Below are 67,366 nucleotides of genomic sequence, written 5' to 3' on the forward strand. Positions count from 1 at the left end.
GACGCAGCACAGGACACAGGAGCCAGCTGAAGGGGCTCTCACCGTCCAAGTCTGGGAAAATTGAGCATCAGAATAACTAGTGATAGTAATGGATGATAACCCATTGAATACAATAGGAAACCACAGTGATATCGATACATTACTACGTTGCAAGTTTGACAAGGAGCAGGACAGTTAGTTTCAAAGTACCTCCCCACAAACCACTCATTTTTTATAAAGGAGAAAGATGTAACTTTAATGTAACTATCTAATCAAGCAATCAGAGAGAACATCACCAGTAATGGGACAAATCAAAATCATCCGGCACCTGATAGGATTCAGTGGAAACGCAGCAGCACATCCATGATATTCCTGCCAAAGAAACGTAACTTGAATTTCATCATGGGTGTGGGTAGGCAGAATACTGGCTCCCCACAAAGATGTGCACCCCTTAATCCAGGGAACCTGTGAATATGTTACCTTACATGGCAAAAGGGACTTTGCAGCTGTGATTAAGGTTACAGACCTTGCGATGGGGAGATTATCCTGGATTATCCGGATGGACTCAATCTAATCACTTGAATACTTAAAATTGGAAAACTTTTCCTGGCTGGGTCAGAGATGTGAAGCGAGAGGGAGCTGACCCCCTCACCCTGTTGCCAGATTTGAGGTTGGAGGAAGGGGGCCATGAGCCAGGGAATGCAGCCTCTAGAAACTGGGAACGGGCCTCAGTTTTCAGCTGGCAAGAAAACAGGGGCCGTGCTCCTACCACCCGAAGGAACTGAATACTGCCAGCCACCCAATGAGTAGGAAATGGAGTCTGAACGAGAGTTTCCAGAAAGGGGGCGACCTGCTCGCATCTTGATTTCAGTCCGGTGAGATCCATTCTGGACTTCTGAGCCCCAGAACGGTAAGAGCAGATTTGTGTTGGTTAAGCTGCTAAATTTGTGGTGATTTGTTACGACAGCAATGAAAAACTAGTATAATGAGGAGACATCAGACAAACTCCGATTGAGGGACACAGGGCTACTTACTAAGCACATTGAAAGAACGCAAAATTCGTAAGATCAACAGCTAATTAGAAAAATGGGCAAAAATGAATAAGCATTTCAAGAAGAAATGTGAATGGACAGTAAAAATATGAGTAGATGATTAACCTCATTTGTAATTAGGCAGAACAAATTAAAAACCACAGTGAGATTCCATTTTATTCACCATATTGGCCAAACTGATGATACCATATGTATGTGACAATGCAACTCTCAGGGTCGAGTTCCTTGTGCTCCAGGCCCGGAAAGACACGGCTCAGGATCCCAGGTCCACAGGAGGATTAGCGGGGCGCTGGGACAGGTGAGCGGCCGCCCGGCCCCGCCCCGCATGCCCTAGCCTGCAGACCCAGCCCCCACCTCTCATTGGTTTGCGCCTCGTCAAGCCCCGCCCCCAGGCCTCGCCCTCCCGCCTTCCCCAGGCCCCGCCTCCGCAGGCTCCACCCAGGCCCGCCTCTCGTCTTGAGCGCCTTGCCCGAGCCCCGCCTCCTTGTCGTCACTTCCGGGAAGAGGAGCCCGCGGAAGGCGGAAGTGTGTGTGCCAGGGGGGCTGCGAAGCCGGGCTGAGGTGTTCCTGGCTGGCACCCCGCGGCTGCTCTGGGTCTGGGCGTGGGGACACGCGGGTGGTCAGCGAGAGCCAGCGGGGAACGAAGCCATGAGGCGGCCGCGGGGTCTGGCGGGGTCTGGAGGTTGACTGCTCCCGCCGCCTTCCCGCGAGGCCGCCTCCTCCAGGCAGTCACCCGTTCCCCTCAGGGTCTCGCGCCCCGCCGTCGTCCCGGCGCCTTGGACTGGGGCTCCCGTGCCCCCAGCCCCCACGCTATGACTGCGGCCGCCGCCTCCAACTGGGGGCTGATCACGAACATAGTGAACAGCATAGTAGGTGTCAGTGTCCTCACCATGCCCTTCTGCTTCAAACAGGTGAGTCCAGTGGGCAGTGGTCGCCGCCCTCGCCGCCCCGGGCTCATCCCCTCACGGGAACTAGGGCTGGGGGAGGCGGCCCTGCAGCTCTTCCGCCTCGGGACTGCAAGAGAAACCGAAGGAATTTCCTCAGTGAAAAACTTAAGCACAATTAATAACAGACCGAAGTGCAAGTGTAGCAAAAGAAAATGATCCTTCAAAAATGGAAAGTGACCACAGGATTCAGTGTTCTTTTTCTTTACTATTATTTTTTAAAACTCTGACCTGACTGCACTTGTATTCAGAAGCACACAAGTCAAACCCCCAGGCCCTGGAACTAGATTGGGATGTTGGTTACAAGGTGATTACTAAATTCTCCAGAGTGTACGCTTAAGATCTCTGCGTTTCACTGTATGCCAATGTTACCTTGATTGAAAAAATCTGAAATGTTAAAAAATTGGTGTCATCCCAACATTAAATACTGCATGAAAGAAACTCACCTTTTTTTTTTTTTTGAAACTCACCATTTTTGAGGTGTGAATTCATTTGGCTTCTGTTTAATTCACAAATAGACAGGCATTTGGTACGTTAGAAAAGGGAGATTGATGGAATTATCAAATTGGGTAACCTCTTTCCTAAAAATGAACTTCTTAGCTTCCTGTGTGCCACGGTGGAGGTGCCGCTCCACCTGCCTCCTAGGACAGGAGCTGTCCACTACCTGGGTTGCTTAAGGCTGGGGGAGGAGGAGTGGGACACCAGAGAAGAACAGGTGGCCAGCAAGGCTTCAAAGACCAGTCTTATATGATGAAACCAAATAGATGGAAAAAAGTGAAAATAAGATGGACATTTTGGAACTGAAAATGGGCACCAGTCGTTTAATTTTAGATTAAGACTTTGCATTTTTCATATTTAGCATCTTTTGGATAAAACTAGCAAAAAGAAAGAAAATGAGTTTATGGTTCCCATGTGAGTGGTTGATCTGACTTGGTTGGTGAGCATGTTGGCAGGAGGACAGAGACTGCAGGCCTATGTGGAAGGCCACGCTGGCGGCTTCTAGAAGCCCTGGGGCAACATCTGTGTCTCGGTATGTGAATCCCAGTGTGAGCCGGCCACCTCTGTTTCTGGAAGGACTACATGTCCCAGCGTGCGTTGCGACTTGCCTGGCGCAGAACTGCATCCTGGGATGTGTAGTTGGCTGGTCCTGCGTCTGTAAATGCAGTGCTGTCATCCTTGATGCCTGTCTGTCAAGTGCCACCATGGTAGGGCTCTGGTGATTCAGATTTGAGTATCTGCCATGTGCTGGGCACGAGGCCCCTGCCAGAGCATTTAAACATGGGCCAGGCTGACTTGCCTGGGGAAGAGCTTAGAGGTGGGGGTCTGCATGCAAGCCAAGACCTGGAAGTGGTTTGCCCTGCCCCGAGGGCCTGGCTGAGTTAGGACACTCTCACCCATCTCTCAGCAACTTCTCCGTGAGAAGCCGTCAGCCAGAACACAATGTGAGGCCAATGGGCAATTTGGAGATGTGTGTTTTGATCTGGCAGCCAGGTCATTTAAAAAAAGTTTTGGTTTGCATTTTTTGTTTGTTTGGTTTTAGTAATTTGGGTACTTTTCCAAAAGAATTAACATTTTATTGAAGTGTAACATGCGTATAGAAAAGTGGACACATTTTAGGTGTACTCTTGATGGATTTTCCTAACGTTAACAAACACATGTAGCCAGTTCCCAGCTTAAGGAGCACAGCATTGCCAGCACCCTCCAGCCCTGCCTTCTTACTGAGGGTCCCCCTCCTACCCCCAGTACCACAGGTCAGTGTTGCCAGATTTTAACTTTACGTGAATGGGTCATGTTGGTACATTTCAATGTCTGGCTAGCATTCCTCAATTTATCTGTTTTTTAACCTTTACTAGGCAGGCATGGTGTTTCCTATTTGGAGTGCTTTGGAACTTGTGCACAGGCTTTGACCCCGTGGACGCATTCTGTGGGGTGGTGACCTGCGTGCAGGAGAGCTGGGTCGTGGGCTGTGTGTGCGTTCCGCTCTGCTAGATGCTAGTAGGGACAGTTGGTTGTTTCTTCAGTTTTTGGATTACAGATAAACCTGCTGTAAACATTGGCATGCAGGTTTGTGCATGAACACATGTTTTCATTTCTTTTGGGTAAATACCTAGGAGTGCAATTGCTGGTCAGATGGTGAGTGTCTGTTTAACTTATAAGAAAGGCGTAAATGTCATTTTTAATCTCTTCCTTCCAGAATGTGTTTATCACTCGTAGCTGTTGATCCAAGTGGCTGGAAGGTGGTTTGCTGTAGGGTGTCTGCAGGGAACTGGGGAGACTGGCAACCCCTTGCTGTTCCTTGAGACTCTGGGAGGGGCTGGGAAGGAACCAGTGTCCCTGGTGCTCTTTTGGGGTCATGCACAGGCTTTATGTCTTTGGACAGAACCTGTGGCCACCACATCCAGGAAATTGTCCTTTTAATGCTAGGAACCGCTGCCCATAGGCACGGGAACTAAACAGAGCTGGGGCCTCGTGTCTAGGGGGCGGGGGCCGTGGGGAGGGCTGTTGGTCGTAGCACATGCTGTTCAGTGTGAGAGGTAAAGATGCCGGGTAGCTTTATTTTGTTAACATCTCTTTCTCTCCCAACCCTACAGTGTGGCATCGTCCTGGGGGCCCTGCTCTTGGTCTTCTGTTCTTGGATGACGCACCAGTCGTGCATGTTCCTGGTGAAAGCCGCCAGCTTGAGCAAGCGGAGGACCTACGCTGGCCTGGGTGAGTGCATCGCCTCCCCAGGGAGCGCTGGACCTTTCTCAGTACCTTCTTAAGAAGTGCAGTGGTTTGGGCCTTATTTTTTTTTTTTTTGGCCGTACATGCGGCACGTGGGATCTTAGTTCCCCGACCAAGGATTGAACCTGTGACCCTTGCATTGGAAGCATGGAGTCTTAAACACTGGACCGCCAGGGAAGTCCCTGGGTCTTATTCTTTTAATTACTTTTCTTCCACTTTATTCTTTATTCCTTTGAACAGCAGTTTCTTATTTTAAAATTTAATGCAATTTAAAAAAAACTGTTAACATCAACACACATTTTAAAATTGAGGTGATACTCATTCTCCTGTCTCCCGTTTATGCATATCCACACAGAGAGCCCTCTCTCAGTTCAGGCAGCCTCAGCAGCCTCCGCTCCTGTGCCCAAGAATCCCCAGAACCTTCCTTCCGAGCTGCCTGACTGGGATCTTGCTGCACATCCCCACTTTGAATGCCATGGGCACACTGTCCTTGGGCTCGGGTTTGTAGCTGGGAGCAAGTCACCGTCTCCTCAGTGCCGTCCTCTGTTTCCTGTTGTTAGTTGCAATTTCGTTTCCTCTAGATTTTTCTTGCTTCCTTTGATTTCAGCCGAGGCAGAGAAGGCTGTGCTTTCCGCCTCCTTTCAGTTTGACTATTTCCTGGGAAACTTGGCTCTGAGGGCAGGGTCCCTCACTCTCCTGCCCACCTCAGGGTGATGTGTGCAGGCTGCATTCTCTCCACTGCCTCGGAACTTTCAGCTCTGCACTCCATTCTGGGGATACGTGGTGTGGGTGTTGAAATACCAATGCACGTGGTCTCAGGAGCCGGCCCTGAGCACTTCTAGGGAAAATTCCTGTCCTCTGGCTGGAAGTCTCTGACCCTCCAGCTAGTGTGTGGCCAGGATGCTGCGTCCACTCGTGGAGGGCCTGGTTGGGCCCTCAGCTCACAGCTCTCACGGCAGAGAGGAGGCAGCAAGAGGAAATGATGTGCAGAGTTCCAGGGGCCAAACAAAATAAAAACATCTGCAGGCCCCACATGTGGGCTTTTGGCAGCGTGACCTCTGGTTTCCTTCCAGTCTGCCTACTTTGCATTGGCATGGAGGTACTTACATTTGTTCTGACCTCAAAACTGAAGGGCTACTTCCTTCTCTCTCCGTTCTGATGAGAATGGTGATGTCAGACCTTTTTTATTCTTTAAGTTTTTTTTTTTAAGTAATCAATTTATTTATTTATTTTTGGCCATATTGGGTCTTTGTTGTTGTGTGCAGGCTTTTCTCTAGTTGCAGCAAAGAGGGGCTACTCTTCGTTGCAGTGCGTGGGCTTCTCACTGCGGTGGCTTCGCTTGTTGCAGAGCACAGGCTCTAGGCGCGCGGGCTTCAGTAGTTGTGGCATGTGGGCTCAGTAGTTGTGGCTCATGGACTCTAGAGCACAGGCTCAGTAGTTGTGGTGCATGGGCTTAGTTGTTCCGTGGCATGTGGAATCTTCCCGGACCAGGGCTCGAACCCGTATCCCCTGCATTGGCAGGCACATTCTTAACCACTGCGCCACCAGGGAAGTCCCTGTCAGACTCTTATATTGCTATTGGAGTCATTTGGGGAAGTGAAATTTATCAGCTAAATTTGCGCCCCACCCCACCCCACACATGAGACCAAATTCTACTTGGGATTAAATGTGCTCCTGGGCAGGTTCCTTCCTCCGTCTGTGGGGCCATGGCCTTTAGGGTGACTCTTTCTCCCCACTGAGGGTTCCTGTAGCAGACATCCCACGAAGTGCTTGGCTGTGCCCTGAAAGAGGATGGGTGACCCTGGCCTGGGCAGGCCGTGGTTTTTGACAGCTGCCTGTCTGAGTATTCTTAGAAAGTCCCTGAGAAGGCAAACTGGTTTGGCTAGTTGTGAAAGATTGAAGAAAACTATCCATGGACACCCTTCTGCATGGCTGGCTGGGGCTTCTACCTTTAACTGCTTGTGGTGACTGCAGCCCAATTCTAACTGCTAGAAGCAAAAAGGATCAGAAACCACCAGTGGTCTCTGGTTATGTCTTTGGTACCAAACAAGATGGCTCAGTTGTGTGAACTTCCACAGTCCCCCAGGCCCAGCCTGCAGCATGAGCTGCCCTTCATCTTGGCTCTGTCTTGGCATAGTCTCAGAAATGGACAGGCCCCACCGCTTGGAAAGGAGCCCTAGACAGGAAGAGATGGGAATCTCTCGGACCCTGTGGGCCAGCAACCCTCCCACACTTCCTGAGCCACCTCCTGCTGCCTGCAGGCCTTTCTCTTGGCCTCTGCCTTCTCCTGGCCCAGAGCTTGCGCTGCAGCCAGAGAAGGTGGCCCAGGAGGAGAGTGCTCACTGCATCCTCGTGCCTCGGGCCTGGGGAAATACAGTCTCTGTCAACGGAGCCCCCAACACATGTTGTCTGCTGGGCCCATGGGCATCAGGCAGGTGGGGGTCAAGAAGATGGACAGACCTGGAGACAGTGCAGGCCATGGTGCGGAAATTCCTAGAAAGGCTGTCGCAGCTTGAACAAATAACCTTTTTAAACTGTCCACGCTCCGAGGAACGGGTCGGTGGTTTTCTAGCGTTTGAGTTTGCGATATTTCTGTTTGGTCCCTCCCTGGAAATAACCATAGCTCTGCTCACTCCGCTCTGGCCAGTGCGTAGGCATCGCTGGAGAATGAACTTTGCCAGTTTGGGGAAATAAACACTGGTGGATTTTTTATTGGTGTTTTGTGTGTGTTTTTGTGGTGTCTTGTTTGCTGCTTATGGGCTGATCCACTTCTTACCTGCTCCTCCTTTGCCCTGCATGGCCTACTTTTGAGTGGACTTTTCAAACCCCATTTTCAGAAGATATACAGCTATGTCAGATAGTCAACTGCCCCTAGAAGTCGTGGCCCCCTCGAGGCCACTCTGACCCGGGCCCTGCCCGAGGAGGGTGGCCGGGCCTCGCCGCCACCTCGGAGTGCTCAGTTGTGCGCAGCAGATGCTCTGGCACCGTGTCTGTGGTCCTGTCAACCGCCCGCCTGGGTTTCTGTGGCCCTGGTCAGCCTGCTGCCCACTCATGGGTTGGGTGGGGCCTGCAGAGGACCTGTCCCTCCCTACCTGTCTGCGGTTGCGTGACCTGTACCTGTGGATACTTGGCTTGGGAAATGAGGGTCGTAAAACCAACCTTTCTAACACCCAGGATTCTCTGCACCCCCTACCCCTCATTTATCCAGCAAATGCTCATCACCCCCTGGCGGATGGCCTGGCTCTGGGGAGGGCTGGGTTGAGGTCATCACCCTCAGCTTGAACAGCACGATTTGCTGCGTGCTTCCCCGCTCTGCCTGCCGGGCAGGAGGCTTTGGACTGTGGGTGGTGAGTATGGGAGTGGGGCTGGGGTCCCACACTCAACGAGGCGGGCTAAGAGTCAGTTCTGTGTGCACAGCGGCCCTGGAGCCGTGAGCGAGGCCATGGCCCCAGGAGGACGAGCTGAGCCAGCGTCTCCGGGGAGACTGGAGAGCCCCTCCTGACACCAGTCCTGGCTCCGCACCTGGTGGGAGTGCCGGCTCCTGGCCCTCGTGAGGCCTGGCCCGTGAGCCGCAGCGAGCCTATCACAGATGGAGAGGGAAGGCCCGACCCAGGAGCGTGGGGAAGGGACGCACCTTCTCAGAGACCACCCCGCACACTCCTCCCAGCCTCTCGGGGCAGGTCTGGTGCTGTGGTTCCGGCCCAGAGGGGCAGGAGGGCAGTCCCCGGCTTGCCAGGCAAGAGGCTGAGGGCCGGGGGGCTGCCAGGTATTTGTATCTGTGACTCGGGATTAGAGGTTACTGAGGGATGGACACTTGAAATGGTGGGTGGGGTGTGTGTGGGGCTGGCCCAGGTGAGGAAAGGGTGAGAATGGGGCTGGAACCACAGGCCGTCTCAGCACAAGCAGCAACTTGGGGGCAGCCCTGTGAGGGTGTCGTTCTAGGAACCAGTCGAGTCTTTCTGGGTGACGAGGTGCCACCTCCCGACTTGACCTCTGGCTTCCTGGAGCCACATCAGCTTCCTCTGTCCAGAATGCAGGTGTGTTCTGGAACTTTCTGTGGCAGGGTGCTCTGAGCATTTGGAATACGCTGAGATGCTCAGCCTCTTTTTGGAGAAGGAAAAGGAATGGGATGGCTGGGCCCCAGGCACCTTCACGTTTGGGGCACCGGGCTCTGTGTCTTAGATGACCCTGAGGTGCGAGTGTCTGTGCAGTAGTCAGACAAGCTGGGAGGCTGGAGTGACCTCCCCAGCAGAGTGACCCCCTTTGCTTCTCAAGGCCACCTGCCCTGTGGCTGTGTAGCCCGGGTCAGGTGCCACGCTCACTTGCTTTTGGCAGTGTCATGCCTTTTCCTAAGTAATTTGAAAGTAACAAGCATCTTTGGACTCATTCATATCAGTCGGCCTTCATGTTCCCTACTTTCCCAGTCTCCTGGGTGGCCCTGGCGCTGTGTGAGGGAGGGACAGGGGCAGGAAGCTGGGGCTGTGCTGTCACACGCACCCCCTTCTGCTTGCTCCTGGGAGACCAGAGCTTCTCTCTGCTCTCGTCCTGCTGGACTGTGGGGATGGGACACAGGGGTTCCCGGCCACTGTTAGGTCCTGGGAGGGACCTGCTGAGTCAGCTCTTAATCTCGCTTCTGCTAGAAGCAGCTCCACTGTCAGGAAGGAAGGGCAGAGGGGCTCCTCTCCGCTGTAGGACGCACTGTTCACCAGCAGGGCAAGTGGGGGCAGGCCCGAATGCACTTGTCCCGTCCTGTCCCAAAGTACCACATCTGAGATTTTCTTCTGAAATCACAGAGGAGACATAGCGGCCCTTAGCCAGGTCCCCTTGGTGTGGCTGTGAAAACCAGATGTACTGGGGCTAGGCTGAAAGCCCTCCTGGGCACCCCCTACCCCTGTGCAGCTCCTGCCCCAGGCAGGCCTCTTTCAGCTTCCTTCACAGCTGCCCGGCTTGCCCAGAGATAAACTGTTACTTCGCTGGGATCGTTTTTCTTGTCTTTTTTTCTTTCCTTTTCTTTTCTCTCCTTTTTTTTTTTGTGTGTGAGAAAACCAACCCACACTGGCTTTGTTCTTATTTGCTGTGATTCTTGTTTGTTGAAGGTAGATCTGAAAAAGAGTATGGGACCAAGATTTTAAAATACCCCCTTTAGGGCTTCCCTGGTGGCACAGTGGTTGAGAGTCCGCCTGCCGATGCAGGGGACACGGGTTCGTGCCCCGGTCTGGGAAGATCCCACATGCCGTGGAGTGGTTGTGCCCGTGAGCCATGGCCGCTGAGCCTGCGCGTCCGGAGCCTGTGCTCCACAACGGGAGAGGCCACAACAGTGAGAGGCTCGCGTACCGCAAAAAAAAAATAAATAAAATAAAATATCCCCTTTACATCCATGGAACTCCAGACGTGCAGGTTTTTGTCAAATTGCCTTTCACAGCTTTTATTAGTAACATTTTTACTGATGTGCTTCTCCCACTGTTGGACTGAGCTGTTCATTTTCTCCCCCACCCTCCGCCCACTAGCGTTGCACGCCTACGGAAAAGCAGGGAAGATGCTGGTGGAGACCAGGTAGGTGGTGCCATTCTGTTGGGGTAATTCTCTCTGTTCTTCACCTGTGGCCAAAGAGAAACTGGAGGATTGTTACACAATGAGCCGTATGTTTTAGATGCGGATTGGTTCATAGCTTAAAATATTTCTCTGAAGTGTTACTTACTAAATAGCTGAAAGTTCAGTTTATTGTACTCTTAAAATGATTAGTGTCAAGGCTGAAAGCCTTATTTAAGTCTTACTAAGAAAAATATAAAAATGGAAAACCCAGGGAACATAGCGAGGGGGCGCTCCCACGGCTGCACTTCATCTCTTGGTTCTGTTCCTGAAGCTCGTACGCACCCCCCACCCCGCCCCCTGCCCCGGACACTGTTGCATAAAGGTGGCATTAAACTCATATTCTCCCTTTGGAGTAAAATTTTATGAGATGAAAAAATGGCTGGGAAATTGCACTTTTAGGCTTCTAAATTAGGGAATTGCAAACTGAAAAGGATAACCTTTTCTAAAGCAGTCGATTGTTCTTTTAACTTGTCTAACATCACAGTGCATTTTTGTAGCACCTGAAAGAACTTTTAGAACCTCCTGTAGAGAGAAAAATGTAATGCCACATAAAGAAGAGTTCAGTGTTACTCAATATTCATTCTGAGTAAAATAGCAAACTCCACAGCCAAACCCTGTAAACCGCTGAATGTTGATACCACGTCTCCCACTCAGCCCCTCCCTTGGGTTGTTGCGTGTCAGCGGCCACCCAGCAGGGATGGGGGCACGTCTGGGGCTCCCCGGGACCCTGGTGCTCAGCTCTCAAGCCCGCGCCTGCCTTCCTTGCAGCATGATTGGGCTGATGCTGGGAACCTGCATCGCCTTCTACGTTGTGATTGGCGACTTGGGGTCCAACTTCTTTGCTCGGCTGTTTGGGTTTCAGGTAAGGACATCTGCAGGTGCGTTGGAAGGCTTGTGGCTGCTTGCGTGGCAGCCCAGGGACACTGTTTAAGTCCACATCTCAGACGGGTAGTGGGAGGGGGGCCGAGGCCAGCATGCTGTGTGGTGAAGGGCCTTGGGTCAGTTCCGGGGCTCTGGGTGGGAAACCCAGGGATTAACTGGGGCAACGCCTGGCGCTCCCTGCAGGTCACGGGCACCTTCCGCATGCTCCTGCTCTTCGCAGTGTCCCTGTGCATCGTGCTGCCACTCAGCCTGCAGAGGAACATGATGGCCTCCATCCAGTCCTTCAGCGCCATGGCCCTCATCTTCTACACTGTGTTCATGTTCGTGGTGAGTGTTGGGCTGCCAGCTGCCTTCCAGGGATGACAGGAAGGTGCTGCAGAATCGTCCACAGGGGCGCGGTGGATAGACAGGGCCGGCAGGGGAGGGGAGGCCTCCAGGGCAGGGAGTGAAAGTGTGATGCTCCTCAGTTCACGAAAGACCTTTCATATGGGGTTTGTGGCCAGGAGTCAGGAGGCCAGCCTTTTGTCACAAGGGGGCGAGCAGCTGTTTTCCAGTGAGTGTTTATCACAGGCTGGGGGTGGGATACAGCGTGGAGTTGACACTCAGGGTGCCCCTTTCCTCCCAAGCCTGGGAGGCCCTCAGTGGGAGCCCCTGGGCCTGAGCCCCTGATCAGTCCTGCGGGAGCAGAACGTGAGAATCTGTGCAGTGGGCTTTCCTTAGAAGACCAAGCACCCGGCGGTGTTCCCAGCGTCCCTTGGCTGTGAGGGCCAGCCCAGTGACCGTTCCCCTCCTTTCCAGACAGCCCTGTCCTTGATGGGTTTGTCTTTTTTTTTTTTTTTGATGGGTTTGTCTTTTAAATCATGTCCGTGCAGGACTGGCAAGGACCTGCCAGGTTGGGGGACTGTCCTGTCCCGGAGGCGACTGGGGCCCACCAAGTGGGCCTCGTTGCTTACCGTCTGCACTAAGCAGCCCTGGACAGGCGCTGCCCCCGATGTCAGGAGGCCCTGCAGCATGCGCTTCTCCGGGCAGCACCCGGCCAGCTTGCAGCACAGCAGAGGGCGGTGGCCCCGGGACCGTGCACCACCCCCGGCCCCTCCAGCTGGTGGCACCAGGCGGCACTGTGCCAGAGGCTGCAGGCTGTCTCTTTCCCACTGTGGTGCAGGCAGCATCCATTCTTTGCCTGGCTCTGGCCTGAGTCCCACCTGTGTCTGCTGTCTGGTGCCAAGCTCCGCTTTCTTCTCCTCACAGATCATGCTCTCCTCCCTCAAGCACGGCCTCTTTGGTGGGCAGTGGCTGCGGCGAGTCAGCTACATCCGCTGGGAGGGTGTCTTCCGCTGCATCCCCATCTTTGGCATGTCCTTTGCCTGCCAGTCGTAAGTACTGCCTGCTCCCAGGGCCCCGGGTGTGAGTGTGTTATGAGGTGGGGCTATGATCCTGGGAGAGGGAAGCACTGTTTTGTTCAGTGGTTGATCCAGGCCACGAGGAGTAATGTGTTCTTCACCGTGGCCTTCCTGCTTTGGGTTCAGGGTGGGAGTTAGATGTTTAGTGAGGGAGAAATCGACTTTATTCCCAAGATGTGTTGCCGGCACGTTGGTGAGAGCGCCGAGTTTGCCAAATCCCCCACGAGTAGAGTTGGCTGTGGGGAACACAGAACAGCCCCAAACCATCTGACTCACAGAGTCCCGAGCATTTTGCCAGAATTTAGCTGCTCGTGTGAGAATATTTAAGAGGAAATTGCACAAACATTGACTTCAGACTGCCGCTGGGATGCTTTCGGAGGCCTGTGTGTGTATGTGCGCGTGCACGTGAGCAGGCGTGCGCTCTCTGGCACGCAGGGCTTTGTAAATGCAGAGCAGCTATTTCCTTAATTCCAGCAGCCTTATCTTCTCTACCAAATGACAGGAGCCTGTGATTCATGCCCAGTCAGGTGGTAACCCGCTCAAAAGAGAGGCATAAATCCGGCGGGGATAGGAAGGGACCATCGGTGGCGGGGGGCTGGCAGAGCAGCCCCCCACAACTCTACGGGCATCAACTGTGCCAGTCGTAAACTAATGTGACAGATGAGACTGTTCAGACTGCTGTGTTTACACCCACACGCGAGATCCAAATCGTGGTTTCCCACTTCTCGTCTCTCTTGGCAGCTTGGTTTCCACCAGAACACTCTCCACTCTTGCTGTTTAATGTCCCCGTTACAATCAGTGACAGAAGTTACATCCTTTTGCCATGTACCTAGTTACCGGTTGTCCTTTTTGTCTGAGTTTGCTTCTTTGAAAATAAACCCTGGTCGGGCTTTTGGTGGTGGCTGCTCTGTAGTCAGGCACGTCTGCTGGGTTTGGTTCTCAGGTGGAATTATGGGTTCCGGAGGGGTTGTGAGCACATGTCCCATCTGCTGCTCATGGAGGGCACGGGGCCTGCAGAGGCACTCACGTTCCCTAGGGAGCGGTGCTGAGGGGTCCAGAGCTGGGGGCATCCAAGGGCAGAGACGGCTCTTCCCTCCCCTGCAAGTCTGCCCCAGAGCACGTGTGGGGCGGGGACCTTGCTGCTCTTGCTGAGTGACCACGGGCCCGGCTGTGTGGCTGGTCTCCCCATCCTGGACAGGCCGTGCCTCCACTGTGCCATCACTGTGTGGCCCTTTCTGGTCTGACTTCGCAGTAAATGAGTACGTGTTGGTGCAGGACCACTTGGCCCTGCGGCCCAGAGAAGCTCGGAGAGAGCACTGAGCACATGGAGGCCCAGGCTGTGCAGGGAGACAGGTGGACTCCTCTGACTCAGGTAAACTGAGTCACAGGGCTGCTCAGCGAGGTGGGCAAGTGCTCTGTGGGTGCTGGGTTGGCCCACCACGGGGGTCTGGCTGCCCCCAGCAGGGGTCCTTGGGGCCCAGGCAGGATGGGAGCAAGGCGGGGACCGTGGTCGTTCCACACGCATCCATCCCCACTTTCAGGGCACAGCCGCCTCCCCTCAGTGTCAGCGGCTCTTGGGCAGGGACTTCTCCCTGTGTGCTGGGGGCTGGGGCTCCCTGGCATGGACCCCACTCTGGTGCAAGGAGCTGGTCAGCACCCAGATGATGGTGCCAGTTCCCCTACAGGTCCTCTGCCGCCTCCCTGGGCTGCATGGGCGTGTGGCCACCCGCTGCCCTCTGCCGGGCCGAGGTGAGGACAGCTGTCTGCTGTGACCCCTGCCCACTGGGGGTAGCTGATGGGATGGTGTGCAGGGCCGGGGGATGGTGCCAGCTTCTGCCGGCCAGGCCTCCCCCATCCTCATCCTTGTCGTTTGCTGTTAATAACGTTAGCGGGTCCTCTTTGTTCTCCTTTCACTTTTTTAAAGGCGGTTTTGGGATTTGGCTCCACTGACTATTGTGGTTTCATTTATGTCCTGACGCGCCCCCTCCCGGCCTCCCGCGTGGCGTGACCGCTGGCCCCGTCTCCCTTGGTGCTGAGCCTGAGCCTTCAGCATAGCGTCACCCTGCTTTCTCCTCTCAGGGCTGCACAGGAGACCCCCGTCCCCCCCACCGCCCCTTCCTGTTTGCCTCCGTGGGGCCCACGTCTCGCAGGTGCAGGGTCCCTGCCTGCTGTTTGCAGAGAGCCTGCATGGACGCATCCCTCCCAGGCCTGGCGGCACTGCCCTGCTGGCTGTGGGCCGTGGGACTGAAGCCACTCTTCCCGTCGCAGAGCTGGGTCCACGCCGGCTCTGAGCCCCTCGCTGAGGCGCTGAGATGGGCAGGCAGCCCGGCTTGTTTGTTTAACTTTCCATTCTTTTGACAGCGATGCTCTGAACCGCTTCCTGCTTCCCCTGTAAACACGGGGTGCTTCAGCCCAGCCCGGAGCGGTCACGCTCCTGCTGCAGTGGAACAAACGGCCTTTCATCCTGTGGCACTTCTGAAATGTTTACAGAGATCACGTTCAGGGAGGGCTCTGAGTACTGTCTGTAGTATTGTGAGAGCTCGGCCTCGGCTCCAGTGGTGGCCAGCGTGGTGGGAAGGCAGGTGTTGGAGACTCGGCTGGGGCTCCGGGGGAGGTGTGTCTGTCTCTGGAATCGGCTCCGTGAAGTCGCTCATTTTTATACAGCCAGGTCCTGCCCACCTATGACAGCCTGGATGAGCCATCAGTGAAAGCCATGAGCTCCATCTTCGCCTCCTCCCTCAATGTGGTCACCACCTTCTATGTCATGGTAGGAACCCTTTCACACCCCACCCCCTTGCACAGTTCCTCCAGTCCCCCAGCGCAGGCCTGCCCTCTCTCCTTCCCATCCCAGTGCCCGCTCAGCTCCAGGGCCACCTGTGAGCCCGCTCCCCAGGTGGTGGTGTTGTCCCCATCCCGGGAGGAGCGTGGGTGCCTCAGCGCAGGGCCTGGAGCCTCCCCAAGAGCTCTGCTGATGTGCTGTAGAAAGGTGGTCCATCAGTGAGAAGTGGGAGACAGTGAAATAGCAGAGAAAGGATATCACAGGTTCCAGCCCACAGGTGCAGATACAGTTCATGTTTTGGGAGATTTTCCCTCCAGTCTTCTTAATTCTCCTCTTTGTTGTTGTTGTTGTTGTTTTCCCCCCGGTACGCGGGCCTCCCACTGCTGTGGCCTCTCCCGTTGCGGAGCACAGGCTCCGGACGCGCAGGCTCAGCGGCCATGGCTCACAGGCCCAGCCGCTCCGCAGCATGTGGGATCCTCCCGGACCGGGGCACGAACCCATGTCCCCTGCATCGGCAGGCGGACTCTCAACCACTGCGCCACCAGGGAAGCCCCTTCGTTGTTTTTTTACATGGCAAATAGAGATATAAATTCACTGAGAGTCTGGCTTGTTTCCCTGAACTTTGTGGTTCCACCATTCTTGTTGGTTTTTACAAATGGTCCGTCAGATTGTTGTCCACGCTGAGCCTGAGCTCGTGGGGACCTTGATTTACCCCATGGTTTGGGTTTTGAGCCAGATTAAGTCCAGCCCCTCTGCGGGGCTCATGGGGCATTCCGATGCTCCCTTTCCATGCAGGCAGCTCCCTTCTCTTGGTGCCCTGTTGTCGAAGTGGGGAGAAGCCACATCGGACTCTCACCTGTAGACCTTCAGCCTCTGCTTGTCAAGGAGGTTGTTTACGAGCCAGGAGCTGGGGGGCCTTGGTCTTGCTGCAGCTGCTCGTGATGAGGCTCGCGGCTGTTCCGGGGAGGGTGCGCCCCTCTCACCACATGCTCCCTCCATCCCTCTGTCGTCCCCCTGCAGGTGGGCTTCTTCGGCTATGTGAGCTTCACCGAGGCCACCGCGGGCAACGTGCTCATGCATTTCCCTTCCAACCTGGTGACCGAGATGATCCGTGTGGGCTTCATGATGTCCGTGGCCGTAGGCTTCCCCATGATGATCCTGCCCTGCAGACAGGCCTTGAACACGCTGCTTTTCGAGCAGCAGGTAAGGTGCTCAGGGCCCCTCGGACGGCGTTCTGCCCGAAATTGTCTCTGCCCTGGTCTCAGTTATGTTGTCCTCAAGTGGCTTTTGCTAGTTCTTTATTTTCCTGGGCGGTAGTAGGAAGAGTTTTTCCTAGTTAAAAATTAAAAACTCCAATTAAAATGAAATCTTTTAATAGGGATCTTTTTTTTTAACCAACTTTGGAGAACAGAGCCTCAGATCAATCGGGTCGATTCCAGCAGGAGATGTGGAGTCAGGCCCAGTGTCCAAGCAGGTTAGGCTCGTGTCCTGTGACTTCCCTGCTGTCCCCCACATCGGAGAAGTAGCAGGAAATCAGGGGCTTGCTTCAGCACAACCCTGTGGGAAAGGAGTGGTTGGGAACTCAGAAGAGCTGGTTTAACTGACAGGAGCTGATAATGGCTGGCCGGGTGGGCAGATGAACGCTGGGCTCAGGCCACCATTCTCTTTACATTTGTGTAAGGGAAAGTTTTGATAATTTGACAAAGGACATCTGAACCTTGAGAGAGGCTGAGTTTTGTTTGCTGTCGTGTGTGTAGGCCCAGCGCCATGTAGTCCTGTGTAAGCAGTTTTCCAAATGTACAGTGGGAACCCACATTCCCCGGCTCTCTAACTCCTGCCCGTTGACAACAAGAGGTGCAAGTGTGGTAGCTCGTGCCCAAGGGCGAGGGCATGGGGTTGGCCCTGTCTCTCTGCGGTGGTTCTTGTGTTCCTGCCCGAGTCCTTGAGCCTGGTCTGTGGCGTCAGCCAGGACTCCTGGTGGCCACTTGAACTGCTTAGGCCATGGTGGCGGGGAGGGGAGAGTCTGGTAGGCAGACGGGGTGGGTGGCTGCCTAGGCCTCAAGGACAGCTGGAACTGGGCTCGTCCATGTGGCTTGGCGCATGGTTGAGGCAGCCTCCCACAGATTCTGCCACCAGGGATAACACCTTGAGGCAGAGCTCCAGTCCTGAAGAACTGGCTGCCTGCCCCACCCCTGTTAGCTGTTCAGGCACCTGGGCACCAAGCAAGGCTCTGTCCCCTGGGGGGCGCGGCAGGCTAGCTTATACGGCCATGGGGTCCTCTGATGCAAACATGTACTTCATATCTGAACAGCATTTGTGTTTCTGTAAATAACATGTTTTTGTGATTTTTTTAAATTAGAAAATCAGTAGCGGTATTAAAGGAAACGTTAATTCAAGTGGAAAACTTACCTGCATGCCTCCATCCTCATTCGAATGACCCATTCTGCTCCCCTTGGCGTTTGTGTGCATCTCTTTGCAGATTTCCTCTCGCTGTGTTTTCTCCCGTCTTTAGTCCATGTGTATCCATAGAAACCCCCAGCATCACTAAGCCCTTGCTCTCACTTCGTGTTCATTGCTGGTCTTTCACCCTTGACCTATCACGGGTGACTCTCGTGACACCCTTCCTGCATGTAGCTGCCCATTTCTTCTTCTCCTCTTGGAGTGTTTCTTGGGTAAATTTCTGTAGGTTTCTGAGTCAGAGGGTGTAGACCTAACAACCTCCCTCACTGGTCTGTCCTAAGAAAGCTGCCTGTGCAAGTCAATTCTGGATATTGGGTGCCTCCAAACTGTAGTTCTGGAAGGGTCTGAAGCTTCACTTGAGTGCTGTTTTCCTAGCCCAGCAATAGTAATCATGGCTAGCCCCTCCTGTGTGCACAGCACTGTTCTAGAAGCTTCACTCCCATCACCTCCTTTGGTCCTCACCACAGCCTGATGAGGTGCTTCCGGTGCCCCTGTGCCTATGGATGTGGAGGTGAGGCCAGAGGTGGTCTCTTTGGCTTGCTTACAGCATGTAATGACTTGACTTGTCCCCTTGTCTTCTTCCTGGACGCGCCTGCTGGAGACGAGGATGGCGCAGCCGAGCCTGTCTGCGTGCATGGGGGGCCCACTGCACCCTGAAACCCACTGCGTGTCACTGTGAACTGGGGATGTGTTCTGTTTCCCGTGCTATGCCGTATTTTTAAAAATCTCTCTCACAGCATTGGTCTAAAAGGAGAACAGAAGGATTTGTTCTTCGTATCTCAGAACGAAGTTGTTATTTACCACCGTAGCTGCTGTGAGGAGCAGCCTGGACCTTCCTGGGGTCCGCAGTTCTGGTTGCAGGTTCACGTTCAGGCACATCTGCCTGTGCCCAGAGTACTCGCCTGCCACCTCCCGGGCAGACCTACCTGGGGTGTTGGCAGAGCCCTTTAAGGACTTGCTCACTGCAGGGTGGAGAGGAAATTGGTCACTTCAGAACCTTGTTTTTATTTTCTTTCATGTAGCAAAAAGATGGGACCTTTGCCGCTGGAGGCTACATGCCGCCCCTGCGGTTTAAAGCCCTCACCCTCTCGGTTGTGTTTGGAACCATGGTCGGTGGAATCATGATCCCAAATGGTAAGTGGGGCTGCTGCAGCGGCTGGCCTCCTGCTGGCCTGTTCTGCCCCGTGCCCCCTTCCTGCTGTTGTGCGCCCCTGCCTCAAGTCTCGTGTTCAACCAAGACGCTCAGAATCTCACCACCGTCCTCTCTGGTCAAAAAAAAGTCTAGAGACTCTTGGGCGCTTTTTTCTTTGGCCTGAGAAAGGCTTGGGAGAAAAGGCCGCAGCTTGATGTGACCACAAACACGTGGGTGGAAGCTGCGATGCGGGGCCCCCACCTGATGTGTGAAGTTAGTGGTTATAAAGAAGCTCCTGACTGCTGACTCCTGATTTCGTTGACACGTCACCCAGGGAAAAGGGAAGGGCCCTGGGCAAGATTTCTGTTGTCCGATGTCCTGCTGCAGCACAGACAGAGCTCACTGTCCTCAGACATCGAGTGGGCCCCGCATGCCCTCCAGGGAGCGACCCCCAGGCCCCACACTCCAGGCTCCCAGCTTCCCCACGCAACCAGGACAGGCCCTGCTCAGTCACTTGCTGGGCAGCAGGTGGGGTGATGTAAGATGATCCGGCCCAGAAGCCCCCGCTGGCCGCCCAGACGCTCTGCGAGGAGCCATAACAGCGTTGTGGACCCAGCATGGGGCGGGCAGTGCTGTTAGCCTCACCTCACTGGCGAGGAAGCTGAGGTACAGAGTGGAGGGGACTTGCCTGAGGCGCCTGGCCCGACGCTGTCAGATCGGACACCCTAAGGGTCCTTGCAGGCACAGAAGGCTGTGCCCCGCTCCTCGCTGCTGTCCGGCGGCACGCGTAGATGCGCCTTAGTGGCAAGGCTCCTCACCCTGCTCGCTGGAAGCTCACCCCTCCCTGTCACTCTTGTTCCCAGTGGAGACAATCCTGGGCCTCACGGGCGCCACGATGGGAAGCCTCATCTGCTTCATCTGCCCGGCGCTGATCTACAAGAAGATCCACAAGAACTCCCTCTCTTCCCAGGTGCGTGCTGCACGGCGCTCTCAGCCCCACTCAGGGCGGGTCTGGGTCGGGGAGAGCAGGAGGCGGTGTTCTCTGAAGTTCCTGTGAACTCGTTGTGTTTCTTAGCACAAAAGGATCGTGGTCCTGTAGGTCTGAGAAACGTGGGGTTAAGGCAAGGTGAGCAGCCTTGCACCGCAGGGCCGCCGAGCCGAGCTGCTGACCACGCTTATCTGAGCATTGAGTGCTGAACCGCTTCCCCCCGCCTCTGTACAGTGACCGGATTATCTGTGTGTGCCACACGCTCACGTCCCCGTCTCCATCCCCTACTGAGGACATCCACACTGTCTCGCTGGGGACTGTCTTGTTGGTGTCACCTCTCCAGTCTTTCACTGTTACAGACAATGCCAGGGTGACTATCTGTGCCCACGAGCATTTCTGTATATTTGAGAAAGTACCTATAGGAAGCTCTCTGGGCCCCGGGATCCCTATGTCAGGAGTGGGAGCTTTCCCCCAAGGGCCCGTGTGCAGGTTAGCAGCCAAGCTCTGCCTCTCCCCTCCGTCAGCCCGAGGATGGTGGCAGGTGTCGGCTGCTCTGGAGTGAAGGTGAGCATTTCTCTTTCCATGAACTGTCCGTGCTTTTTGCTCACCTTTAATGGAGTTGTTGAGCTTTTTCTTATCGGTTGATTTTGGTAAATTTTTTAGGAGCGTAGTATACATATGGCAAAACACATAATTCTCAGGTACAGCTTGATACATGTCGGCTAAGTTCCACACCTGGAACCACCTCCAGGCCAGATACAGAACATTCCAGCACTTGAAGCTTCCCTGGGGCGCCCCACAGTCTTTCCTCCACTAAGGTTACTGCCTGTCTGTCTTCTAACATTTTGGAATAATTTTACCTGCCTTTCAAGTTAGTACAAATGGAGTCTCACAGGAAGTGTCGGCGTGTGTCTAGCCTCCTTACTCAGCATCATGCCTGAGTTCCTCCGCGTTACTGCCAGGGTGGCCAGGGGTGGTTTGCCCGTCTTCCCTGCCATGTGATTCTCCACTGTAGGAATCTACAGTCACCCAGAGCAGGGTGTCCTGGACGGGCCGTTCTGCACGTCTCTCCTGGTGCAGCGTGTGTGCACTTTTGTTCGTTATTCACCTAGGTGCGGAATTGTTGGGTCCTGAGGTTATGTCTGTCCAATTTTAGTAGATTTTGCCAGACTTTTTCCAGCTTTCCAAAGTGGTCCTCAGGCATCATATTGGAATTTTAGTTGCTTTAACATCTACTGTCCCTTTGTTAGATGCTAGCCCTTCCGATGGACGTGTAGCAGTACCTCATTTGGGTTTTAATTTGCAATTTCCAGATGACTGTTGAGCACCTTTTCATACTCTTGTTAGCCGTGTGGGTGTCTTCTTTGTGAACGCCTTTCAAGTCTTGCCCATTTTTTAACTATTGGGTTATTTTTTTCTTATTGATTTGTAGAGGTTTGTAAAAGATTCTAGATATAAGACTTTTTTCAGAAGTATATATTACAAATGTTTTGTCTCATTCTTGGCTGCCTTTTCACTTTCTAAATGACACCTTCTGATCAACAGATGTTCGTAATTTCAGTGTAGTTCAGTTTTTTGAGTTTTTCTTTTGCTGTGTGCTTTTTATGTACTACTTAGGAAATTTGCTTATCCCCAGGTCCTGAAGACCGTCTACTCTGTCATACTGTAGAAGCCTTGTATTTTCTCTTTCACATTTAGATCTACTTCCCATCTGGAACGCTTGGTGTGTGGCAGGGGTCAGGGGTTGTGTTCTGTGTGACTCTCCAGTTGAGCAGCAACCCCTTGCCCCAGCGTTGCTGGGCACCGTTGTCATCAGTCACCTGTGTACGTGTGAGGCTGGGAACTCCCATCCACTGGTCTGTCAGTCTCTCCCACACTAGCGCTACACTGTGTTGGTTGCTAAGGTTTTGTAGGGAGTTTTGATACTGGCTGCTTTAAAGATGGCCTTTCCTATTGTTGGCTGTTTGCATTTCCAACTCAATTTTATTTTTTTTAATTTTTAAAATTTTTTGACTGCACCACGCAGCATGTGGGATCTTAGTTCCCCGACCAGGGATGGAGCCCGTGCCCTCTGCAGTGAAAGTGCAGAGTCTTAACTGCTGGACCGCCAGGGACGTCCCCCAAGTCAGTTTTAGAAGTGGCTTCTCAGCTGTTGGCATTTGACTGGGATTGCATCAAACTATAGATTGAAGACTTGACATCATCATTTTGCAGTTTTTCCTAATTTCCATCCTTATTTCGTTTTTTTTTTTTTTTTTTTTTGTGATACGCGGGCCTCTCACTGTTGTGGCCTCTCCCGTTGCGGAGCACAGGCTGCGTACGTGCAGGCTCCGCGGCCATGGCTCACGGGCCCAGCCGCTCGGCGGCATGTGGGATCTTCCCGGACCGGGGCACGAACCTGTGTCCCCTGCATTGGCAGGTGGACTCTCAACCACTGCGCCACCAGGGAAGCCCCATCCTTATTTCTTATTTCACCACTGGCTTCTTTATTTATTTATGTATTTTTAATGCTAATAATATAAAATTTTAACTTTTTCTCTAACAGCAAAATCGCAAACAGAAAAAACACTGTAACGAGTTATGAGAGAGACCACAGAAAAAAGGGAAAACATTCTAGTACTTTTAATGGTACTGTTTACCTGATGTTTGGATAAAAGGCCACACATCTTCATTTTGCGCTGGGTCCTACATATTAGGTTATATTAGCTCTGCTCTTGACTGCTGTGCTCCTCCTGAGGCAAACATCAAACCTTTCCTTATCGGAACCCCCTTCTGTCTACAGCCCTTTGGGGACTCTAGCTGATTGTCACCAGTAGCTTCTTTAGATTTCCAAACTTTGGGGGATTTTCCAGGACTCTCTTTTATTTCGAGCACAGTCCCAGTGTGATTCGAGAACACAAGCTGAAGAACTTCAGTCCTCTGACATTTCTTGGGGCCCAGCAGATGGTCTATTCTGATGGCTGTTTAGCTGTCTGTAGAGTCTGCAGTTGTTGGATGCAGTATGCATCCAACATGTGGTTGAGTTGAGTTTAGTAACTGTGATTTTTAGATTTTACATATTCTTACTGATTTTTTAATCTTCTTGTGTATCACTTATGAAAAAGGTGTGACAGTTCCCACTTTAATTATAGGCTTATTTGTCTTGTTATATCAATTTTTGCTTTTTGTTTTGAAGCTATGTTATTAGGAGCATACAGTTTTAAAATGGCTGTATCTTATTAAACTGACCCTTTTGGTTGTGAAATGTCCCTTTTTATCTTTGGAAATGCTTCTCTCCTTATGGGCAGCCCTGTCTGAACAGTGTAGCTAATCCAGCTTTATTTGGGGTTTCTATTTGCACAATATTGTTTTTATTATCCTTTCTCTTTTGATCTCTCTATGCCTTTATATTTAAGGTATGTCTCGGGTAAGAGCATTTAGTTGGCTTTTGTTTTGTTTTGTTTTGATCCATCCTGATAATAGGAGTATTTAAGACTATTTACAGTTAATAAAATTACTGATTTGGGGGGATTAAAGCTTCCGTCTTACTCTTTGTTTTCTATTTGTCCCATATGTTCTTTTTTCTGTTTCTTTTTTGCTTGCTGCCTTTTGGATAAATCAAGCATTTTAGGTATTTATTGTCTGTTCTTCCATTAGCTGCTGTACGTTTCTGTTCTACTAGTGGTTATACGAGGCAGTTTAATGTGAATCCTCGGCTTATTAGAGTTGACCATAAGTTAGTTTTTTTTGACTGTTTCCCAGATGAGGCAACTATCCAATGATATTTTAACTCCATTTACCTTCCTCTGGCCTTCGGTGCTGTTGTTTTTATGTATTTTAATTTTACATATATTTTAAGCACCACAAGACATCATTATTATTGTTCAAATAGTCAGTTTGTTTATATTGATCCTTTGCACCCTCTTGGTTTTCTGGGGCCTGGTCCTGTCCCCTGACATGCTTGGTACTTTGTGTAGGTGTATGTGAGAAATCGTGGAGGCTCTGGATGATGTTGTCCTCTGTCCAGCAGATGGAGAGGATGGGCAGAAGGCCTGTGTCCACTTGAGGCCAATCTGTTTCAGGTTTGCCCTCACCCCTAGAGTGGAGCCCTTCCTGAGTCTCAGTGCAGTCCCCCGCAGATTGCTAACTTATCTGCTTAGCTTTCATCCTCTTGGCAACTGCTCTCTGCACAACTCTGCCCAGCTGGTGGCTGGCACGTGCCTCAGGGGAGAACTGAACACAGAACGTGGGTGCATCCTTGGAGGGTTCCTCTTCTCCAGGATTGTAGCCGCTCCGGTTCTGGCTGCCGGGGAGCCCTCACTTCTAATGCCTGGGGCCCAGTCTGTGTGTCTGCAGGCTCCAGGGCTGTTCAGCACTGCTGACTGGGAAAAGCCTGGCCTGGTGGCCCCTCGGTGCTTATCTGTTCTCTGGAGTCTCTCACCCTTCAAGTCTTAGCTGCTGAGGTTGTTCACCAGTCTTCAATTGGGGATTTTGGTGAGTTTTAGGAACTCCTTATAATATGAGGAAATTGGCCCGTTGCCTGCCAAATTGCAAATGTTTTTCCCAGTTTGTGAAGTACCAGTGTTTTAGTCTATCAGACTCTTTGTAGGAGAGAAAAAAGTCATTGTTAAAATGACCCTTCCACTTCAGTATTATTTTAAGGAATTCTTCCCTCAGTTCTTTCAGTAATTCCATGATTTCATTTTTCCATTTAAATCTTTGACCCATCGGCATTCTATTTTGGTGTAAGAAACAAAGTAGGTATCCTCAGTTTTTCTAGATGGCTTTCTAGTTGTCAGAACACTGATCGTCCATCAGTGATATGAAATGTTACTGCTCCTGTATATTAAGTTCTTGTATGTATTTGGGCTCATTTGGGACTTGTATTTTAATTTCCTGGATGTCCCGTCCAGTGACGTGGCCGTCCACGCTGTTTTAATTACCCAGCCTTGTGATGGTGCTCCCTTGTTGTGTGGCTCTGAAAACGTTTGAATTCTAATCTCTTTTCTTTCATTAATGACGTTTCTGGATGTTCTTGCTTGCTTACTTTTTTTTTTTTTTGGCTGCGCCATGTGGCTTGCGGGATCTTAGTTCCCCAAACAGGGATTGAACCCAGGTCACGGCAGTGAAAGCCCGGAATCCTAACCACTAGGCCACCAGGGAACTCCCTGTTTACTTTCTGTGTGAATGTTCCAGTCAGCTGATCTGACTCTTAACAAAAATAAATCCACCTTTTTGGTTTTGGTCTAATTGGAACTCGTTGAAGCTGTAGATAACTTTGGAGAGAATCATTCCCTTGATGCTCTGGCTAATCTGCAGAGTGTATTTGTGAGCCTCCCAGTGTGATAATGGGGTGTGGCGTTCAGTCGTCACAGCTGCACTCAGCCCCCCTTCCCCGTCTCCGTCTGCTGCACCAGCATCCCTCTGCTACATGTGCCTGTGATACTGGGACCTCTCCTTCCTCTGGCTTTCCTGATTGTTTGTACGTAGGGAGACTATAGAGTCTCATATATTAACTTTTTTTACCTTCTGACCTTACAGCATCTTTTGTTAATTTCACCTCCCCCTTTCCAGTTGTTTCTCTCTCATCTGTGTCGTCCTACACCTCTCGCCGTGGCGCTGGCGGGGGCGCGGGGGGGGCAGCTAGTCGTCTTCCCAACTCAGCTGGGACAGCTTCCAGTGTTGAATTGTCGAGCGTAATGCTGGTTTTGGCTTCATGTACAGAAATGAACATGCGCATTCAAACGCCCCCACGTGTCTGTAGACGTGAACACATGCAGAATCGCGTTAAAGAGACGTCTATCTGTGCCTGTGTTACTATGGATTTTTAAAACTGGAAAGCATATTAAATTATATTAACTACTTTCGGACTACGTGCACAGAAGATGGAAAGTTTCCCCTTTGGACTTAGTGTCTTGGTGAGGTACATCGCAGATCAGTCGTAGAATCGACCATCTGACTGTGGCATACCGTTTATATGCCCTGCTGTTTTATTTACCACGGAGTTTTCATGTTTTGAGGAAAATGAACCTTGCAAGGGGCATGCTCAGAAATGTGGCTGGTTGAGAGACCGCCTGCCGATGCAGGGGATACGGGTTCATGCCCCGGTCCGGGAGGATCCCACATGCCGCCGAGCAGCTGGGCCTGTGAGCCATGGCCGCTGAGCCTGCGCGTCCGGAGCCTGTGCTCCGCAACGGGAGAGGCCACAATAGTGAGAGGCCCGCGTACCGCAAAAAAAAAAAAAGAAATGTGGCTGGAGTCTGGTGTGCAGACCTAGGGCCCGGAGGGTGCCCGCTTGGAGTGTGTCCCTCCTGTCCTGGGAGCCCCGGCTGCTGCTCCCTAGGATGGCACAGACCTGGCGTTAGCCCGAGTCTACTTGCCCCAGATGCCTGAGCGCTGCTGGCACAGAGGTGCTTGTTACTGGCCCCGGACCTTGGGAAGAGCCAGGGAAGGTAGGGGGCACGGGTGATGGGCCCATCATAGCTGTGCCGGAGAAAAGCATAAAAGAGTATTCTGAGAAACGTCCTCAGAAGAATAAGCAGGGACCGCGAAAACACAGTTGGCCCCTAGCAAATCGAAAAGAACCTCATCTGTCATCACTAGTTCATCCTTTATCTTGAAAATTCGAGAACTCAGAGGGTCTCTCCAGTGGGGCTGAGGCGGAAGGGGTGGGTTTCACCGTCCGGAGTTGATGCTGCGGCCGGGAGCCGGCAGGGGTAGCAGGGCCACCTGGGACTCACGAGAGGCAGTGGAGCCCTGAGCCAGAGCGGCACCAGCCTCCATAGCTGTCCTTGTGTGGAGCACTGGGGAGCATCCGCAGGGAGGGCCAGAAGGCGCCGCTGTGCTCCTGAGACAGGGACACAAACGCGCACCAGGACCTGTTGGACCCCACCCAGGCTGTGACGCCCTGGCCTCTGGGCTAGGATGCCTGCCATGCCCTGATCACACTGCCCTGAAGACCCAAATTGGGGTGCACGGGGCGGGCTCCGGAGCCCCTGCCTCGAGGTGGTTTCGTTTGAACGTGTACATCTTCAGTCTCATATGTGAGCAGTGAAAGGGGACACCTTCTTCCCAGCCAGGGCTTGTCTCTGGTTCTGAGTCGGGGACCCCAGCAGATTGGGAGCCTTGGGGTGTCGCATCGCACATGGTCCCCAGGCCAAGCCCCTGGTTTTGCCGTATGTACCTGGGCTGAGACGTCAGGATGTGTTTGTGTTTCTCCTGGCGGCTCTGCAACTGGTTAAGAAGAACAGAAGTCAGGGCTGCGTGATCAGACGTCTGGTGCACCCGGCTCGCTCACCAACCTTGTCCCGTTTCAAAGCAGCTCTGGATTTGCAGGAAGTTGTACCTGGAAGACGGGTTCTGCAGGCACAGGTGCCCTCCTGTCCCCGTCTTGAGGCCATGACAGCCCTGTACCCCAGCTGGCTCCCCCGTGTTCCCCATCATTCCATCACTGCTGGCTGGTGTGGTACAGACCTCAGCTGTGGCCCCTTCTTCTGGGAGCAGCATCTCTTCCTTATCAGGACTTTGGGGGAACTGATGACTGTCCCTGTTCACACATGTGCGGCATCAGCCTCCCAAACTTCATGGCAGAGCGGCAACCTGGGAGCTCTGGCCTCTTGTGACCCTGGGGCCTCATGGACGCCTCAGGCCTTTGGTGGGGTAGTGGTGGGGGTCTGTGGTCAGTGCATACTTGTCATGGCTGCCCCAGGGAGTTGGCCAACACCTGTGCCCTTTCCAAAGTCTGGCCCACCTGGAGCTCCTGACACTGCCCTGGGGGCCTTGTGCCCACCGTGGCTCTGGCTGACTCTTGCCTCCCCACACATGCCTGCTTGCAGACTGTGATCTGGTCACTGCATCAGCATCACCCGTGGACCTAGATTCCCTCGGTGTGAGGCATGGCCCTCCCACGTCCTCACTGACGCCAGCCTGCCATTAATCCTCTGCTCCCCTCAAGCTGGGGTGGCTTTGGCTTCCCTGCCTGGAGGTTTCTGCGGACCTGTGGCATTTCTTCAAAGCAAAGGGTGAGAGTGGAGAGCTGGGACTGTGACCAGTTACAAAGGCACCAGCAGGCTGCTCATGCTCAGACAGTGGTCAGCTGGCAAGTACCCCGCAAAGCCCAGGGCAGCTTGAGAGCCAGGTGTGTCAGGGGACGAGGGGGGGTCTCGGCGAAGGGTGGGGTGGAGACTGCCGCCGGGTGGGGGAGCGTGGGTGGGGTATCTTCTTGGACAGGGTGGAGCCAGGGAACACACTTGGCTAGTGGGCTCGTGGGATGTCTGGGCCGGGGGCAGTGGCAGGTGTGTGTGTGACGCCAGGCGGAGCTTCCTGGCTCTGTGCAGGCTCTTCTTCGTAAATTGAATTTAAGTTGATGCTTTCTTGGTCTTTTTTTGGGAAGCTTGCTGTCTCCCAGCATTGATGGAGTTAACGTTTTTTATTTTGTGCGCAATTTGTTTCTTTAAGGCCAGAAAGCCAAGGGTTGAAATAAATCATTCAAAGCCAGGGATGAAATGTTGCCTTTGGCTTGTCCGTCTCCCGTGGAATGTTCAGTGATGTCCCCGTAAAAAAACCCAACAAAAAACAACCAAGCAGATGTCTTCATCTCTGTGTCAAAACCATTTTAGGGGCTGTCCAGATCAGGGCCTGGAGGGGAATGGGGTTCTGCTGGTGAAGCCCAGACTCATTGGGATCCCCACCTGGCGCTGTCCTGGGGGCCCTTCTGGAGCTGTCATCCCCCCCTCTGGCCGGCCACGCAGGCAGAACCACTTTGGCCGTTTGAGTATTTCAGGACTCTCACTCGGTCTTGTCCTCATCCTGTCAGTGCTACGGGGTCCAAGTCGGGACGGGAAGTTCTTTTTGTTGTTTCTCTGGAGAAATGCGAGATGCAAGGGATTTAAAGTTTCTTTTAAATTTTTTAAAACTACTTTGGTCGCCTCTGGATACCATTGCTCTTTGAATCTTCCCTTCATGGCGAGCGGGTATAACATGCTACTCTTTGAGCACACAGCGGAAGCTGGGAATCCACACATTTTTAAGAAAATAACTTGGGGTGGGGGGCGAGAGTCAGGAGCTCTTGACCCCAAGCTGCGTACAGTCTTCTGATGCTGCTCAGACCCCAGGGGCTCAAATCCAACAATGTCCCCATGTGCACCTGACTAAGGCCGGCTGGTGGTCAGTGCCGGAGGGGCCTCTCAAGTCCATGGTACTGACCAGGCCTCCCTGAACCATGGCTGATCCCGGAGCACGGCCAGCATTTTGCTTCCATGAGCCCTGAACCAGCTCAGTGTTTTCAGAGTGGCAGCGGTTGAAACAGACTTTCTCCCCAAGGTTCTCCTCATTTGCTGGACCCACCTTCAGGAGCACAGGTCCTTTCTTCCTGCACAAAATCTTTCTTCTCTAATTGTGTTGGGCCTGGGAAAGTCTCAGCGGTTCTTTTGAACAGATATATTTCAAAGAGTCAATGTGCCTTTCGGAAAAGGTTTGAGTTCTGACTCTGAGAGCACGTGGAGGTGGGTGGTGGGGCCCCCTGGCTCTTCAGGCAGGCCGCCTTGTGGTCCTCTCTGCGGCACCAGGAGTTACGGCTCCTTGGGCAGAGCTGCATGGGCTGGGCCTGGCTGGGAAGGGCAGAACAAGCAGTGTCCACTGCTGTGGCAGCAGAAGTAACATGGAGAGTGTCGGCCCAACGTGTACAGGAGCTGCAGGGGAGACAGAGTTACACAATGTGGGGTTCGTGTACTGAGTCACCGAGGGCAGCACTTATGATCAGCCTGGGGGCCACAACAGGAGGGACCGGGTGGGGATGAGGCCCCTCGGCGAGCAGTAGTGCCTTCAGCTCGGCTCGCTGGGCAGCACCGATGGGCACCGACGGCCAGAGGGGGCGAGGAGCCACCTCCTTCCCAGCCGTCTCCCCGGCTGTGCCCTGCAGCTGCAGGTGTGTCTGGCTTGCTGGGTGATGTTGGGGATAGGTCATTTGTAGCCGGGCACCCAGTGGTCTGGGCCCTCTACTGGGTGAGGGGGTGGGATAAGCAAGGGCCCCCTTCAGGTTAGGCAGATGCCCCAAGATTCTTGCTCTCCTGGCCAGAACCATCAAGGGACCCAATCTCTGCAGCATTAGGCATGGGGAGGCGTGGCTGCTGGGTTCTCCAGGGTGCCTGGCCGGTGGGCTTGGGTCTCTCCAGCCAGCAGGCCCCTCCATGTCATACTTGCTGCCCCTGCTGTCTTCAGGCTCCCTCACGGCACCCCTGCCACCCCACCGGCCCCATCACCAGTGTGGCTCCTGCAGATGTGGCCCATGATTCGGTCACGCTGATCAGTTAGTGACCATCATCTAGTGGTCAGTGTGGTTGGGGCCTCTGTGGGCTGTGCCCCACCCCCCAAGAAGGGCAGGGGCATAGGGACTGCATGACCCCTTTAGCTCTTGGGGTCTTTGTCTTGTCCAGGTGGTGCTCTGGGTCGGCCTGGGCATCCTGGTGGTCAGCACACACACCACCCTGTCCGTGAGCCAGGAGGCCCCTGTGGACTTGGCAAAGGAAGCCCCAGGCAGCAGACTTGGAGAGGCTGAGGGCGCGATGAAGGCAGAGGCAGCCCAGCTCCCAGGTACGCGGCTCCCAGGTACGCGGCTCTCAGGTATGCACACAGGCCTGCAGCCTTCTTGGGGACACCCCAGCAGCGTCATCTTGGGGTCACGGGGACCCAGGTGGCACTTCCCAGGCTGTCTCACCTGCCCAGTTGCCTCCATCCTGTTTGGGTGATGGAGGGGGTGGGGGGCCTCCAGGGGGCTGGCGGGTGCGGCCACCTGCGTGCAGGGGACAGACAGATGGCAGGCAGCCGGGCCAAGATCTGAGCACCCCGTTCAGAGCGCTAACAGGTGAGTAAACTTGGGGGTGTCGTTCACGTTTGCCTGTTTTGTTTTGAGGGTGTAAATTTTAAGCTAGGTTTTCCTGGACAAAGTCAGTTATGCCCCTCAGCTTTGTTTCGTGTTTCACTTTATGTATTACTTGTTGACCTGCCCGTTGATAGAGGGATGAGCCACACTCCCTCATGAGCTGCAGGCCTGCCTTGGAAGGCCCCCCAGTGCAGTGGCCCCATCGCCCATATGTGGCAGGGCCCATGGGGTGCAGGGTGGTTTCTAAGTGCGGCTTTCTGGGGTACAGCAGGAGCTCCGTTGCGTCTGGGGGGATTGGGAGAGAAGAGGTGTCTTGGAGCCTGTGGCCTTCCCAGGCCTTAGATGGGAGGGGTGCGGGGAGGGCTCCCTCCATCTGGCCTCTCGCCTTCTAGGAGCTCCGAGCGGCATCAGGTTCGGGTACTGGTCGGTGGTGCTGTCTATGATGACGTTCATTCCAGGGGCTTCTGCCCTGACAAGGGCTGGGTTTTGTGTATTCATACTAATGGTGTGTGCGTGTCTGCTTACCTTCCCTGCAAAGAAACCCCTGGCTTGGATTGAGATTCCCCAGGCTGCCTGCCTGGCATTCCCCTCTGGGGGAGCAGTGCTGGTTGCTGGTGGATTCCAGGTCCCTTTGAGTGGTGATGGCTAAGAAGCCCAGAGGAGCCCTGGTCTCCTCAGCTACTGTGATTGACAAAAGGAAAGGTCCCAAGGGCTGTCCAGGGAGGCAAGCGTGCTGGGTGCTTGCAGGGCTGGGCTACCCGCAGTTGGAGGTATGGGGCTCTTGGATGTGTTGCTGTCTCTGTTCCAGCCTTACCTCCCTGTGCTCAGAAAGGCCCTGCAGTGCCAGCACCCCACACCAACTTCCTGCAGAACAGTCTATCCTGGGGCTCTTTTGGGGGAGCTCTGAGCCCAGAGTAGCTGGGCATGCTCTCCTCTGCCTTCCTGGGATGGCGAGAGCCGGCTAGAAGACTCTCCCTTTGGGGGTCCCCTGCAGAGAGGACCCCTGGGAATAGCGGGGCTCAGCAGAGAAGTTAATCAGAGTGGTCAGAAGCTGCCTGGGGGACTTGCCTGGTGGTCCAGTGGTTAAGACTCCTCGCTCCCAATGCAGGGGACCCAGGTTCGATCCCTGGTCAGGGAACTAGATCCCTCATGCTGCAACTAAAAGACCCTACATGCCACAACTAAAGATCCCACATGCCACAACTAAAAGATCCCTCATGCCGCAACGAAGATCCCGCATGCGGCAACAAAGATCCCGCATGCCACAACTAAGACCTGGCGCAGCCAAATAAATAAATAAATATTCAAAAATAAAGAAGAGGGCTTCCCTGGTGGCACAGTGGTTAAGAATCCGCCTGCCAATGCAGGGGACACGAGCTTGCGCCCTGATCCGGGAAGATCCCACATGCTGCGGAGCAACTAAGCCCGTGTGCCACAACTACTGAGCCTGCGCTCTAGAGCCTGTGCTTCAGAACAAGAGAAGCCACCCCAATGAGAAGCCCGCGCACCGCAGCAAAGCGTAGCCCCTGCTTGCCACAACTAGAGAAAGCCCACATGCAGCAACGAAGACCCAATTCCGCCAAAAATAAATAAATAAAATAAATAAATTTATAAAAATTAAAATAATAAGCTGCCTGGGCATCCCACAGCAAGTTGCATGGATTCAGTACTTTGGATGGGAAAAAAGCCTCCTTGAAGAGGGAGATAGGTGTTGCTCCTCCACCCCTGTTGACAGCCCCACTGGGTCCCTCACTCTCGGGTGTCCTGGCCCTGTGTGCTTTAAGGGCACCTCCAGCAGAACTAGACTCGGACACCAGTTTCGCATCTCAGCTGGCTGTGGGCCCGCCCAGTAGGGCTTCTCGGCATCAGTTGACATAGTCGGCACTGGGCTACCTGTCCCCACGGCGCTGTGCAGCCTCCAGCCCACGGCCTGCACGAGCAGCTGCATCCTGTCGTGGAGGCAGGCCCCCGGCTCACCTGGAGCTGCCGCGGCCACATCTGGTTTCCATTTCTTCCACGAGTCTGTAACAAACACATGGCCTCTCTTGGAACCACATGCCGTTTGTTTAACTCAGTCTCCGTGTTTCTTGCCCCCGGCCTCCCCGTCATTGATGGGTTGCCTCGTTGAAGCAGAGCTGGGCCCGTGGGGCCTTGGCCACGTGCCCTGCAGACGTCTGCCCATCAGCGTGTGAGGTGGGTTTACTGGCCTCTTAGATGTCGAAGAGGCCAAAATGGTATGAACTTTCCTTAGAGCCCGAGCTGGCCTTAGGACTGGGGGAATCCTGCTCTCCTGGGGACATGCGGGACTGGCCACCCCCAGCCTGTCACTCTTAGCAAGTGCAGAGCCCAGGACGCACCTGGTGTGGACAGAAGAGGTGGCCGAGCCCTTTAGGAAAGGCTACGAGGCTGCTCACCTGAGGCTCATGGCCTGCTCAAGGCTCTGGCGGGTGGGTTCAGAGTTGGTGATACTCTCAGCTCCTCCTTTGAATGTGGCCTTGTCCCCTTTCTTCCTCTCCCGCCCAGCCTGCAGCTTCTCTTGGTGTTTGGGGGCCGCCTTGGCCACACCCATTACACAACTCATCCCTTTCCCCATCAGGGACACGGCCCGGCTTCTGCTGGATGGGGAAGAAGAGGAAGGGCCAGGACGGGGCCTGTGGGCAGCAATCCGTTCGTGTGGGGACACAGGTGACCTGAGCGGGAGCTTGCCCCCCACAAGCTCCTACCTAATTGTTCTTCCGAGGATGCGTCCCTTGTGCTGCTGCGCCAGCTGCCGGTGCACGCAGACAGGAAAGCGTCCAAACTCCTGTGACAGATGCCGGCATGCCCACGGGGAGGCCCGGCTCCACGCCTGCCTTCTCTCCTTGGTCCCCCACAGCTCTCCCTGTGCCCTGCAGAGAAGGGGCTATTAACACCGCTCTGCCGAGTGACTTCAGTTTTTCTGCCCGTTTGTCAGGACAAGGCTGTGAGCTTATTTCACCGGTGCTAAGATAACCACGCCAGCCGCGGCTGAACCCAGAAGGACTCCTTGGGGGCGGGAGGGGTGCTGCCTCCCATGTCCAGCCCCGAGTGACCGGCCCATGCCCCCTCCACCTGCTGCCCGCGGGCAGACGTGCCTGTCTGCAGGAGAGCTGTGACGGTGAGCCAGATGGGGCCACCGGGCCACCCGGCTAGGACTTTGGGTCAGGGGCCCATTGGGATTCCTGCACATTCAAAAGGGTGTCATAGTCAGCGTTTCTCTTGCTGCCTGCCGTGAAGAGTTGGGGGTAACAAGTAAAACCTTCTCAGCGCAGCAGCGAGGCGGGCACTTCGAAGGCTGTCAGGAAAGTTACTCAGGAGCAGCGTCTGGCCTTTTAAAGGAGCGTTGGTGGCTGCTCCTGCTCTCCGCATGGCCCTGGGGTCCCGTGTGTCTCCTGAACTTGGGGTTCCCCTCCAGTCAACAGGGACTCCATCTATGGGACTCAGGTGTGATTTTGAAAGTCACTTCATTTTTGTGCTTGGCAGTCAGAGAGGACTGCTTCCATCTTTACTGATCACAAGATACAGAAAGAGACGCCCCTGGACTCAGAATGGGGTCCTGCAGGGGAGAGTCGACAAAGAGGAGCCCCCAGCCCAGACCCTGTCGTCCAAGGTGGAACCAGCCTTGAAGGCAGATTCTCGTTGCCGTGGACAGGCCTACTCAGGACGTCGCACCTGCAACCTGACACACATACCCAGATTTTAGAACTGCAGGTGTCTATGGCCTTTGGTCCCCTGTCTCCCTAAGCCAGTTACAGAACCACCTGGCGCCTGCACTGGACATGGGAAGGAGAGTCTGATGGGTGACTGTCCATCGGCCTGTGTGTCTTGGGAGCTCCTGGCCAGAAGCACCATCAGGAGGGTCTGAGTGTGGGATGAGGCCGTGCATGTCGGGATACTCTACCGCCTGGCAGAATGAGGCAGGCATGGCGTATGTCTGTGTGGTTTCCACTTTGGGGAGCAGAGGCCATGACCTTGAGAATGAGAGGAGGCCCTTCCAGGCCGAGGCGCCCTCTGCTGGCCACCCCCTGCTGACCCACTGCCGCCTCCAGGAGGAGAAACGGTCCAGGGTCGGCCTGGCAGCCTTCGTCCTTCCCTGGGGTGATGACCGATGACCGCACGGGCGATTTCCTGTCTGTGCCACCGCGGGCGCCTCATTCCAGAGCCTAGCTGCAGGGCAGACGGAGTGTGGGCTGGTTTTCAGTTACTAATTAGGAAGTTCTGTGTTAGTTTTACTGTGGCCCAGAGGCATTGCTGGCAAACTGTCCTCATGAGGAGCTCCGTTCCTTTTAGGAAGCGCTATGTCCATTGCCAAGGACAGCTGTGAAGTGTCGGAGGCCCGGCCGCTGCAGGCAGGGTGGCTGCGCTGTGCACTCTGTGCCCCTTGCACACCTGAGTCTCCAGGTCGTTCCTTTGCCTGACGACCAACAGGTTTTGTTCCTTGCTGAGAACATGACTTGTTCTTATGACGTAATGGAGTGGTTTTCTGTTTTGTTGTGTTCTTCCTTCCCTTCCCGGCCCCCTTTCTTCACTTTGTGATCCGCTGGATAGACACCTCTTGATTTTGAGCACAGGGCTCTCTGCGGGCTGGGGATGGGGGTGTTAACTGTGGTGTGGCGAAGAGCCACATGCTTATTAGAATCAGCTGCTTGATGGAACTGTGGAGTCCCGAGTCTGGCTCCTGCCCAGCACGATCCCCCCTACAGTTTGGACACTAAACCTCAGCTGCTGAAGGTGCCCCCGGCCAGCATGGCAGGTCAGCCTGGTCCCTTCTCCTCCTTTGGGGGAGGGAGCAGGCCCACCTGAACAGGACTGTTGTGAATCCCCCCAGAGGCCCTTTCGGGATTCCGCCTCCCCTTTTGCAGGCAGCTTGTGCCCTGAAGGGGGAAACCAGTTGTTTTAGGCCTCTGGGATGAAATGATTCTTATTTATTTATTTATTTATTTTTATTTTTGGCTGCGTTGGGTCTTCGTTGCTGTGTGCGGGCTTTCTTTAGCTGCCATGAGCGGGGACCACTTCGTTGCGGTGCGTGGGCTTCTCATTACAGTGGCTTCTCGTTGCGGAGCACAGGTTCTAGGTGCACAGGCTTCAGTAATTGTGGCTCGCGGGCTCTAGAGCGCAGGCTCAGTAGTTGTGGTGCACGAACTTAGTTGCTTCGCGGCATGTGGGATCTTCCCGGACCAGGGCTCAAACCCGTGTCCCCTGCATTGGCAGGCGGATTCTTAACCACTGCGCCACCAGGGAAGCCCCGAAACGATTCTTTTTACACGTGTTTTTTCCCCAGATAGTTTTTTCCCCAGATAGTTTTTTAGTTTCTGCCACGTTTGCCTAACAGGTAGAAAGTGGTTTCGTTAATGGAGAGAGTTTCCTAATAGGCTCCATTTTGGCCCAGTTCGGCGGGCCATCCTCGTGCACCTCTCCCCGAGGACCCGGGGTGACTGTGCAGGTGAGCTGTTGGACCTGCTGGAGGATGAGATGGCTTGTGGGATGCAGGCATGTGTGGGAGGCAAGAGGGTCCAGCTTTGTGGGCTACACCTCTTTCTCACCTTCCTTTTGATAGGAATTTTCACTTCTGCAGCAACAAGTTGACAGAATTGCAAATCAACCTCCCTCAGGCATTTTCCTTAAGCATCCCTCGTCCTCCCCTCCCCCCTTGGCCTACAGCAAGGGGTTGGTTGCGCTTGGGCAGGATGGCTGTCCCCAGGCCTCAAACGCTGGGTTCGTGCTGCCACCTGGTGGTGATGGCCAGGCTTATGCAGGGTGTCGCTCTTCTGCACCCAGTTAGGTGTAAATTGTATTTTGACGTATTTTTGTTACGAACACACATGAAAAATGACAGGTTTCTATACTACTTAGCTGCTAATGATTGAACAGGAAATAATATAATTGCTTAGGCTCTGCCATTCGACTGGGAAATGTGATTACAATCCAGGGAAAACTGCCCAGTTGCCGTGCTGATTGGCGGTGTGGCCATGTGGAAACACCGCTCAATTATCTGTGCCGTGCTTACAGGCCAGAATCCAATTGTGGACGTGGCCGAGGACAGCCGAGATAAGCCGAAGCTACCAAATGAGAAAGATGAGATGGAGCAGGCCCAGATTAAGGGCCCCGTGAATGTGCCCCCAAGGGAAGACGCCAAGGAGAAGCAGGAAGAGGCACAGCTGGATCGCCCTGGTCAAGGTGCTGTGACGGCCCGGGCGGGGGTTGGGGGGTGGTGTCCACGGGGGAGGGGCCTCAGCTGGACATCAGCCACGTGGTTGGTCGGGAACGAACTCAGTTCACAGGCCTGGAGAGGGAAGGCCACCCTGGGAGGGAAGGCCAGGCCACCCCACCCACCCCACCCCCACCCACTCCCCCACCTCGGCCGTCTCCTTCCAGGAGTTGCGGTACCTCTGGGCGAGGCCCACCGCCATGAACCCCCAGTCCCTCACGACAAGGTGGTGGTGGACGAAGGTCAAGACCCAGAAGGACTGGAGAAGGAGCATCCGTCCAAACGTGTGGATGAAAGGGCCCTGGGGGGCAAGGGTCAGATGGTGCTACCACTGCTGGATTCAGAACGAGAGAGACCCAGACAGGACCAGGCTTTGGAGGCAGCGGGTGGTCTTCCTAAAGATCCCCAGAAGGTTCCAGAAGAAAATGGTCAGCCAGCCGTTGAGCCCCTGAAGGAGGACCTGGGGCTGGTCGACAGGGGTGCGCATCCAGGGCCCCAGGCAGTGCTCCCTGAGGGGCAGGACGTCCTGGTGGCAGGTGCAGGGGCCATAGCAGACGGTGCCCTGCTGCCCGGCCATGCCGTGGGGGCCATGGGCAAGCTGGTGGAGAAGAACGAGCACGGTGGGTGTGGGCTCCTTCCATGTGGGGCCTGGGAGAGGCTGCGGAGGGGGCAGAAGCTGACCGTCCTCACTTCTGTCCTACTGCCTGTCTTTTCTCGCAAGATTGGCACGTGCGTGCAGCAGCCCTTCTGCAGCTGTCGGGGGCTTGGCAGCTCTCCTGATCAATCTGTCACACGCTTGTTTGCCAGACCCGTAAACGTCAGGTGCTGAGCCAGTCCTGTGTGTCTGGGCACACACGGGGTGCCTGGGCACACACACGGGGGTGCGGCGCACGCCTGACCGGGTGGGTGGTGCATGGTTAAGTGCCGTCTCAGAGCTGCTGAGGACGGTCCCTGCGTGTTAATTGGCGAAGGTAGTTAACACTGGCTCCCTGCCGCCAGCCTGTGACATGTTAAATATCTTTTATTACCTCCCTGGTACTCATCGGGTTGAGTATACACTGCCACAGGGGAGGGAGGGGCGACGTGGAGGGTGATTTTAGGAAACCTCTGCCTCCTTCTCTTGTCTCTTCTCTACGTTCTTCTGAGTCTCCTGCCAGCCTCCTGAGTTTTTGCCGTGTGTGCAGGTGGGAAGGCTCCCCTCCCGGAGGAGAAGCCAGGCCCAAGGGCAGTGCTGCAGGCAGAGCCTCGAGAGCAGAGGACCTTGGAGGGACAGGGCGGGGACCACGCCGGGGACCACGCGGGCAGCAAGCTGGAGGGTAAGGCCTTCACTTTCTCTCTGCATCCTCTGGGGGCCTGGAGACACCTGCCCCTTCCTTCCAGAAGCGGAGTGATGTAGGGAAGGAGCCACAGGTGCCCGTTGTCTTGGGGGCCTTTCCAGGGCCTCAGCCTCTACACTTGCCAGTTTCCTGCTGAGGAAAGATCTTAAATAGCTCCCGTGCCCACTAACAACCTTTTCTGCTCCTTTTTCACCTTTCTAGGAACGTTTTCTACCGCCTTTTCTCTCCCTTTTTAAAATAACCTTTCACTGTCACGTGACTTTCTGTTACCATTTGGATCTCATTTCAAAATAGATATGTTAATATTTCCAACAAGTCGGCCCAGTGTGGGGGCATTAGTGAGGGTGGGAGGGCTGGTGACTCACTGCTGTCTTAGCTCTCCCCCCAACCCTGTGGCAGCGGCTCCCACCCCTTCGTCTTAGCTGGGGCAGGGGTGGGGGAGGGGGGACATTTGTGTCCACCTGCAGTGAAGACCCAGCACCTGTCCCAAAGCAAAAGCTCGTCTTTTCTCTCCAGTGAACAAAACTTGCTCTGCATCTTCCTCCATACCTTCATGCCCATTTTGGGGTGCTCCCAGCTCTTGGCTTTTGACTACCCTCCTCGTGGGCCCACCTGGTTGGGCACTGCCCCTGCGCTAGAGGTGGTGGCGGCCGTCCCAGCGAATGATCACCCATCCTGGTTTCTTTGGTCCCCGCCCAATCTGAGTCGCTGCGGTGTCACCATATTTTGTAGCAGTGTCCACAGAACGGCCCCTGGGTGTTTCATTCTGTGCTCTGGGAGTCTTGATCTGTGCGTGGGGATGGCGGTACAGCAGACTTGGGTGGGTTCATGGGATGCTCGTGCCTTGCTGCCCCATGAGCTGCTTCCCAGCGGATCCTGCAGCCTCGGGATAGCTGGCCCAGAATACTGCGCAGGGATGCCAGCCGAGCCTCTGCACACCAAGGCTAGGAAGGCAGAGCCAAGGGTCCTGGGGTTTCCTGCAGCTCGGGAGCCGTGGGAATTCCGCATGTTACTTGGTTTCAGTCTGTTTACTGGTCCCGGTCCTTATAATCTGTTATGTAAGCCTGTTTGATTCTTTGGCTTTTTCTTTCCTGAAAAGAACTTTCATGGTTTCCTATTCTGCCTTTCTCCAAACGCCTCTCAATGGGACACGCACAGCTGAAATCAGAAAGATGGTGGCAGGTAGGAGTCGGGAGGAGCATCACAGTGAATGCGTCTGTGGGGGGTTTAAAGACGCGAGAGCAGATGGTGTGGGCCCCACATCCAGTAGCGCCTTGCATGGGGCGCATGGGGCAGAGACCGGGAGCCACACACGGTCTGCCCCCCACCCCGGCTCAGCCACAGCCCCTCAGGTGGGGGTCCCCCCGATGCCCCAGCCCACTCCCTTCTTGTACAGACACCCTGGTCCCTCTTAGCCCTGCTGGGGCTCCACTGCCACCGTAGGACAGCCAGGTGCAGCCTGTAAGCGCCTGGACTCCCCCAGAGACGGGGCGGGGCCTGTGTGTGACTTCCACCGTGTGCATGGCCTGGTATTAATGTGCTCTGCACGTATGTTAATATCCGTGCAGCTCTCATCCCATCCACGAGCCTGGTCCCCGTGGTCCTGGTGGGCCGGGCAGGAACCCAGAGCCACATGTGGGGCTCTGGCTGGGAGCTCACTTTGTCACCTCCACTCTGCTTCACGCCTGTCCCATGTTGCTTCTGGCTGGACATGGCACACTTCCCCCCTCCTCCAGCCTCAGTCCAGGGCTGGTCCTCCGAGGAGCCAGTGAGGCAGGGGGCCTGCTCCTCAGGAACCCTCCCTGGGGGCAGGCGGTATTGGCAGCACGTGGGACCATTAGGTGGTCATGAGCCACGGGCACCCAGGGTGACAGCATGGCCATGGCCAAGGGAGCTGGTCTAGAACCCTGTGGGATGGCACTGTGCACATCCCTTGTCTAAAGGGGGTGTGCGGAGCCACGAGCCAATCTACGGAACATGGGCTTTCTCAGGCAGGCATCTTGGTCACCTTAGGGTGTCTGGATGTGTGCCTGGTGGGGAGCAGGGGGCTGGAGCGCCTGGGCTGGCCGAGGGGCCTGTCCTCCCTGTGGTCGGCCTCAGCATGTTCTTCATGGGCCTGCCCGCCTGTACGTCCTGGCACCGGCCTCTGCAGGGGAGAAGCCATGGCAGTCCCTGACAGAAGGCCAAGCCCACTCTATTCTGGTGGGTCACAGATTGCCGTTGGGGAGGACACGTCAGCACATCTGCGTGTGCCCGGCACTCAGGGCCCTCGCTGGGTGTTAGCTCTCACCACTCACAAAATGTTCTTCTTTCTTTGGATTTGAGCTTCTACATCTGACAACCTGTACAGTTACATCATCTTTCAAAGCTTCCTGTCTAAAGACGGGAAGCTGTGTTGTAAAAGTTACTTAAACCCAGATTGCTGGCTGTAAAGAACTGACCCAGCGCTGAGGTGTTTGTAGTGCAGTGGGAGCTCTCCGCACCCAAGGTGTCCAGCCTTGGGGCCTCCTCTTGGTCCACAGTCTGTGGGGGGCCCTCCTACACACACCTGCTGCAGCCGGCCTGCCCCTAGCTCACCTGGCGCTCCTCCCGTGCCAGCTGCAGCCATCTTCCTGGGGGAGGTGGGGCCGGTGGGAGCACTGTCACAGCCCCCATCTCACTGAGGTCCCAGCTCTTGTCTCTGCTGAAGAGGAAGATGGTTCTGTTTGTTTTTAAAATACACACCTTGGAGGAAATTTTCTTAAAGCACCGATGTTCTTTCTTAGAGTAGTTCATAGTTCACGTCACCCAGCCCAGATCACCATCATTGTGGTTATGGCGCGTGACCTCTCTCTTGGCTCTCATAACCCCTGAGCCACTGTGGGAGTGAAGCAGTAGGAAGGGTGTCTGGTCGCTGGAGAGAGGCGATGGCTGTGCCCCAGGGTGGCCTGGGCGCCAGCTCAGCCGGCTGGAGAGGAACGCCCGGGGATGGTGTCCCGGGGGTGGTGTCCCGGGGAGGGGCCCACAGGCCGCCTTGGCATTGCTGCATGCATCATGTCACCCTCTGCCCAGCAGAGCGCCTTTGCAGCCTTCAGGCTCTGACTGCGTGTGTTTTCCGAACTCCAGAAGCTGGCCGGGCGGAGATGCTGGACCATGCCGTTCTGTTGCAAGTGATTAAGGAACAGCAGGTGCAGCAGAAGCGCCTCCTGGACCAGCAGGAGAAGCTGCTTGCAGTGATCGAAGAGCAGCATAAGGAGATCCACCAGCAGAGGCAGGACGGCCAGGACGGCGAGGACGGCAAGTCCGGGGGAGGCGGCAGGGGGAGGGGGCCGGGCCTGCAGGGCAGGGGACAGTTGCTGCATCTGCTCGGGGAAGAGGGGTTGTCCCTTAGTGCACGAACGCCAGAGTCTCCGGGGGTCCCTGCGCGGTTGGGTCTGTGGCTCCATGCCTAGAGTCCTGCTGGGCAAATTTAAGCTGTGGTTTGTGTTTCTTGATTGCTGGCAAGCTGGGTTCTTTAGTCCCTGCATTGGTAGCTTCTGTTCATTTCTGTGGCTAAACCGGTGACTGACTTCATTTGCAGCGGACGTGCAGCCTGAGCTGGGGGTGGCCGGGCCCAGAGGTAAGGAGCAGGAGGCCCACGCCATGGGGATGGCAGAGCGTCCCCCACCACACCCTTTGGGAGCTGTGCCCGAGGGCGTGGACGCTGGCCTGCAGGAGCGGGTCCCTGTGCTGGACCCTGCCAGGGCACCCGGGAGCCCCGAGCAGCACGGCGCTGGAGGCGTCGCCTGGCAGAGTCGGAATGTTTTTGGTGGAAGCTCCCACGAAAGGAAGAAGTCTGGAAAGGACGAGGCAGCCGCTGGCACAGACGCTCAGGAGGCAGATGTGCTGCGGGCGGGGGCAGCAGCTGGGGGCCCTCAGGTAAAGTCCCAGCAAGCAAGCCAAGACCGGGCACCCGGAGGCCTGTCCAGCAGGTCGGGGGGAGCAGCCCCTCGGGCCCAAGCCGTGTTACATCAGCCGGAACAACAGGCTGTCTCTGCCGGAGGGCAGGGCGGGCAGCAGGGCGGTCATGAGGAGGCGAGGAAGGAGCACGTGCCCGCTCCCAGGGAGGACGCCGCCATCCAAGAGCCCGAGCAGAGGCTGGACCCTGAGCTCGGGCCCAAACCAGCCATGCTGGGGGATCAGAAGCCAGACAATGCCAAACCCAACCGGGACCTGAAAGTCCAGGCCGGCTCTGACCTTCGGAGGAGACGGCGGGACGTGGCTCCTCGTGCAGAGGCGGGGCCAGCCCCAAAGGACAGGGTCATCATCAGCTTCAACCCCCTGCCTGACGTGCAGGTCAGTGACCTCCGCGGCGCCCTGGAGACCCAGCTGCACCAGGCCGCGGGGGGCGCCCTGCGAGTGGTCCCAGGCCGACAGATCAAACAGCTGCTCGGGGCCCTGGAGGAGCCCTGAGCCCCGTTAAGGCCACAGTGCTCCCTGTCAGCCGGCGAACCTGGACCACGGTGGGCGCGAAGTCCTGGAAGTCAGGCCCAGGGTGGAGTGTGACAGCTCTCCAGCTGCACCCTGCTTCCAAACCAGCTTTGCCATCCCTCTCTCCTCTTACACTTCCCGCTGACTCAGCTCCCTGAGGCCACCGAGAGAAAAAGTGGCCTCAAGAAGAAATAGCCGCTTGCTGAGACCCAGGAAACGTGACTGGCCACCAGCCACACGGCTATTGTTACCCTGAACTTTCTTTATTGATGTTCTCTGTGAGTGTCATACAAAACCTAAGGAAATGCTTCTGCCTTCACCCTTCTTCACAGCAAATGCTGCTTCAAATCTCAGAGGCTGGGCAGGCCTGTGAGTCCAACTGCTTCTGCCCTAGAGCTCTGCTCTGCATACTCTGGTCTCCCAGTCGAGTGGTTGTGAGATTTAAAAAGTAAAACACACCGCTGACGTCTGGTTAGTGCGGTTGGTGTGGAGGTGAATCACCCAGAGGACCCCGTACCACAGACATAAGCCATGACCGTCAAACCCCACAGTGACACGTGCTCGGAGCCTCAGCTGGGTGCCAGACCCGCAGGTGTCGGGGGTGGGAGTACACAGCCAGCAGAGGCTGCTTCTCCCTTCTTCCGGGGCAGCTTCTCCCGAGTCTGCACCTCTGGCACCTGCTCACCTGTTGAGAGGGCTGTGGTTTGAGAGGGTTGTGGTTTCGTGCTGTACTTTGTTCTCAAGGGGCAGAAAGGCCGATGGTCACGCCCGACCCCTGAGGCTGGTCAGCAGGTGACCCGGCAAGTATGCCAGGCCGTCCCGCTGCAAGCCCGGGGCCTTCACCTGCTTTGTGCTGTGTGTGCCTCGCTGCCCTCTGGGGCTAGGGGCAGCTCCAGACCCTGCCCCGAGGGGTCCATGAGTGGGCCACTTGCTGACCACTGGCCAGGGGTGCCCAGGGCATGTGGCAGCTCCAGCCTCGGCCTCAGGTCACACTCTTCCCCTGCGCCTTCTGAAATTTCTGTGTCATCTTGAAGACTAGAAATGAGTAATAAAAGGAGTGGAATCTTCTGGAGGCCAAGCTGATTCCCCATGAACCCCGGGCACTGCTCACATAGAGGGAAGCTCTGTGAAAGGGGGCCGGGTCTCAGTGCTTCCCACCCTCCATTCTTAACTAAAAGCAATTCCAAACAAACTGTGCTCAGTGGAAGTTTCCCTCAGGTTGGAACTCCATTTGTTAAGGTCTTGTAGTGGGACTTTGTTTCCAGCTCTCTCTACCTGAATGTCTTACCTTGACCCAGTGTTCGTGTCCTCTGGAGGTCACACCACCCTCCTGCTCTTTCTGCCAAGATAACTTTCTTAGAGCAGGGCGGCCCGAGCCTAGGGTGAGAGCAGCAGTGCAGGGCCTCTTGCTGCGGCCTGCCATCCCCACACACCCTGACACTCGGGGTCCTCTGTCCCAGTTAACGCTTGTTCTCTCCTCCTGGCTTTCAGCTCCACTTCCCTCCCCAGTTGGCAGCCCCTTGGGAAAGGAACCCGAATCTTCCCCAGAATCTGGGCAGACTTCTGGGTGGGGTCACCATTACCAGTAATGCAGGGAGCTAGGAAGGGCCCCGGGACAGTGCTTTGCTTTCTGACCACAGACCACTCCTCCATCTGGGTCCCATGGCTGGCACGTATGGCCAGGGGTCCCAGCCAGAGCAGCACACTGGGCCACCAGTGGGCGACCTTCTGTGCTGGCAGCTACACTTGGCAGACATGGGGCCATGCTGGCCTGGGTGACTGGGACAGCACCCTGTCCATGCTCCTGTTCGAGAGCAGGGCCACTGAGTCCAGACCAGGGTAGGAATAAGCCAAGGCCGAGGCTGTATACTGCCTCCACTGGTGCAGCTGAGCTCTCGGTCTAAGGTCAAGACAGGTGGAGAGTACAGAGCCGCATGGGGTGACTTCTTCATGGTGACGCAGCTGCAGAAGCAGCAGAGACCATCTTTCCTGCATCCTGACACAACTTGGTTGAATTCCCTTCAATAAGTAGTCTTGAAGACAGGGTGAGTTTGGGGAGGCGAGCCGGGGAGACCTGCAAGGTGACTTCAGTGTGTGGTGAGCGGCCTGGCCCCGTCAGTGGACCACATCCGCAGCCCTAGGCTTGAGACGTGAGGTGGCAGCTTCATGTGCCTCCAAGAACTGGAGTCTGAAGGGATGGCAGGAGAGAGCACTTGGCGGCACAGTTCTGGAAGGGGCCAGAGCACCTGTGCCCAGCAGAGATGCCGGAAGCCCTAGCCAGCAGGCTGTCAAAGGTCACGAAGGATCAGGAAGAGAAGGCCATCCTCAGGCCGGAAGCACGTGCTGGGCAGACGCTAGGTCCGGTGGACGCCAAAGTGGGGAGGCCCACTCCTCCCCACAGCCTTCAGCCTATCTGTGGGTTCGTCACCCCTGGCAGGGATGGGGGTCGTGTCATCGGTGTCTAGTCCTGAATTCCAGTGTTGACTGTGACATGTGACCGCCCAGCGGGACAGTTTCTAACAGCCCTGAAGCCCTTGAACGGCGTGTGGCTCCCCTCCGAGGCCGCCCTGGGAACTGCATTTCACTGGGATGATGTCTCAAGAGATGAGGGGTTTCACCACCTGGGGGAAAGTCGGGCTGATTCTGGAGGAGCGTTTACAAGAGGAAACAGCTCCAGGACTCAGGGCGAGGGTGCCCTGGCACGAGGCTCAGGGACGCCATGGCCTGGATGGAGCCAGAGGACAGTGTGACCTCCACACCCCGGGGAGGGGGCTCTGGGAGCACAGTCCCCACACGCCCAGCAGGCGGTGCTCAGGACCTTGGAATCTTCAGGCCGTGGCACCAGGGTCCTGTCAGGTCTCCCTGGACTGCGCATGTGCATGTTGGGAGGGGCGCTGCTGCGGCCTAACCTTAATCTCAGGATGACAGGTGGAACCAGAGCCAGCAGGAGCCTGGCAGGGATGGGCTTGGGCTTGGACTCCAGAGGCTGCAGAAGGGTGGGTAGGAGACCCCACGGGGAGGGTCTCACTACTGGGTTCCTAAACCGGACCCTCCCTCGACTCATGCCTTAGTCTGGAAGAGCAACCCCTGCCTTTTTTCCTCTCCAAGTCTGAAAAAACCATCAGTATCAGATTCCTACAGCGGTTACCTTTCCCTCGTGGTGTCGCTCTTCTCTCTTTGGTCCGTGCTGTAAATTGGTAGTTACTTCTAGAGGCCTCGCTAGACTCAGACGACACGCCTTGGGTGAGAATTCTTTAAAAAATGAGACTCGGGCTTCCCTGGTGGTGCAGTGGTTGAGAGTCCACCTGCCGATGCAGGGGACGCGGGTTCGTGCCCCAGTCTGAGAGGATCCCATATGCCGCGGAGCGGCTGGGCCCGTGAGCCATGGCCGCTGGGCCTGCGCGTCCGGAGCCTGAGCTCCGCAACGGGAGAGGCCATAGCAGTGAGAGGCCAGCGTACCGCAAAAAAAAAAAAAAAAAAAAAAAAAGAGAGAGACTCGAGAGGCAGGGTGTTCTATGGCCCGCGCGCTCACCCTGCAGACAAAATAGATCTTATAGCATCTGATCTGGTCTTTATTGTGAGTTCACTTCATCTTATTCTCCCTTGAATCCTTAAGTGAGCAAAGTTGGAAAACCCATTCCCCTCTGCCCGCACTCGCCTAAAGTGTTTCCGGTCCTTTTAGCCTCAAGAGCTTTTGAGGTTTTAGACAGTTGCCCCTCGGGGCCATCAGTACCACACACCCGGGGACGTGGAGTGGAGCTCGCAGTCCTTCCTAATGGCTTCCTGTCAGGGTCTTCTTGGCCTGGAAGAGAAAGTTCTTTGTCTGAATGAGTTGTTTTCAAGTTAGACGTGGCTCTAAAGTAAGAAAACTGCCACACCAAATGCCATCTTCTGGCAAATAACTTACAAAGAGCCTGGCCATGGATTGCAGCAGGGGGCCCCTGGGGCTGGGTCTCTGCTCCCACCTCCACAGGCCACAGAGCTCAACCTGCTCTGTGGCCTCAAAGCCACGCCCACCTGTGCCAGGCACTGTGCACCAACGAGTTACGTTTAGTTTTCCCCCTGTAGCGGAAACTCTGAGGTCAGAGATGCTGAAACACTTGCCCAGGGACAGGGCTCCCAGGGACGGAGCTGGAAGTGGCGCCCAGAGCCCTCTGCCTCCTCGTTCAGCCCCGTGGAGTCTCAGGGTCCAGGCAGAGTGGGCAAAAATGCGTTCACCGGCTTGTGTTCTTAGGTGAGAAACCCCCAAGTTCCCTGTTCTGAGCTTCCAGTGCCCAGGGCCTGCAGTTAGGTTACCCTCAGTGGAAAATGGCACGAGAGGCAGCGACATGCTCCCGGGGGCAGGATGACGTGACAGAGGCAAAGGAGCGTAAGGAATCACAGATGACCAGATACCTGTAATGGGTGATTCCTGACTAACCATAGGCGGTAGAGAAAAGCCTCGCGTGGCCAGAAGTGTGTGATCTTTATCTCACGTGTGAATCCTTCCAACCAGTGACCACAGAATGAAGGTTTGTCCCCTCCCCGAGGGAACACTCTAAGTAAAGCAGGGAAGCTGCCAAGAGGCAGGAAGCAAGTCCAAGGGACACATGCAGCTTGGGTGAAGGGCACATGTCAGATCAGAGGTTGGTGACAAGGGCTGAGGCCACACGTCCCAGCCACAACGATGGCAAGGAAGGTGCAAGGAGTTCTCTGAGCCCTCCAGGAAATGAGGGATAGCCCACGCATTCTCAACCATCCTGGAACATCAGGAAACTGCCTTGGATTCCTTGAATTCTTCTAGGCTGACCCAACTGCCCCTTCTTGGGTCCAGTTCTCGAGATCAGCAGTTCTGGCAAACAGAGCTGACCACTGGCATCGTGGCCCACCCCAGACCCACTGGCCAGGGGCACCCAAGGCCATGACACCAGCTCAAAACCCCGTGTTAAAGCCTCATTACAGGCGGTCTCCACACCCTCCTCTTGAGAGACTGGAACTCCCATCTCGGTTCCCCAGAGAGCTCCTCTCCCTCAGTCAGTGTGGGTCTCTTCCAACCCTACTTCCTCCCCATCCTTTATAATAAACGCATCAACACAACACCATAAATCTTTACTTGTGCACGGTGTCTATTTTCACTGGCATAGCATTTGATCAGATGAGGATCAGAAAACGCCACAGCTCAGAAACAGAAACCACCTGTTACAGAAGGGTTAGAGGCAGAACTGAGTCCAGAGCCAAGGAACACACTGTTGTCACCACAGCCCGCTTCTGCGCCAGTGAGAACCAACCAGCGCGGCTGGGTGGGGGACTTCTCAGCCTCTGTAACCTTGGTCATGACAACAAACCTAAAATACACTCGTTTTTTCTCCTTTCACCCTCTGTGAAATGGGGTAGTCGAAAGGAAGGCGGGGGTCGGGGTGCCCGGTTGCAACTGCCCACGCACAGCACACACGTGGGGTCCTAAACACCAGAGAAACTAGGACAGCAGGGGCCGGGACCCCCCACCAGCAACAGTCCCGCAAAGGGTTACAAGGCACTGGCAGGTACACGTTGAGAGCGGTGCTCCCCCAACCTGACGGACACTGGCACGCGCGCTCCATGGCGGCGGGGGTCGCGCCGGCTGATGGAGGGTGTGCCGCGTCTGAAGCACTTGCTGGCGCCCAGCACCGCACCCAGAAGGAAAGGAAGCCGGAGGGCCCGCGCAAGCACGTGGGTGCCAGCCTCCCAGGGTCCGTTCCCCGGGCGGGGCCGGCGCCCACCTACCGCGGCAACGAAGCAGCTCCGTAAGGCCTCGAACTCCTGCGCGCACAGATCCTTCCTCAAGCGGCCGCCCGGGGCCGTGGACGCCTGCACGCACCTGCCGTAGGCCGCGGCCTGGGGGCGGGACGGGGACGGGCGAGGGTCGCGGCGGCGACCGGTCACCCGGGCAGACCCCGTCGCCGCTCCCCAGTCACCACCACCCCGCCAGCCCGCACCCCGCCCCGCGCGGCCCTTCCTGCCCCGCCTGACGACTCCGCACCTCGGCCCCACAGGCCGCCAGGCGATCGGGGAAGGCGCGGAGGCGGCTTCGCACGCGACCCCACACCGCTCCGTTCCCCGACATGAGCAGCTCTTCCTGGCACCCGTGGGCGCCGCCATCTTAGGTCCAGCCTCTTCCGGCACCCAACAGCTTAATAGGTCGAAGCTTCCGCCCACAACCTTTCTTGCGCTTTGTCATTGGCCAGGCTTCAGCCCTCACCTCCGCCTCTCCTCCGGAACCGCTCCTGGTGTTCCAGAGCCTTGCAATTGGCTCGCGGTTTTGTCTGTCTTTGTCCTTGGACTTTGGATTGGTTCATGTGCAAATTGTTTCCCGAAGTCAGCCGCAGGGCCCGCCTCACGCGAGTGATTGGCCAGCGGGGTCAGACCCGCGCAGTTATTGGAAGGGGCTCGGGCCTGGCGGGAGCTGGGCGGGGCCGGAAGCTGACCGGCACCATGGCGGCCACGGTGCCGCTGCGGGACCGCCTGAGCTTCCTGCACCGGGTGAGTGCGGGGGGCCCCGGCCCCGCCGCGCGCCGCCTCCTGGCCTCGTCCCCGGCCCGAACCGGCCGCCTCCCTGGCTCCGCTCGACCCTCGCGGCGTCCCCGCGCCGGGCTCTCCGGCTGCTCCTGAGCTCGGCGTCCCCTCCGTCGTCCCCCGGCCCCTCCCACTTATTCTCTCTACTCTTTTTCACCCCCTTCCGTCCCCTCCTACACCCCAGACCCCTCCTCCTCTCCCCTCCTACTCTTCGGCCCCTCCCAAAGCTGGGGGATCCCACAGCACGTACGTCGAGGGGGCAGGTCAGGCTACCCGTGTGTCAGGTCCACTGGGGACAGTGAGACCCCCTTGAACAAAATCCAAGTTGGAGAAGAGAGCTGTGGGACCCCAGTTTTTGTTTTCTTACCCAACTTAAAGTATCAATAACCTTACAGAAAAGGAAACATAGTGACCCCAAATTCTGTCTAAGATAAACACAACCAGACACTGGTCCGGGAAACAGGGGAAAACCTTTTATTCAGTGGCTCAGGCGGTGGGGGAAGCCCTGAGCTCCACTCCAAATTGTGCAGAGAGGACTGAGAGTTTTCAGGACAGAAGGAGGGACGGGTGGAGCTCAAGTGAAAAATTATAGGCAGTTGGGCAGTGTCCACGGGATACCGGCTGCTGTGCTGATAGCTGGTGGTTACAGAAGCTAGGATCCCATCGTCCAGTAGCGACTGGGAGACAGCCCCTGTCCTTCCTGATGGTTACATTTAGAGGAGTGGCCTTCAGGTCCTTGAGAAAGATACTCCCGAGTTGTAGGAGTTCCGTGTTCACAATTGTAGGTCCTTCTTAGAAAATGCTTCTGAAATGACCCAGTAAATTCTCCTGGCACCTCGAGCTTCCTCAGGCAGGCGGTGGGGATGGGGGTGGGGGGATTCCCGGTTCACCCTCGTGCTGCCAGAAGCACAGTCAGTTCTCTTTGAGCAGAGATTTCGCTACGTGCCAAGCATTCTACGGTTCTGCAGACCTTGCCAGCTCCCCTCTGGGTCTTGGTGGACAAATAGCTAAAGACTGTGTACACACACAGCCTCGTGCGACATTCAGGCAGACCGTATCTGTGGCCAGCACCTCCCGGAGTGCACGTGAAGTCTGTCTACACTGAGGCTTGTGCCCCCCAGATGTTCAATGATGTGGAACGGGTGTTTCTGGGTTTTATCCCTGTAAGCTGTAGGTCTTTGTGCTGAGTCAGCTCTTAATTTCTGCCAACAGGTAAACGTGAGACACACAACTAAGTTGGTTGTTCTTGCTTTGGGTTGTTTCCATGGAGTCCTTTCATAGAAGTGGAGCTGTAGGTCGGCCAGGCTGAATGGTTATGTCACTTTGCTGATTTGTGTTCCGGAAAAATGTAATCTTCCCAGTGCCCTGCGTGGGAAGTGGGAAGGGGGCTGACCCCAAGGGCTTTTTTTTTTTTTTTTGCCAGTCAGTAAGTAGGTAAACTAAAGGTGGTTTTAAGTTGTGCGGCTGTAAGCATAGGGGTCTGGGGGCCATGCCGAATCCTGACCCAGAGGGCCCGTCACCATGGAGACCACCACCCATTTCCTCTTCCCAGGCGTTCATGCTGACCTCCACAAGGGAGGCTCCTGCAGGCTTCCTGTGGCCAGTAGGACCATAACTGCCCTCTCTGGGTCCCCTCACCCTGTGGCATGCCAACAACGAGATGTGTGGAGACCGGTGCCCCGAGAACGAGGGCTCCTGTGGCCCATCTCAGGAATGGGTGGCCCCTTTGGTGTCCGGGGGCCCCCTGTGTGCATGGCCACTCACTGTGGGCAGGGCTCTCCCTCCCTTTCAGCTCCCAATTCTCCTGAAGGGAACGTCGGATGATGACGTCCCGTGTCCAGGCTACCTGTTTGAGGAGATCGCCAGTATCCTTCCTTGTGGACACATGTGGGGGCCCTGGAGCAGGGTTCCTGGGCTTCTACCCTGAGCGGGCCACGGCTCCTTTTCCATAGTAGCCAGGTGTGAGCGGGCTCTGAAAGCCGCACTACTGATGATATGAGGCCCAGGAAACCCTCGAAGCCTGATGCTCCTGAAACCAGGGCCTGGGTGGGCGCCTGCTGGGGGGACACGCTGAGGAGCGTGTGGCAGGAAGGCCTGGCTTCTCGCCCAGGCCAGCGGCCGTGTGCGGCCCAGGGTCAGCTCGCCCCTTCCCTAACCGAGCGCCTCCCAGAGATCACCCACGAGTCCCTGGGCAGCAGCCAGTGCCTCCTGGAGTACCTGCTGAGCCGTCTGCAGAGCGGCTCTGGCCGCGTGAAGCTCAAGGTGAGTCCGTGAGCGGCTCCGCAGACTTTCCTGGGGGTTAGTTTAGGGCCCAGTCCTGCCCCCGGTGGTGAGGCTGGAGGGGAGGGGTGAGCCGGGGGCGCGGTGGCTGTGTCGGGAGGGGTGCCATTCTTTGGGCCCAGCTCTGCCCCATGTGCCTGCTGCCCCAGGTACTGAAGATCATGCTGCACCTGTGCGGTCATGGCTCCTCGTCCTTCCTGCTCATCCTTAAGCGCAACCCCGCCTTCATCCAGGAAGCCGCAGGTACAGCACCGGCACAACCCAGTGGAGGTGCAGGGAGGAGGGTGGCCAGGGCAGGTCTTGGCCAAATCCCATAACCCGGGCCCCCACTCCCCCACCCCTTACTCATGCTCCCACCCTGTGCTCCGTCCACCCTGTCCTCTGCTGCCAGCTCCTCTGTGCCGGACCCTTCCCTCCTCCCCAAAGGGCCAGGCCAGCTCAGCTGGGGGCTCCTCCAAGCCCTCCCTGCGCTTAGCCCCCTGCTCCTCCCCTGTGTTCACCGCACTGTACAGAATGACTGGTGTCTGTCCGTGAGCCCTGCCAGGCCCTTGCGGCCTGGACCTTTCCTGTCCTTGTGCCCTGCACACGGTGGGCGCTCGGCAAGCGTCCGCACTGCCATCCCTGCCACGGGCTCTCTCTTCTCCCCAGGGCTGCTCCTCAGGGCCCTAGTAAGCCTTCCGCTGTTGGAAGGGCTGTGGGAGGACGGGACTGGTGAGGCCGGCAGGAGAGGTGGGGCTCTGGCCTGTCGTGGTCCAGGCGACAGGTGGGTCTGGGGTGGAGCCCCATCACTCACCCACCCCCAGGCCGGAGGTGTCCGTGCGTCTCTCATCTCTTGTTAACAAGGACTTGTGGGGACATGGCCTGAGATCTTCTCCTCGGGTGGGGCAAACTGAACAGGAGGGCCTTGGTGTTCAGGCAAGAACTCACCCTGCCAAGCTGTCCCTGAGGGGCAATGCCACGGAGGGGACTGAGTCCCTCGGCCACTGCTTGCTTGCAGGAGACCCTCAGCAGTTAGCGAGTTAGTCCCACCCGCCAGGTGCTGGGACTTATCCCACCCACACCCCAAATCCACTGTCCCCCCTTTACTGCAGGCAGGACTGAGGCTGGGGTGGGGCTGGGCTGCCCGTGGGCCCTGGGCCACTATGCCAGCGCCTCGGAGACAGGGAATGGCCTTGAAGCGGGCACAGACCATGACTCAGCAGATGCCCAGAGGCATCCAGGGGGCTGGGGGTGCACTTGTCACGGCTTAGCTCCCCGGAGCTTGTGCACTGAAGCAGCACGGCTGGTTCATACTCACCAGCCAGCTGGTCAGAATGGGCCTGTCCCGCTGGGCAGCTCATGTGACCATGGCTGGTGCCAGATGTCACCTCTATCCTGGTCTCCAAAGAGGGCAGATGAAGCAGAACAGGGACAGCAGACCGTGGTTTTCTGTTGGCACCAAAATCGCTTGAGCTCTGAGCACTGCCCCCAGAGGACGGGTGCCCAGATAGGCCTGCATAGGCTGTGAGAAGAGATGGTGCTGGGAGCGGGAAGGTACACAGAGAGGACGGCCCTACTTTGGGGGCCAGGTGGGGGTCCCCTGCAATTCGAGGCTTGGGCCCCACAGGGAGGGTGGGAGCTGTGGCACGGCAGCAGGGAGGTGCCCGCCCTACCTGGTTGCAGGGCCGTGGTCTGCACACCCCGGGGCTGGCCTGCCAGGGTGGAGACAGTACCAGATGGGTGAAAAGTGCGATGTGTTTGGACAGAGGAAACAGAGAGGCCCTGCTCTTCCTCTCAGCTCTGAAAGGATGAGGTGGAGCCAGGCATAAGGTGTCCTCCAGCTAGTGCAAGGGCCCTGCGGCAGGGAGAGCCCGCGAGTGGCTTAATGAGATTTAAGCTCGTTTGATTCACCACATCTGAAGTTTTATGAGCAGGAGACTTTTCAGACGTGGTAAGGAACTTGAGTTTTATCATCTTTGAGCCCCTGGAAGCGCTAAGTGTTTTGAATCGAACAAGAGCCCCCTCTGGTTGCCTCTGGGTGGAGAAGGGGTTGAGGGGAGGCAGTTAGGCCGCGGGTGCAGGAGCTCAGGCGGGGGCGGCAGTGGGGTCAGGGAGTGATGCAGCCCATGATGTTCTGGAGGTCGGATTGCAGCCTCGCCGCTGGGGGTGTGGGCCGGGGGAGCCGAGGGGTTGTGAGGGCATAGCCACCTCAGGCCTGGGGATGGTGGTGCATCTGTGCTTTAGGAAGCCCCCAGGGACTCGGGGGGGATGCTGAGCAGGGGCTTCCTGGGGGGCTGGGCGGGGCCGAGGCTCACCACCTGTGTCGGGGGTGGGCTTTGAGGCTGGGCCCCTCGGGGTGGTTGGCATAGCCCAGCTCAGCTCTGCTCCCCTCTGCCTCCGTCCCGCAGTTTTCACGGGACCCCCGGATCCTCTCCATGGGAACAGCTTGTACCAGAAGGTGCGGGCAGCCGCCCAGGTGAGCCCAGGACCCAGGTCTCTCCCTGCTTTTCCCACCCGGGACTCTGGTTCCACTCCTGCTGCGGGACGAGAGCCCCTGTGTGTGGCCCTCAGAGGAGAAGGGGACAGGGGTGCAGAGCAGAGGGGTGGGTGGGAGGACAGCGGCGTGTGGCTGTGCTGAGTGTCCTCTGCCTCTGCCTAGGACTTGGGGGCTGCCTTGTTCTCGGACGCCTTGTCACCTCTGCCTCCTTCCCAGCCACCCAGGGCCCTGCCTCCAGCAGGTATGCAAGTACGTCCAGCCCCATCACCAGGTTCCACTCTGCGGGGGCTCACGGCCTCTCCTCCCCTGAGTATCCGGGACTGAGGGTGGGGGTCCCCGCCGCTGCTGACGTGGGCCTCCCCACAGGCATGGGCTCCCAGTCCAGGCCCCAGAGCTCCCTACAGGGCTTCGGCTACAGCAAGGAACGGGGCCACACAGGTGAGTGCTGTGGGGATGAGGGGCCGGGCGAGGGGTGGGCGGGGCCTGTGCGCCCCCCGACTGACTTCCCTCCCACCCTGGGGCGGCAGGGCAGGTGCAGCTGGCTCTGCTTAACCGACAGGTGAGAAGCCAGGCTGAGGGTCAGCCTTGCACTCGGGCCCCCAGCGCTGGCTCCTTCAAGGAGCCGAGGGCAGAGGGTGGTGGTCCTGGCTGTGGCAGGGGTGATTTAGAGCAGGCCGGGTGCCGGCCCTGCTTGCTGGGAGAGCCTGAGGCCCCAGCAGGGCCACTGGGCCGTGTCAGGCTGCTGTGCTGACTGTGTGGTCACGGCTCCCAGTTCCCTGGCACTTGTAATTCCCGAAGTGGGTCTGCCTCAGAGGCCCCACCTGTTCCTAATTTGGGGGTGGCCGCCGGATCACCCTCTGTGGGGCACTCGTGGGAAGGCCCTTCAGCCCTGGGCGTGAGCACTCCTTAAGCGGCCACGGAGATTGTGGTTCTCAGGACAAGCACCTCAGGTGGCCCCCTGCTCCGAGGCGGGGACCCAGGGGGCACAGCGGCACAGCTTTGCTGTGAGCTGCCGAGCGTCCAGGTTCCACGGGGCCAGGATGCACTGAAGTGAATTCACCACGGAAGCTTCCGGAAGGGCCCTGTCCCTCCACACGGTCTCTGCTCTGTGACTGCAGCTTGTGTCCTGCTTCCAAGTCCTGGGTGGGGAGCAGGCAGGGGCACCTCATCCTGGGAAAACGGGGCAGGACTGAGAGGGGCTGCGCCGTCTCCTCTCCGTCTCTGGTGCAGGCTCTGCAGGCGAAGCCTTCCTGTCCACCATCCAGAAGGCCACAGAGGTGGTGGCCAGCGCCATGCGCCCTGGGCCTGAGAGCCCCAGCTCCCAGAGGTCCCTTCTGCGAGGTGACGCCTACCAGCCGGCTGTGACACCTTCAGCCGGCCTCGGCCCTCCAACCCCTGGGAACCCTCTCCCCACAGCCGGCCCAGGTGCCCGAGGTATCCAGCGAGACTCCTCCCCTGGAGAGGTCTGGCTTCCCCCTCCCAGGGCCCTGGGCTTCCTGTCACCTGTTTGGGCCAGGCCGGAGCTGATGGGGGAGGAGGAAGAAAGCAGCCCACCCATGGTGGGAGGGGGTACGAGCCACACCCTGCCGCTCCCACGACATCTCTCAGAGCCAGCATGCTCCATTGGCCACGTGGGAACCCCCACAGAGCCGGCCGCCCACACGACTCGAGTTCCCTGGGGCCTCTGCGGTGGCTGCCTTGTCCCTGCACTGTCTGACGTCTCTGTCAGTCTGCTCTGGGTGGGAACTTGGGTGGTAAGGCCCCACGAGAAGGCGGGGTCCGCCCAGGATCCCAGCTGCTCAGACACAGAAGCAGGACTTGAGCTGGGACGGGAGCCCAGCCCCAGCTCTTGTGCATTCACCCAGCGCGTTCAAGCGGCTGTGCAGCCCATCAGGGCCCAGGGACAACAGGGAAGCCCCCCACAGGGGCCAGGCTCCGTGGCACGTGCGTTCTAGTGGTGAGCTGTAAGAAAGGAAGGAGGGGCATCTGTCTGTGATCTCCGCCTTTCCCAGAAGCTGCTGTCACGTTTGTCTGGCTAGAAGGAAGAATGTCAGGACTCACTGGGATTTGAGAGCTGCTGTGCTGGGCGCCGCCCCACTGCCCCAGCCCGCTGCCCTGCGTGTCCTGCCTCCCGCCTGGCCTGTGGTGCCTGGCACTGCTTCCTGCATCTTCCAGGCTGGGCGTGTCCCGTGCGGGACCCCCCACCCTGGCCCTGAGTCAGAATGTGCCCCATTCTGTCCCGTCTCCTCTCGCCTGGTGTTTCCTGGAGCTGGAGCCCAGGCGGCCACCCTGTCCACATCTCGGGACCCAGCCCCCAGGCCCTTCCCTGGGTCTCCCCATCCAGGGCTCCTGGAAGATGGACATGGGGCCAGTCTGAGGCCCACAAGGGTCTTACCCTTGGTCACTGTTTCTTCCAGCCATGAGACACCAGCCTGGGCAGGCCGGAGGCGGCTGGGAGGAGCTGGACAGCAGCCCAAACTCTCAGGATTCTTCCCAGGAAAATGACGACCTGGGCAAGGCCTCGGACTCAGGTAGTCCGTCGGGCAGTGACAGCCCCTCAGGGGCCAGCCGGGCACCCAGCGACCTGGCAGAAAGGTGAGCCAGCACCCCAGGGCACCCCTCCCTGCCCTGCTCCAGGGTCCTACCCCGATGGGGGAGACTTGACCCGGAAAGGCTTAACCCCTCCTGGCATGGGTGGAGTCCACTCTCTTTCCTGACCTGCGTGCCCCTGACAGGGTCGAGGCCGTGATCCTGAGTGACTGCCAGCAGGAGCTGAGCCTGGTCCGGGCCGTGACACGGGGGCCACATTGCTTCCTGAGCCGAGAGGAGGTGCAGCACTTCGTCAAAGAGTGAGCCCCGGACCCACTGCAGGCCCCCCAGCCCTGCGCCCCCCCCCACGCCCCGCCTCTCACCCTGGCTCTGCACACCGCCCCCCTCTTGCTCTGCTGGCCCAGCCCCATTGCCCGGTGCCCCCTACATGCAGGTGTGGACTCCTCAACTGTGAGGCCGTGCTGGAGCTGCTCGTCCGCCACCTGGGCGCAACCAGCGAGCGTGTGCAGATGGTGAGGGGGGGCGGGGGTGGTGGTGGGTGAGGGGGGAGTGAGCACGGGATTCCGGTGGACCGCCCAGCTCGGCTGAGGGCCGAGAGGAGGGAGGGAGCTGGTCAGACAGCCCTCCCTGGGGGTGGACCCTGCTGACATCAAGCCCGCCCCGCAGAGAGCCCTGGGTGCCATCGCCTCCCTCGGGTGCACCGACCTGCTCTCCCAGGAGCGAGTCCTGCTCCTTGCCCGGCCTCGGCTGCAGGAGCTCAGTGTGGGCAGCCCTGGACCCGTGACCAACAAGGCCACCAAGGTGGGCAGCCTCTGGGACCCAGAGAAGCGGGCACAGGACGCCTCGGCAGCCCCACACCGTCTCCCCCACCCTCCACTGCCTTCCCTAGACCCGCCCCTCCTGCCCTTGCTGGACAGGAGGGACAGGTCATGCCCTTAGGACAGCGGTCGGGGGCCTGGCCTCTCCCCCGCCCTTCTGCCCAGCAGCTCTGCCCTTCGGGCGACTCGCTCTCCCTCAGGGCTCGTCTCCTGTGGGAAGCTCTCCTCGAATGCTTGGATGCATCTGTCCCTCTGTTCTGTACTCTGGGTCACAGCTCGTGGGTCTGAGCTCTGCTCCCAGATCCCCAGCTCCAGGAGGACAGAAATGGTTCCGTTCGTCTGAGTCTTCTTTCCACTGATGAATGTGGGGAGGCCACCCGGGATCTTCGCTGGGGGCCCCTCGGCAGCAGCCAGGCCCCAGCACCTCCGCCCGCTGTTGGCATCCTTCGGCTTCTGGTTTCCTCTGTGGTGGCTGAAGATTCAGATCCTTAGTCACCTGTCCCTAAACTGCCCTTCTTCAAAGCACTAGTGAACCTGCCACACACGAAACACGTTGTGGGCATGTCACGGTGGTGTTTCTAAAACCTGGGAAGGACCCAGGAGTCTGGCAGGTGGGAACGATCAGGGGGTTTAGACATGTCTGTTCTCTCCGCGTGTGTGTCAGGTGCTTGTGTGGCACCTGACCAGGGGGGCTTTTCCTGCTCTGGCAGGTCACACGGCAGCTTGACGCCGGGAAAGTGTCCATTTGTGTGACAGTGGGTGGGGAGCAGCAGCGCTGCAGTTGGGGGAATGACACGAGAATAGTTGTGAGCGGCTAGCGGCCCTGCCCCCTGCTCTGGGCAGCGGCATTGAGGAGGGAACTGGGAGGGCCATGTCCTCTGAGATTCCTGGAGGAGCACAGGAGCCCTCACTGATTCCCCTCTTCTTCCCTCGTTCAGATCCTGAGACACTTTGAAGCCTCCTGCCGACAGTGGCCCCCTGCCCGGAGGCCCCCAGCCGAGCCTGGCCCCGCAGTCGCCCGTGTGGGCCCATCAGACCTGCTGACCGACACCCTGCCTTTCACGGGGGGCCAGGGTTTCCTGCAGCCTCTGAGTTCAGCTCTGTTTTCGCCCAAGGGCACCGCTCCCCCATCGGGGCTGCAGCCCGGCCCTGTGCCCCCGACTTCCCTGGAGGGCTGCCCCCTTCCAGCCCGTGCGGATGCCAGGGAGGCCAAGACCAGACTGGCAGGTTCCAGAGAGCAGGGGGCTGGATCCGAGCGGGGCCCGTTCGGCACAGACACTGCAAAGAGAGGGCCAGAGCTTGACCCGGGCCCCGGGGATAGCTGTGACTCCTTGTTCGCTGGCATGGAACTGGTGGCCTGTCCCCGCCTGGTGGGGGCCGGGACTGCTGCAGAAGAACCCCTCCCAGCCTGCCAGGCTCCCTGGACGTCGTCACAGAGGGTGGCAGCAAAGGAGCCTTCTGGCTCTGAGCCATCAGCTTTCGCATTCTTAAACTCATGATCTTGTCAGCCTGGGCCACTTGCAGAGTCTGTGTCCCCCAGCCCCTCACTCCTAGGACTCTGTGACTTTGTGCTGTCCCCATGTGCCCACAGCCTCTGTGTCCCACCAAAGAGTGGCTCCCCTCAGGTGTCTGCAGTCGGCCTCGCCCTCCTCTGGCCTCCTCCCCTCACCCACTGAGGCCTTGGTGAGGGTAGCCACCCTGCCAGGTAAGCTCAGAGTGGACAGCCCACCCAGTGACGAGAATAGCCACCAGTAAAACACGGATAATATTTCAGGAGTCCACGAACCAGCAAGAGCCAGGCCGGCACTGCTGGAAGGGTCATCCTTGCCCGTGGGGGCTACTCCCCAACCTTGTCCCTGAGGTGGGTTCCCCATTTTTCTGCTGGGGGGCAGGACCCCCCCCCCAGCCCACCCCGTGGGTATGATGGCCGAGGAGCAGCCCCCCAAGCAGCCCGCAGGACACACAGGGAGGGCGGGACGGGCACAGAATGAGGAGCCGAGTGCTTGCTGAGACTGGCAGCCGGCGGGCCCTGGGCTGCCGGGTCCCCCACCTCACAGCCATCTGGTCCGGCCGGATGAGCACACCACCCGCTTTTCCCAGTTGCCAAAGGGATCCTAAGGGAGGACAGTGGGGTGGGTGTATGGCGTGGCCTGCCTGGAGGGTGTGGGCGGGAAGGCCTGCTGACCGAGCTCAGAGACCAGACGCCCCTTGGAACTGTCCTCAGTCCCCAGGGTCCTCACGGGCACACAGAGAGGGGCACCGGGGGAGACAGACAGGTCCTGTCTGCAGGCTGAGCCCAGGCCCGGCCCCCAGCCAAGCTTCTGCTGTTTCCAGACGACAGGCCTGAGAGGAGGACCGCAGGGCCACCTCAGTCATTCCCCCCTGCCCCCACTGTCTCCTTGGCCAGAGACTGGCCATTTGGACTTGAATTCCTATAGCAGCAGGCAGGCACAGGGCCTCACAAATGCTGACCTCGGGGTCCCCTGGGGAAACCCCTGCCTGCCTGGCCCTCAGAAACAAGGATTTTTGGGTGGATTTGGAATCACTGCTTGGGTCTTTGAGGTCAGATCCCTCTCTCAGCGGGGGTAGCAGGGGTGTCCTAAGCAGCGTCACACCTTCTCGTCCAGCAGGATGGGGTCCTTTCCAGCACTGGGTCCCTGTGTGACCCGTGTCAGCTCCCCCCTGCCGTGACCACTGCCTGCAGACTGTACGGCCACCTCAGAGCAATGGCTGTGGTCCTTCTTGGAAGAACTGGGGTTGACCTGGGGTCACACCTCCTACATAAACACTGCTGTTCACACAAAGCTGCACTGTTTGCTTTTTTTTTTAATTTTCCATGTTTGTGTGTCTGTGTGTGTGTCTGTGTGTGTGTGTGTGTGTGTGTGTGTGTGAAAATGGCCCTAAGGGGCACACAGAGAGACTTCTAAAAGCAGGGACAGGTATTTCTTCCTTAAATGTTTGTTAAGACTCCCTAGTGGAACTATCTTGTCCTGTAATTTTCTAAATTGCAAGGTTTTTAACTATGAAGTTCAATTTCTTAAGTAGATTTAGGATGATTTGGGTTATCTATTTCTTCATAGGCGAGCTTAAGTAATTTTTTTTTTAAATTTATTTTTGGCTGCATTGGTCTTCGTTGCTGCATGCGGGCTTTCCCCAGTTGCAGTGGGCGGGGGCCACTCCTTGTTGCGGTGCGCGGGCCTGTCACTGCAGTGGCCTCTCGTGGAGCACCGGCTGTAGGCGTGCAGGCTTCAGTAGTTGTGGCATGTGAGCTCAGTAGTTGTGGCTCATGGGCTCTAGAGCACAGGCTCGGTAGTTGTGGCGCACGGGCTTAGCTGCTCCGTGGCATATGGGATCCTCCTGGACCAGGGCTCAAACCTGTGTCCCCTGCATTGGCAGGCGGATTCTTAACCACTGCACCACCAGGGGAGCCCCAGCTATAGAGTTTTTCTAGCCTACTTTTCATTATTCTTTCAATTTCTATAGAGTCCCACCTGTCATTTCTGTTACTGATAATTTTTCGCCTTGGTTAGTCTGATTAGAGGTTTATTAATATTACTGACCTTTTCGAAGAACTAACTTGGTTTAATTCTATCTACTAGTTTTATGTTTTCTATTTCATTGATTTTTGCTCTTTATTATTTCATTCATTCTGGTTGTTTTTCTTTCTCTAGTTTTCTAAAGCTTAGATTATTGATTTGAGAACTTTATTCTTTTCTAATACAAACATTTTAAAAATATTTATTTATTTGGCTGCACCAGGTCTTAGTTGTGGCATGTGGGATCATTTTCTTTTTTTTTTTAGTTGTGGCATGCAGGATCTTCAGTTGAGGCATGTGGGATATTTAGTTGTGGCATGCAGAATCTTTGGTTGAGGCATGTGGGCTCTTTTAGTTGCGGCAGGCAGGATCTAGTTCCCTGACCAGGGATCAAACTTGGGCCCCCTGCATTGGGAGCATGGAATCCCACACGTTTTCCTCTAGACACTGCTTTAGCTGCATCCCATGAATTTTGAAATATTTTATTTTTATTCAGTTCAAAATATTTTCTAATTTTCCATAAGACTTTCTTTTTGTCTGATGGATTATTTTAAAGTGTGTTTTTTTTGTTATTACTACTTTAACTCTGATGTAAGAGAACATATTTTGTGAGACTTCCATTATATTGTTAAAGATTTCAAACTTTTGTTAAAGTTTGTTTAGTGGCCCAGAATATAGTCTATCTTGGTGAATGTTCCATGTACGCTTGGTCTAGAGAACTACAGACCAATCTCCTTCATCAACATAGATTAAAAAAAAAATCCTCAACAAGATATTAGCAAAACAGGGCTTCCCTGGTAGCGCAGTGGTTAAGGATCCGCCTGCCAATGCAGGGGACATGGGTTCGAGCCCTGGTCCGCAGAGCAGGATCCCACATGCCGTGGAGCAGTGAAGCCCGTGTGCCACAGCTACTGAGCCTACGCTCTAGAGCCTGCAAGCCACAACTACTGAAGCCTGCGCACCTAGAGCCTGTGCTCCGCAACAAGAGAAGCCACTGCAATGAGAAGCCCGCGCACCACAACGAAGAGTAACCCCTGCTTTCTGCAACTAGAGAAAGCCCGCACGCAGCAACAAAGACCCAGCGCAGCCAAAAAATAAAAATAAATTAATTAATTAAAAAAAATTAGCGAAACAAATCCAGCAATATACAAAAAGTAATACACCACAATAAGTGGAGTTTTTCCTGGGGAAGGAAGGCTGGTTCAACATCTGAAAATCAATCAGTGCAATTCATCATATTAACACACTAAAGGAGAAAGAATCACATTATCATTTTACACAGAAATAGCAACAGAGAAAATTGAACATTCATTCATGATTTTTTAAAAAACCAAGCTAGAAATATAACAATTTCTTTCACCTGGTAAAGGGTATCTACAAAAATCTCGTGGCTAACACCATACTTAATGGCAAAGGACTGGATGTTTTCCCCCTAAGATTGGGAACAAGGCCAGGTTGTCCACGCTCATCACTTCTGTTTAGCATTGTCCTGGAAGCTCCAGCCACAAAATAAAAGAAGAAAAAAATAAAAGGCAAACACATTGGAAAGGAGGAAATAAAACTTTCTATTCACAGAGAGCATGATTGTCTATGTAGAAAATCACATGGGATCTACACAAAACCCTAAAACTAATAAATGAGTTTAGCAAGAATACAGGCTACAGAGTAAATTATACCATGAACTGTATTTTCGTATACTGGTGATAAACAATTGGAAATTGACATTTAAAAAGCTATTATTTATGATAGGGCTTCCCTGGTGGTGCAGTGGTTAAGAATCCACCTACCAATGCAGGGGACACGGGTTCAAGCCCTGGTCCGGGAAGATCCCACATGCCGCGGAGCAACAGCCCACGCACCACAACAACTACTGAACCTGCGCTCTAGAGCCCACGTGCCACAACTGCTGAGCCCACGTGCTACAACTACTGAAGCCCGTGTGCCACAACTGCTGAGCCCACGTGGTACAACTACTGAAGCCCACGCGCCTAGAGCCCGTGCTCCACAACAAGAGAAGCCACCGCAATAAGAAGGCCATGCGCTGCAAAGAAGAGTAGCCCCTGCTCGCTGCAGCTAGAGAAAGCCTGCACACAGCAACGAAGACTCAACACAGCCAAAAATAAAAATAAATAAAATAAATTTATTTAAGAAAAACAAAAAAACACTATTATTTACGATAGCATCTGAAAAATGAAATAATTAGGTATAAATCTAAAAAATATATGTAGGCTCCGTATGATGAAAATACAAAAGACTGATGAAGGAAATCAATGAAGACCTACATAAATGGAGAGATATACCATGTTCACAGATTGGAAAATTTTACTGTTAAGATGTCAATTCTCCCCAGATTGATCTATAGATTTAACATAATCCCCATCAAACTCACCTTGGATTTTTTTGTAGATGGAGACAAGCTGATCCTAAAAGCTACAGCCAAAGTCAAAGCAATTAGAATAGCTAAGGTGATTTTGAAAAAGAACACAGAAGGCTCACAGTACCTGATTTGAAGTGTGAGATGGGTGAAAGTTCAGACACAGATCAATGAACCAGTACAGACAGTTCAGAAACAGACCCACACAGATATGGTCAATTGGTTTTCCACAGGTGTCAAGGTAATTCAATGGAGAAAGGATAGACTTTCACCGGATAGTACTAAAACAACTGGAAGAAAAGAATGAGGCTTGGCCCCATCTCATATCTTACACAAGTTTTTTAAAATTTATTTTATTTATTTATTTTTGGCTGTGTTGGGTATTTGTTGCTGCACGGGCTTTCTCTAGTTGCGGTGAGCGGGGGCTTCTCTTCATTGTGGTGCATGGGCTTCTCATTGTGGTGGCTTCTCTTGTTGCAGACCACAGGCTCTAGGCATGTGGGCTTCAATTGTTGTGGTGCATGGGCTCAGTAGTTGTGGCTCACAGGCTCTAGAGCGCAGGTTCAGTAGTTGTGGCTTAGTTGCTCCGCGGCATGTGGGATCTTCCTGCACAAGGCCTCGAACCCATGTCTCCTGCATTGGCAGGCAGATTCTTAACCACTGCACCACCAGGGAAGCCCCTCTTACACAAAATTTAAAGTGAGCCACAGACCTAAGTGTAAAACTTCCAGAAGAAAACCTAGCAGAAAATGTTCTGTCCTTGGATTAGGCAATGGCGTCTATGAGATACAAAAAGCTCAAACTGTAATAGAAAAAACTGGGCGTCATCAAAGTTGAAGAACTTCACTTTGAATGACACAGTGAAGAGGACAAAAAGACAAGCCACAGACTAGAGAAGATGTTTGCAAATCACAGTCCTCAGGAAGGACTTGTATCGAGAACATATAATGAACACTCAAAACTCGATGATAAAACAAAAACCCCAGTTTACAAAGTTGGCAAAAGATTTGGACAGACACCTCACCAAAGAAAGTATATGAATATAGGGCAGACAAGCGCATGAATAGATTTTCGACATCATTAGGGAAATGCCATTGAAGACCACGTGGGATACCATTACACACCTATTAGTATTACTTAAAAAAATAATAATTAAAAAACCCAGTAATATCAAGTGTGAGAGCAATGGGGAGCAACTGGAACTCAGCCGCTGCTGGTGAGAATGTAAAAAGATACACCTCCTTTGGAAAAGTTGAGCGGTTTCTTAAACAGTTAAACATGTACCTACCATACAATTTAGTAGTCCCCTCCTAAGTATTTATTTACCCAAGCGACATGAAAACTTATGTTTATACAAGAGCCTAAAAGTGAATGTTTACAGCAGTTCCATTCATAATTGTCCCAAACTGCAAACAACCCTATGTCCTTGGGTTGCTGAGTAATAAAGTATGGTTCACGCATACTGTGGAATACTAGTCGGCAATGAAGAGGAACATGGATGCCTCTCACACCGCTAAGCGAAGGAAACCAGACCCAAAATGCTACACACCGCAGGACTGCATTTCTGCGACACTCTGGAAAAGGCAAAATCATAGTGACAGGGGACAGGTTAGTGGTGGCTGAGGCAAGGGGTGGGGAGGGTTTGGCTACACAGAGGCAGCCCAGGGTTTGGGGAGGGGAGAGAATGTTCTGTGCCTTGTTTGTGTGGTGGTACAACAACTCTAGGCATCATCAAAACTCAGCTGTACACCCCAAAATGTGATTTTTATTGACATAAATTTAAAAATTTTAAAGTAAAAAAGTATTTGATTTGTAAAAGTGGGGCAAAAATCAGCAAAGTGCTGTTATTTTGAAGGGAAAGACGACTTGTTGGTGAGATCAGAAGTTTCGTGGAGGAGAGGGCGCTTTCCTGGTGAAGGGATCACAGACCGGTGGAATCTGACCGAGCAGCGCGGCGCTGGGCGTGCTGGGTCCACCTGCGCGCTGGGGAGGACGCACCGTGCCGTTCGTGGGACACCTGGGACACCAAGGAGGAGAGGCCCTGCCAGTGGGGCCTGTGGACATGGGTTATAATAGGAAACAACCCCCAGGTGCGGGGGTGGAGGTGGGAGGATTAAAACTTTCGAGAAGGAGGCCAAAAAAAAAAAAAAAAAAGGCATCGTCAAGACAGAAAAGATGGAGACAAAAAGGGCAACGCCACCGCGCACTGGGTGTGGGAGTCAGTGTCAGGGCCGCCCGAGAAAGGGCACCCTATTGACAGCTTCACGTTTCCCCCAAGGCGGGCCTCCCTGGGACTCGCAGGTCTGGACCCTCAAACGGAGCTTTCAGAGGGTAGCGGGACCCACGTGTGACGGGTCTCGGCAAGGAGGGAGCCCGGGGACCGCGTGGGAGCCGAGGTTCCGCGTGGGATCCGGGGGGCGGCGTGGGAGCCGAGGTATGCGTGGGAGCCGGGGGACGGCGTGGGAGTTCGGGGACCCTGTGGCAGCCGCGCAAGCTGGCTGAGTTGGGGTGAAAGAGAAGCTTGGAGCGACCACACACCCCCGGCTGCTGTCCCCGTACCCCGCCCCTTACTCCTCCTCCCCCATCCCTCCCCACAGGCTCCGCCCAGGGCCCGCCCCCACGTCTGCTGAGACCCCGCCTCCCGCAGCCAAGTCCAATCGGCAGCCCGCCGCCACCACGGGCTCCCAGCTCTCTGCTGCTCCTCCCACGCCTGAACTTCCCGAAGGACAGCCGAGCGGCCCAATGAGCTCCCGGGATGTCCGGAGCGGGCGGCCGGAGGGCCAATTCGAAAGCGGCGCGGGCAGGAAAGGCGGGCCTCCGTGACGGACGGGGAGGAGGTGCTAGGCTGTTTGCTGGTTGCTAGCTGCGGCTGCTCGCCCGGCTTCCCGGCCGTTTCATTGTCACCGGGCCTCGGAGTCAGCGCCGGGGCCGGGGGCGTGAAGTCGCCGGCCCGAAGCCTGGGCTCCGCCGGTCCCCGCCTGGAGGGCCCCGCGCACCCCTCGCCGTTCGGCCCCGCAGGCCCAGAGTCCCAGGCCCGACCCGCGCAGGTGAGGGGATCCCTGTGCTGGTGGGGTTGCCCTCGCAGGTGAAGGGGGGTCCAGGGCCTGCGCAGATGATGGGGCCCGCGCAGGTGAGAGGGTTCCTGGACCGCGCAGGGAGGGGCATCCCGGGCTGCGCAGGTGAGGTGGAACGTGCAGGTGAGTGGGGCCTCGTTCCGATGAGGGCGTCCCCGCGCAGGTGAGGTGGTCCTGGGCCCGCCCAGATGCGGAGGCCAGCGCAAGTGAAGGGGTCTGGCCCTCGCACAGGTGAGGGGGTCCACGCAGGTGACCGGGGGGGGGGTCCTTATGCGGGTAAAGGGGTCTGCCCAGATGAGGGGGAGGGTGCAGGTGAGGGCCCATCGGTGCCCCCGCACAGGTGAGGAGGGGCTCATGCCCCAGGGCCATTGAGCTCCTCCTGCCTTCCCAGGAGGATGGGGTGGAAACCAGTCAGCAGCAGTCCGGTCTTACCACCTTGAACCAAACCGCAGAGAGATGGGGAGGTGCCGGGCAGAGAAGCTGCCTGGGGTCCTGGGACAGCCCATCTTGAGGGGTCCAGGCAGAGACTCTGGACACCCACCTTCAGGTCCTGGGAGGGACACCTCTATATGCAAGGTGAGGTCTGGCCTGGAGGTTTCCACGTAGAGGCGGTGTTTACCATCCCAGAGCCCTGCAGGCTCCTTGAGTGGGCCAGCCTGGGTCCACGTGGGTGTGGCCAGTGCCTCAAGGAGAGGAGGGTGTTAAATTTCACGCCCAGGACCCGACCGGAAATGCATAACTGAGGACACTGGCCTGGTGAGTGGCAGGGACAGCCTCTGCCCTCACGCTGGAGAGTAGGGGCAAAGCCTCTGCTGTGGGTGTTGGGGCTGAAGGAGGCTGCAGTGCTGACCTTGGGGGACGATGGTGTGTGCCCGCTGGCCCACCAGAGTCCTCCCTGGCACAGAGGGCTGTGCTCATTCCTCTC

The 67,366-nt window shown here is 56.0% G+C and overlaps 3 protein-coding genes across 8 annotated transcripts; 2 read left to right on the top strand and 1 right to left on the bottom strand.

Annotated features, from left to right (window-relative positions):
• The first annotated feature begins 1,539 nt into the window (after window positions 1-1,539).
• On the top strand, window positions 1,540-44,654 carry SLC38A10 (solute carrier family 38 member 10). Of its 4 annotated transcripts, none has more exons than XM_079903583.1 (16): window positions 1,540-1,942; window positions 4,567-4,684; window positions 10,207-10,252; window positions 11,060-11,153; window positions 11,357-11,500; window positions 12,422-12,546; window positions 15,238-15,340; window positions 16,373-16,555; window positions 18,835-18,946; window positions 19,808-19,914; window positions 30,345-30,516; window positions 36,818-36,985; window positions 37,184-37,636; window positions 38,201-38,332; window positions 41,459-41,629; window positions 41,913-44,654. In XM_079903583.1, the coding sequence occupies exons 1-16, from the start codon at window positions 1,844-1,846 to the stop codon at window positions 42,782-42,784; spliced, it is 3,099 nt and encodes a 1,032-aa protein (XP_079759709.1). In that variant the 5' UTR covers window positions 1,540-1,843; the 3' UTR covers window positions 42,785-44,654. The 4 variants fall into 4 exon arrangements, with proteins under 4 accessions (XP_079759709.1, XP_079759711.1, XP_079759710.1 ...); XM_079903585.1 differs by having other exon boundaries at window positions 37,184-37,495; XM_079903584.1 differs by having other exon boundaries at window positions 30,345-30,501.
• Window positions 44,655-45,985: 1,331 nt separating this feature from the next.
• NDUFAF8 (NADH:ubiquinone oxidoreductase complex assembly factor 8) lies at window positions 45,986-48,939 on the bottom strand. The gene is made up of 3 exons (XM_079903678.1): window positions 48,801-48,939; window positions 48,545-48,655; window positions 45,986-46,604 (listed from the first exon to the last, which is right to left on the bottom strand). Exons 1-3 carry the CDS (start codon window positions 48,882-48,884, stop codon window positions 46,575-46,577), a joined length of 225 nt encoding a protein of 74 aa, XP_079759804.1. The 5' UTR covers window positions 48,885-48,939; the 3' UTR covers window positions 45,986-46,574.
• Window positions 48,933-60,255, top strand: TEPSIN (TEPSIN adaptor related protein complex 4 accessory protein). Of its 3 annotated transcripts, none has more exons than XM_079903664.1 (13): window positions 48,933-49,300; window positions 51,126-51,198; window positions 51,504-51,595; window positions 51,763-51,856; window positions 54,001-54,068; window positions 54,252-54,330; window positions 54,456-54,527; window positions 55,320-55,523; window positions 56,507-56,684; window positions 56,825-56,938; window positions 57,073-57,151; window positions 57,306-57,440; window positions 58,396-60,255. In XM_079903664.1, exons 1-13 carry the CDS (start codon window positions 49,115-49,117, stop codon window positions 58,954-58,956), a joined length of 1,935 nt encoding a protein of 644 aa, XP_079759790.1. In that variant the 5' UTR covers window positions 48,933-49,114; the 3' UTR covers window positions 58,957-60,255. The 3 variants fall into 3 exon arrangements, with proteins under 3 accessions (XP_079759790.1, XP_079759791.1, XP_079759792.1); XM_079903665.1 differs by having other exon boundaries at window positions 55,320-55,514; XM_079903666.1 differs by having other exon boundaries at window positions 55,320-55,430.
• The last annotated feature ends 7,111 nt before the right edge of the window (window positions 60,256-67,366 follow it).

This window comes from Stenella coeruleoalba, assembly GCF_951394435.1.
Source record: "Stenella coeruleoalba genome assembly, chromosome: 19".
Lineage (NCBI taxonomy): Eukaryota > Metazoa > Chordata > Mammalia > Artiodactyla > Delphinidae > Stenella > Stenella coeruleoalba.

Excerpts from the sequence above, each read along its gene's own strand:
- SLC38A10 (XM_079903583.1), top strand. The coding sequence starts at position 1,844 with ATGACTGCGGCCGCCGCCTCCAACTGGGGGCTGATCACGAACATAGTG. Across the intron at positions 10,253-11,059 it reads AAGATGCTGGTGGAGACCAG|CATGATTGGGCTGATGCTGG; the intron begins GTAGGTGGTGCC and ends CCTTCCTTGCAG. Across the intron at positions 38,333-41,458 it reads CGCGGGCAGCAAGCTGGAGG|AAGCTGGCCGGGCGGAGATG; the intron begins GTAAGGCCTTCA and ends TCCGAACTCCAG.
- TEPSIN (XM_079903664.1), top strand. The coding sequence starts at position 49,115 with ATGTGCAAATTGTTTCCCGAAGTCAGCCGCAGGGCCCGCCTCACGCGA. Across the intron at positions 51,857-54,000 it reads CTTCATCCAGGAAGCCGCAG|TTTTCACGGGACCCCCGGAT; the intron begins GTACAGCACCGG and ends TCCGTCCCGCAG. Across the intron at positions 54,069-54,251 it reads AGGTGCGGGCAGCCGCCCAG|GACTTGGGGGCTGCCTTGTT; the intron begins GTGAGCCCAGGA and ends GCCTCTGCCTAG.
- NDUFAF8 (XM_079903678.1), bottom strand. The coding sequence starts at position 48,884 with ATGTCGGGGAACGGAGCGGTGTGGGGTCGCGTGCGAAGCCGCCTCCGC. Across the intron at positions 48,656-48,800 it reads TGGCGGCCTGTGGGGCCGAG|GCCGCGGCCTACGGCAGGTG; the intron begins GTGCGGAGTCGT and ends TCCCGCCCCCAG. Across the intron at positions 46,605-48,544 it reads GGAGCTGCTTCGTTGCCGCG|GCCAAGAAGACCCTGACAGG; the intron begins GTAGGTGGGCGC and ends TTTCTCTTCCAG.